Genomic DNA, 72089 nt, shown 5'->3' on the forward strand with positions numbered 1-72089 from the left:
ATTCCAAAAACAGGGAGAGAAATGTTTGGCCTTTAAATATACTCAGCACACAATGACAGAACATTGTGTTTGCCCTTTTTATATTGATATTTTTCAGGCAGAGCAGTCAACACCCCTCTAGTACACTCTGTAGTATACATGTATGTAAGCCTTATGCAATACCCTTGGATGTTTACCAGACCAGTAGTAAGGGTGTGAAGATGACAATGAGTCTCTTCTTTTCTACAACAGAACAGACAAGGAAATACTGCCCTGTGTGATGATAAAACACCACTCAGTATACCTGTCAGAGGCATTCTGGGGAGATGAAGCAGGCAGCAATTACATTTGGATTAAGCAGATTAATGTGCATCGAGGCCCTCCGGGACACACATCAATTTGCCAAAGCAGGAGAAGGCTTTACAGCGTAAGCAGAAGGGATTGCACTGATTTTAGCATGTCTAACCACCTGGAATTGGAGGAGGGATTACATGAATATCAATTACAGATGGGATCAAATGTTCCTGCTGTATGAAGACTCTCTCACCAGACAAGCTGCTGCTGCTGGTGAGACAATCAGACTTTGCTGACAGAACACTGACACATTATTTGGAGATGTATATGTGTGCCGTTATTAAAATGGCCTGGCTAATTTGTCTTGTATAAAGGCAGTGGGGTTAGTTTCATATAAGCTCTTTACCAGGCAGTGAGTTGTTTACTGTAGAGGCACCTGTTTGTTGTTCAGAATATTTTTTCTTCCTATATGGTTGTAAATGTAATTATTCTCTGTGTTCTGCAGACATTGGCTTCCACAAACACTATTTTCCCCCGGTTGTGTATATTAGCACCAGGAGCTTAGCTTAGCCTTGACTTTCGCCCTGTGGAATATTAATACGACAGGGGCTTGTTTACACATCACTGGGCTCCATTTCACAGAGAGCAACACCGAGACTGTGTTTCTATGTAACACTTAGAACCGAGGGGTGAACGGCATCATTTCCAGATCTCACAATAGCTGTCAGACCTTTGAGACCGCTTGTTCGCAAAACAACGGCAGTCACGTTCCTGTTTGCAAGGTGCAGTCATCCTTATATAACACAAGATATAGGATGACATAAATAATATGGGGGTGTTGGGGTGTAGGATGCCTCAGGCACAGGTTGGTGAAGGCACAAAGAGGTGGCTCTATTGTCTGTGGCCTTCTCCCTTCTTCACATGTCATTGCAGGTCTGCTTGCTTTGGATGGTGTGAATTCTGAGGAATGTCAGAGTGGTGGTGAGACGTGACTACTTCAAATCAAATCAAATTGTATTTGTCACATATACGTGCTTAGCAGATGTTATTGCGGGTGTAGTGAAATGCTTGTGTTTCTAGCTCTAACAGTGCAGTATTATCTAACAGTAATATCTAACAATTTCTCAACAATACACACACATCTAAAGTAAAGGAATGGAATTGAGAATATACAGTATATATATTTGGGCGAGCAATGTCAGAGTGGCATAGACTAAGATACAGTAGAATTGGATAGAATACAGTATATACATATGAGATGAGTAACGCAAAATATGTAAACATTATTAAAGTGACTAGTGTTCCATTATTAAAGTGGCCAGTGATTCCAAGTGAATGTATATAGGTCAGCAGCCTCTAATGTGTTAGTGATGGCTATTTAACAGTATTTAACAGACTGATAGCCATGAGATAGAAGCTTTTTTCAGTCTCTCGGTCCCAGCTTTTATGCACCTGTACTGACCTCGCCTTCTGGATGATAGCGGGATGAACAGGCAGTGGCTCGAGTGGTTGTTGTCCTTGATGATCTTTTTGGCCTTCCTGTGACATCGGGTGCTGTAGGTGTCCTGGAGGGCAGGTAGTTTGCCCCCGATGATGCTTTGGGCAAACCACACCACCCTCTGGGGAGCCCTCTGGTTGCGGGCGGCGCGGTTGCCGTACCAGGCGGTGATACAGCCCGACAGGATGCTCTCAATTGTGCATCTGTAAAAGTTTGTGAGGGTTGTAGGTGCCAATACATTTTTTTTCATCCTCCTGAGGTTGAGGAGGCACTGTTGGGGCCTTCTTCACCACACTGTCTGTGTGGGTGGACCATTTCAGTTTGTCAGTGATGTGTACGCCGAGGAACTTGAAGCTTATTATAATCATAAGGCTGAAATGCATTTTATCACCAAATGCCATGTGGATTGAATTCATTTATAACACACAGAGCAAATTCCATGAATGCAAAGCTAAGTGGCCCAGATTTGAATTAGGCAAAGTTATGATTTGATTTAGTTTGATTGTGCATCTGTATCATCATATATTACAACTGCAGAAACTCGGGTCTTGACCACCCCAAAGAGCCAGCTATTTGAATAGGTAGATGAGACTTGACTGAAAATGTGAAATCCAAGTTGCTGTTGATCTATGAACATAATGATCCAGAAGCAAGCATTTCCCTATCTTCCTCCCCATTTGTCTTCTATCTGCATCACCAGCAGAGAAGAAACCTGAGGATGTAATTGTTCATCAGGACGTCCCGGATGGCGCAGTGGTCTAGGGCACTGCATTGCAATGCTTGCTGTGCCACCAGAGACTCTGGGTTCAAGCCTCTGTTGCAGCCGGCCACGACCGTGAGGTCCATAGGCCGATGCACAATTCATCTAGCGTCGTCTGGTTTAGGGAGGGTTTGGCTTGCAGGGATATCCTTGTCTCATCGCGCCCTAGTGACCCTATATGATTTCAGTGGTTGTACCTGGGGTATTTACGCTGTCTAACATTCAGATAAATTGCAAAGGGATGGTGTTCTCTGACAAGGTCAGCATATTGCATCACCATATGTAATACTCTACTGTATGTGTAAAACACACTACTGTAGCAATGGAAGAGATTAGTCATAAGTCTTCATATCATTATATAGTAGAGTATTATATATGGTGATGCAGTACCTTGTCACCATCCCCCTGCAATTTATCTGAATGTCCTTGTCTCATTGCGCCCTAGCGACCCTATATGATTTAGTTTGATTGTGCATCTGTATCATCATATATTACAACTGCAGAAACTCAGGTCTTGACCACCCCAAAGAGCCAGCTAGGTCAGTCAACACATATAGACAATGCACCTTGACAAAGATAATGTACTGTGAGAAAGGTGATGGTTTTCGTTCTCTTTCTGTTGTCTGGTGATCAAAGCAAGACTAAAAACTCGGGACAACGCTGCAACATTTTTAACAGATTTTGGAAAACGTAGTCACATAAAAAAACGGAGGGAGATTTTACAAAAACTCTGTTACCAAACTTTGCATCTGCACAGTTCTTTCAGTAAATGTGTTTTGGTAAAAATGTTAGTGTCAATTGTTAAAGGAAGTCCTTGTGGACAGAGTTGGTTTGTTAAACTTTGAAATCAATGGGTTTTGTTTGGCATACATTTTAAGTGAAAAATGTGAGTCTCAGGGCAAATCTATTACAGTGGAATTGAGCTCTTCCTTCTTATCTTCCATTGGAGACAGAAATTGGTTCTTACCGGTCACTTCATGAATGATTCTGGATCTTGAGCTACTGTAGGTTTTGTTCATAACATTATAAGAGTCATTTAGCAGATGCTTTATCCAAAGTAACTTACAGTCATACATTTTATGTATGGGTGGTCCCAGGAATCAAACCCACTACCATGGCATTGCAAATGCCATGCTCTACAAACTGAGCTCCAGAGGACCACAATGAGGGGGATCAATCCAGGCATCTGCACAAGGAATTTTCAGCGTATTTAAAAAGTATAATTGCTCATAGATGACTAATAAGGTGCTGGAAGTATTGCATAATAAAAGTCTGTGACTTGACTACTAGTTATCAGTCATTTTGCTGAATGTTTTGTGTCTATGAGTCTCCCTGCATGGATGTCTGATGCTAAAGCCAAACTGGTGAAAAGAGCAGATGTGACCATCTTTGACTCTCTGTCATTGGCAGATGGCAAGCTTTCTCCTGTTTGGACATGGGCCCATCAGTGTCTTCCACCCATATTGGAAGTCCCACAATGTCAAACACGAATGTGTTCTTTCCTGCCTGATGTTTGCACAGAAGTAATTCATGACTGTACACAAAATGTCTGCTTTGGTGAGCTATGCGCTGCTGATGAGCTTAGAAATTATTAATTCATGTTCCTATTGACTTTTTCATCCCCAGATAAGAAGCTTTGGGTTTCTGCTCCTGAACACTGTCTTAATAATATTAGAATGTGGTGCTGGAGGGTCCATCATATGGCTCTTGCTCAAGTTTACTGTACAGAAAATTGCCTGTCCTTAGAGACCTTTGCTGCAGCTGCTCACAGCTCTTTCTAACAGTAGCAAGATGGTACTACAATCTTAGAAAAAAAGTGAAATCTAGAATCTAAAATCCTTGTTGCTTCCAGGTAGAACCCTTTTTAGTTCCTCGTCGAACCGTTTTTGGGTTCCATGTTAAACCCTTTCCACAAAGGGTTCTACATGGAACCCAACATGGTTATACCTGGAACAACAAAAAGACTTATCCAATGGGGACAGCCAAAGAAAGCTTCCAGAAGCCTTTTTCCCTAAGAGCGTAGGATGATTTGTGGTTCTAAATAAAATGTTGTTTTTGGAACCTTCTCTTACAGTACATGCCTGTGCCTATTTCCTGATAGTATTGCTGAAGCTGCACCCCAATGCATCTTGGGGAAATGCAAAGTGTTTTTGGAGATGTCTTCAAATAGACCAGGGAAGCTTTCTGAAAGTAGAATGAATAACACTACAAACAGTGTGTCATAGGCACTTCAGAAAGTCTGAATCACAAAGCCCTTTCTGTTTCACCCGCTCCCCTAACGGTTGAAACACCCACAGTAGTTTGCATTGCTCAATCACAGGCTCCATATATAATTGGGAGTGAGTGGGAGACGGGTCGAGTTCTGGAGATGCTGTGGATAGATCGTACATAAAGAAAACTTGTTTTTGTGACGCAGAGAATACTCAGCTAGACATACAAGCTGAGTCAAAAATCCATGAAGTCTGCATGCCTGAGGGCAAAACTTGTAACAATTATATTACCTTCCTTGTGTCAATGTGTAATTTCATGCAGTTTGCTGACAAATACGACTTTTCTGAGACAAACACGGTAAACAGAGCTTTTCTACTACAAACCAACCAATTTAGAAAAATATAGAACTGTCTGTGCCTCCAAGCTCACAGTAAGCCTAATATCAAAGGACAGTGCATAGAACATTGATATAAGATACAGTAAGTGTGGAATATATTTTTTTAGCATGTTTCTGAACATAGCAATATCAACAGCATAAATTTATGCATTTTAAAAGAGGTGTGAATAAAGTGTTTTTGTCTTTTGATAAATACCTGCAGCCAGACATGATTCTTTATTATATGTCTGTAAGTAAATAAGTGCATGTTACAATAGCTGACAATCATATATCAGAAAGGCTGGCTTCGTTGTGACAATACCATAAGCAGATGAAGGAAAATACCTCATTTATGACCGCATCATTAATTCCTGCCTCAGAAAAATTGACCTGGCAAAAGCTGTTCACTAATGCACAACACAAGTGTGGAACATGTGTCACAGGGATGGGACAAATACAGTACAGACAAAAACTAATAATAAACAAATAATAAGCTAATAATTACTTCATATAAACTTATGTTTGCAAGAGGCAGCAGAGCATGTTACATTCATTGTGCTTGCTGTCTAGTTGCAGTGTGAATGAATGCTTTACAGCCTAGTTATAGCTGTACTGTATGGCAAGAGAGTCAATTTGATACACTGATTACTCCAGTTAAAATGTATTGGTTCTGATATGCAGATTGTCAACCTTGAACTGACCTACTGTGAGGGAAAGAGAGAGGTCCTTCATATGACCATGTAGAGTTACTTCCACATTATATTGAGATGCTTGGTGTCTGCCAGATGTGCTTAAGTACTGTACACACATTGTTAGGGTAGGCAGGTTTAGACATGCATTTTACAGAAGTCACCACATTTACATACTAACACCCCCCACCATCTTGCAGCTTGCAGACAGCAGGAAGTGTTAGACAATCCAATTAAATGATCAAATGTGAGTATGAGTAAAAAGAGCTTAACATAAAGCTATTTGACATTGTCCTGATTCCAAGATGTTAATGAGGTTTGGCTTTCTCGCTGAAAGACAATGCAGTCGGGTGCAGCATATTGTCAGCTTGGAGAGGCAAATTAGCCACATCTCATAAGAAGGGGCGAGAGGTCCCAGCCAATATGGAATAAAGAATGTCTGTGTCATGTGAATAGATGCCAAACGTGACATAGAGACTGATAGCCTAGTGGTTAGAGCGTTAGGCCAGTAACTGAACGTTTGCTAGATCAAATCCCCCAGCTGACAAAGTGAAAATCTGTCTCTCTGCCACTGAACAAAGCAGTTAACCAACTGTTACCAGGCCGTCATTGTCAACAAGTATGTGTTCTTTACTGACTTGCCTGGTTAAATAATTACAAATAATACATGCAGAGATTTTCACAAATTACTCATCCTAACAGATTTCTGCTCTTGTTTTCTTTGGGCTGTACGTTGTCTAGGGCCATCACTGAAACATTCTACTATAACATCAGCACTGTCTTTCTGGAATACATACATTTGATTAATTAAGTGTAGATATAAAATACAAAGGGGTTGTGCCTCTCCTTTCATATTTTGTTTACTCCCCTGTATATGTTCTCTACGAAACAAAATCGTTTTCAATCTAGCAGACAATGTGTTAATTTGTATTGCATGAGTTAGGCCTGCTATTATTCGCACACAATGGTCATTAAACACATGGAGCCAAAACAACCATCGATCATGGAAACATGACCAGTAATTACAACTGACAGTCATCTGAACTCCAGGCTACTACAGCCTATCCGACTCAAGTTTACCCGTCTGAGGAAAGAGTGCGGTGGCTACGTGCGCTGTCCATGGTGCTGATTCGCATAAACAAGAGCCTAGGTGGAAAAGCTCAAAAATCAATCTCTGTTGAAGTTTGTCACCGACATTCAGAGAAAAGTATATGTTCGTCGTCTCTGTGGCAAACATTGCATGAAGCAGCGACATTGGTTTCTATTTTCTTTTTACAGCAATTTGCTGTTCGGAATTTAATATAGTCTTATAAAATCGGGGAGGTGTTCACACACTACCGCTGGGAGGCGTCTCTATCTTAATTTAGAATAGTCTGACAGGGAGATCTCAACCACGAACCACCTATTACGAATATCATATAAGACGTTAGTTTTCTATGTCATTTTCTTTGTTATGTTAAAATGACATGGGTCGATATAAATCAAGAGCACACTACCAACGCCTATCACTAAATAATCAGAAACAATATGTTCTGCTGTTCATCACATAACGTGCCCGAACTGCGCATTATCGTTTGTTGGGATCATCCGTTCTATGTGGTTGTTGTCCCATGATATGGGTTCTGACCAAAGAGTGCAGAGAAGTTCAGGAGCACTATGACCTCAGTTACCTTCTCACGTTCACTAAGAACACGACCGCGCGCGCATGCAGCTCCCTCTCCCCTGTCTTGTTCTATGCTGATAGAGAGGCGCATATCTTTGGATCCCCACCCTCACAAGCCAACCGGCAGTGCACTCATGTAGGATAACTCTACGTTGGAAACCAAACGAAGGACGGTTGGATATATGCCTTTTCCTAACCGTGGATTGCGTTGTGACTGCTGATGGTTTTAATTTTGTAGCCTATTGCCGTTTGGATTTCTGCCACCCGTGCGTTTATGTGGTCCATTTGGAGACTTTCTTTTGGGTTGCCTGTATTCGAATGTAAAAAAAAAAAGGTTTTGTTTCCCGCGCATCTCTCAAATGACTGAACGCGGCGTGAAGAGGAGACCGCGTTCTCCACCTCCGTTCTATGTTAAAACCTTGGGCTAAAGTTTTCATGGACGGTGCCCTGGATTTTCCACTGCCATCTCTCTGACCGGGGTCTTTGTTTTTCCAAGCAGAGAACGAGTATTTTACCACGCACACAAGGGGTGCCTTTTGGATTCTATTTCCAAAATGAAGTCCGTTTTTATCCGAGGTATGTATGTATGGGCTACGTTTACATCAGATCCAAATGTGTTGTTTGTGTGTTTGCTTGCTTGTTTGTCTTTTACATAATGATTTTACATAATGTGATCCATTTGCACAGTATTTTATGGTTATTTGGAGAAAACAATTTTAGACCTGTCAGTGTTTACTACTGTAATAATATCATATGTACCATTTAGCAGACGCTTAAATCCAACGCATTTTAAGGTTATGCATGCATACATTTTATGTATGGGTGGCCCTGGGAATCGAACCCACGACCCTGGCGGTGCCATCCTCTACCAACTGAGCCAATTTACTGACGTATATACATCTACTTGATTTACAGTTTTCTTGTTCAATGTGTTTTCAATTAGGTGCCATACTTTAACATGCCAATGTATTATTATTTTTACATTGATCTTTTAAATAGGCTTATATTATCTTGTAATGTTACATAATAGTTACTTGGAACACATAAAACATGCAAGGTTAACATGTCATGTTGTTTTATAGGTAAAGCCTGAGTTATTCCAGTTTACTCATGTGACATTCCAAGGGTTCAATTTCTAAGATTTCTCAAAAAAGGGGTTCTGCCCAACGTTTGTTTTCCCTCTCTTTGCCAGAAACTTTAAGAATATTGTCCACCATGAGCAATCACCCTTGTCATGCTAAGTGGTTTTGATGGAGACCACCAGAGCTCATGAAATGTATTTATCCACTGCACTGTTCACTGCTCATGTTGTAAGACAAATTGCATCTAGTCACGCAATGGGGAGTTGGGGATTGGGTAGGGCATGTGTATTACCTGATAGCACAACCTGGTCTCAGAGCATTTTGTATTATTATGTATGTTAATCCAAGACACTCCATTTAGTATGATATGTTATGTTTCATATGGTATTTTATGTATTAATTTGTAGATGTCCATCACCCATTTCGTATGATATGCTACAAATTACAATTCTTATTATATTTTAAGAATTTGCAAAACTTTCAATATGTTATGAATTTGCAAAACGTACAATGTTACGAATTTGAGAAATGTTCAATATGTTACGATTTTGCTAAACGTATGATATGTTACAAATTCTAGCTTGGTGCTGAGGTGGCTAACGTTAGCTAGGCTAGGGTTAAGGTTAGAGTTAAGTTTAGGAGTTAGGTTAAAGAATTAAGGTTAGGGTAGGAGAAGGTTTAGCTAAAAAGGTTAGGGGGAGGGTTAGCTAAAAGGGTTAGGGTTAGGGGAAGGGGTAGCTAAATGGGTTAAGATTAGGGGAAGGGTTAGCTAAATGGGTTAAGATTAGGGGAAGGGTTAGCTAAAAGGATTAAGGTTAGGGGAAGGGTTAGCTAAAAGGGTTAGGGTTAGAGGAAGGGTTAGCTAAAAGGGTTAGGGTTAGGGGAAAGGTTAGCTAAAAGGGTTAGGGTAGGAGGAGGTTTAGCTAAAAAGGTTAGGGGAAGGGTTAGCTAAAAGGGTTAGGGTTAGGGGAAGGGTTAGCTAAAAGGGTTAGGGTTAGGGGAAGGGTTAGCTAAAAGGGTTAGGGTTTGGGCAAGGGTTAACTAAAAGGTTTAGGGTAGGAGAAGGTTTAGCTAAAAAGGTTAGGGGAAGGGTTAGCTAGAAGGGTTAGGGTTAAGGGAAGGGTTAGCTAAAAGGGTTAGGGTTAGGGGAAGGGTTAGCTAAAAGGCTTAAGGCTAGGTGAAGGGTTAGCTAAAAGGGTTAATGTTAAGGGAAGGGTTAGCTAAAAGGGTTAAGGTGAGGGTTAGGTGAAGGATTAGCTAAAAGGGTTAAGGTGAGGGTTAGGTGAAGGGTTAGCTAAAAGGGTTAAGGTGAGGGTTAGGTGAAGGTTTAGCTAAAATGATTAAGATGAGGTTTAGGTGAAGGGTTAACTAACATTTTAAGTAGTTGCAATGGAGCTAAAAAGTTGTCAAGTTGCTAATTAGCTAAAGTTGTCAATGGTAAGATTCAAACTCACAACCTTTGGGTATGGGAAGGGTTAGCTAACATGCTAAGTAGTTGCAAAGTAGCTATAATGCTAAAGTTGTCTGTGATGAGATTTGAACTCTCAACCTTTGGGTTGCCAGACATTTGTTTTATATGTCTACCCATCCACCCCAACCAATCACCCTACTTTCATTTTTGCCTTAATTAAATTAACCATCTGTTTTATGTAACCATGCCAAATGAATCATAAACTAATGTGAGTGTCTTGGATTTATGTTTACTATGTTACATTTACTTTATGAGACCAGGTTGTGTTGCTTGTTTTGTATGAGTGATTACATGCCTACTTTTACCTTGTCTGTGCATCTGTGATGCCACTGTACGCCTCCAAAATATTAATTTAATATACATGAAGTATGATTATACATAAAGTATGATTCACCACCATGCCCAGGGAGTGAGGCTGGACCCCTGTCTATCACACCAGGTAGAAGAGGAGAGAAGAACAGCCCTGAATAATTAATAATAATCCTAACCAAATGCCCAGTGTGCTGAAAATACATCAAACGATCCATAGCTCAAAGGAAGCAGAGAGAGAGGGAGAGCAGAGAGAGAGGGAGAGCAGAGAGAGAGGGAGAGCAGAGAGAGAGGGAGAGCAGAGAGAGAGAGAGAGAGAGAGAGAGAGAGAGAGAGAGAGAGAGAGAGAGAGAGAGAGAGAGAGAGAGAGAGAGGACAGCAGAGAGAGAGAGAGAGGGAGAGCAGAGAGAGAGGGAGAGCAGAGAGAGAGGGAGAGCAGAGAGAGAGGGAGAGCAGAGAGAGAGGGAGCAGAGAGAAAGGGAGAGCAGAGAGAGAGGGAGTGCAGAGAGAGAGAGAGAGAGAGAGAGAGAGAGAGAGAGAGAGGACAGCAGAGAGAGTGGGAGAGCAGAGGTTGGAAGTATCTAAGTGTGTGCTAGAAATCTAGGCAGCGAGAAACCAGGGTGCAAAGTGTGCGTGAGTGTGAGAGAGAGACATTTAAAGTTTATTCGCCACATGCACAGAATAAAACATCTATATAATAATACAGAAAATAGCATAGAATTATAAAAAATGCACAAGAAGTACACTATAATAAGTTGAAGAAACAACAAATGCTAGTAAATACAGGTCAGTACCAGTACCTTATTCAATATGCAGGGGTACTAGAGTGGTTGAGGTAGGTTTATACATACAAAGTGACTGGTAGTAGAATACATTATATATGTAAACAGGGCTGAAAAGTGACGGGTAGCAGGAATATATCAATATTTATGGTAATATACTTTTGTTTTCATTGAACCTTTATTTAACTAGGCAAGTCAGTTAAGAACAAATTCTTATTTACTATGATGGCCTACCAAAATGCAAAAGGCCTCCTGCGGTGACGGGGGATTAAAGATATATAAATAAATACAATATAGGACAAAACACACATCACAACAAGAGAGACACCCCAACACTACATAAAGTGAGACATAAGACAACCACATAGCATGGCAACAACCACATAGCATGGTAATGGCATACTAATGGTAATATATACATGTCATATATTTTAGCTAACCCTTCCCATGACCCAAATACAGTAGATACTCATGGTAATTGCAATCAACAATCAATGAACAGCAGCGTAGGTTTGACGAGCTGTGTGCGTGTGGGTTTAAGTGTGTGGCTTCAGTAATGAGTGTGTGAGTGAGGGTGTGTGGGAGTGTGTGTATGTGAGTATGTGTGTGTGCGTATGAGTAAGAGTGACAGTGAAGGTGTGTGTGTCTGAGTTGGTAGAGTCCTGTGGATTGGCATAGAGTTAGCGTGGATAGTCTATGGGAGAGGGAGAATAGTCATTTTTAACAGTGACATGGCCAGGGAGTTTGAGCCTTGATGAAACGGTACCACATGTCGGACAGGAGCATGGAGAACTGTCCATGTCTCGGGTGGCTGGAGTCTTGGCAATTTTTCAAGGCTTTCTCGGACACTGCCTGGCATGTACATCCTGGATGGCTGGGAGCTTGCCCCCAGTAATGGGTTGGGCTGTTTGCACCACCCATTGTAGGGCTTTCCTGTCGAGGACGTTGCAGTTACCATACCAGACGGTGATACAACCAGTCAGGATGTGTTCGATGGTGCAGCTGTAAATGTTCCTGAGGATCTGAGGGACCATAACAAATAATTTCAGCCTCCTGATGGAGAAGAGGTGCTGTCATGCCTTCTTTATGACTGTTCTGGTGTGAAAGGACCATGTTAAGACCTCAATAATGTGGTCACTGAGGAACTTGAAGCCCCCACCCCTGTTTCCTGTAGTCCACGATCAGCTCCTTGGTCTTGCTAACGTTGAGGGAGAGGTTGTTTTCCTGGCATTGTCCTGACATTGCCATGTCTCTGACCTCCTCCCTTTAGGATGTCTCATCGCCTTTGGTGGTCAGTCCTAGCACCGTCGTGTCGTCAGCAAACCTTAAGATGGAGTTGAAGTTGTGCATGGCCACACAGTCATGGGTAAACATGGAGTACAGGAGGGGGCTAAGCACTCACCCCTGGGGGGTCCTGTGTTGAGGGTCAACATGGCAAAGGTATTGTTGCCTACTCTCACCACCTGGGGTCGGCCTGTCAGGAAGTCAGGATCCAGTTGCAGAGGGAGGTGTTCTGTCCCAGGGTCCCCAGTTTGGTGACAAGCTTGGAGGGCACTATGGTGCAGCATTCTCACATAGGTATTCCTCTTGACCAGATTTAAAGCCTTACTCACATCCACCTCAGAGAGCGAGATCACTCAGTCCTCTGGGACGGTGGAGGCCCTCTTGTATGGCTCGGTGTTGTTTTTGCTGAAGTGTGCATGAAATGCATTGAGTTTGTCTGGTAGAGAAGCATTCATCATTGGGCAGATCACGGCTAAGTCTTCCTTTGTAATCCGTAATGGACTGGAGCCCCTGCCACATGTGTTGAGCGTCAGAGCTTGTGTAATAGGATTCCACCTTGTTCCTATATTGTCATTTTGCCTGTTTGATAGCTCTGCAGAGGTCGTAGCGGGACTTCTTGCACGCGTTCGTTTCCTCAGTTGTAACATTGTGGTTGACTGTGATGTGTGCGGTAGCTCTGTCCTTTAGCTTAGCGTGTACCGCTTTGCTGCAAGGTCCACTTACTTGTCTAACAACAATGACTGCCACAGTAAGAACTCCCGGACTCTCTTCTCCACTGTCAGCAAACTACTTCAGCCCCATGATGACACCTTCTCTACTCCCTCCACTGAGCTGTGCAACTAATTTATTCAGTTTTCCAAGGACATGCTCACCAAAATAAACTCATTACTGACTGATCAATCTCCCTCAGCTGCCCCTCCCCCTGTCAACCTCCAAACCGTCACACCTGAAACCCGGCTTTCCGAATTTGTCTCCATTGACTCTCCCTACAGTATATCTCAAAACTCATCATGTTATCCAAGACTACAACTTGCTCCCTGGGTCCTTTCCCCAGTCTTCTCATCAAAGCCTGCCCGCCTGCCTTCCTGCCTGCTCTCTGTCCATCACAAACATTGTCAACCTCTCCCTCGACCACGGAACTGTCCCCTCCAACTACAAAACAGCTGCAGTCACCCCCATCATAAGAAAACTGGACACCACCATCCTCAATAACTTCTGCCCCATTTCCAACCTCCCCTTCCTTGCCAAGACTCTGGAACATACTGTTGCCTCCCAATTACAAACCCACCTGCTAATCAACAACCTGCCCGAACCCCTCCAGTTTGTCCCTTACTCTTCATTATCTACATCCTCCCTCTTGGTCAGATCCTCCATCACTTTATCCTTGACTTCCACTGCTATGCCGATGACACCCAGATCTACCTCAGCACCAATTCCCTCCTCAACCCGCCTATGACCCACATTGAATCCTGCCTCTCTGCAATAATAACATGGATGCAACAAAACTTTCTTAAGCTCAACAGTGATACAACGGAACTCTTCCCAAATCCACCCTCACCAAAGCTGGCAACCTCACCCTCCCTTTGACGACACCACTGTTTCTCCCTCCCTTCATGCATGCAATCTTGCCATCATCTTGGACAAATCATAATTTTTCCACCACCGCAACATTGCCAAAGTCAGGTCCTCCCTCTCCCGTCCTGCCGCTGAAATCCTCATACATGCATTCATCTCCTCCCGTCTTGACTACTGCAACTCACTACTCTCCAGCATTAACTCAAGCTCCCTCCATAAGCGCCAGATGGTTCAAAACTCTGCAGCCCGACTCCTCACCCACACTTGGTCCTGACAGTGAACTGCACTGGCTCACTGTCTCCCAATGACTACAAGATCCTCTTTCTGACCTACAAAGCCCTTCACCATCTTGCCCCGATGTACCTCTCAGACCTTTTTTACCCCCACCCACACACATGCACACTCCGATCCACCACAGCAGGTCATACCCAGGTTGAAGCTCCATAGTTTCGGGAACATGGTCTTTTCCAGACTACCTCCTAGGCTCTGGAACTCCTTCCCTCCAGCCAGGCGTTACTCTGACTCCATCACTATCTTTTCGTGCCTCCTAAAGCCCCACCTCTTTGACAAGGCCTGCCCTTAAGCTCCCCCTCCCTAAAGACACTCCTCTCTTCACCATAGAGAACTGCACCTAAATCAAACCCTTATCCTACCATTACCCTGAACCAGGTTCGTTTTCCTAACCCCAATCATGCCCCTTACCCTGAACCTGGTTTGTATCCAAATCCCAATCCCAGCCCTTACCCTAAACCGTGTTCGTATCCAGATCCCAACCCTTCCCTCCCCATACACTGATACATCATACTCTTTCCCTTCTTTGAGACTACCTCTCTTTTTTGTTTATGTTTTGTTTAGTCTGATGTTTTGTTTTGACTACTGTTTTGCTGTTTTTCTTTTTAATTTCTACAATTGTAAAGCGACTTAGGGCCCTTGAAAAGCGCTGTATATTCGGAAAGTATCCAGACCCCTTCCCCTTTTCCACATTTTGTTAGGTTACAGCCTTAATCTAAAATGGATTTTTTTTTTAATCCTCACCAAGCTATACACAATACCCCATAATGACAAAGCCAAAAAAGGTTATTAGAAAAATAAAAACAGAAATACCTTATTTACATAAATATTCAGACCCTTTGCTATGAGACTCTAAATTGAGCTCAGGTGCATCATGTTTCCATTGATCATCCGGAGCTGTTTCTGATTGGGGTCCACCTGTGGTAAATTCTATTGATTGGACATGATTTGGAAAGGCACACACCTGTCTGAATAAAGTACCAACAGTTGACAGTGCATTTCAAAGCAAAAACGTAGAGGCAGGAATGTGCCGAGGCAGAGATCTGAGGAAGGGTACCAAAAAATGTATGCAGCACTGAAGGTTCCCAAGAACACAATGGCCTCCATCACTCTTAAATGGAAGAAGCTTGGAACCACCAAGAATCTTCCTAGAGCTGGATGCCCTTCCAAACTGAGCAATCGAGGGAGAAGAGCCTTGATCAGGGAGGTGACCAAGAACCCAATGGTCACTCTGACAGAGCTCCAGAGTTCCTCTGTGGAGATGGGATAACCTTCCAGAAGGACAACCATCTCTGCAGCACTCCACCATTCAGGCTTTCATGGTAGAGTGGCCAGCTACTCTTCAGTAAAAGGCACATGATAATCCCGCTTGGAGTTTGCCAAAAGACACCTAAAGACTCTCAGACCATAAGAAACAAGATTCTCTGGTTTGATGAAACCAAGATTGAACTATTTTGCCTAGAATGCCAAGTGTCACATCTGGAGGAAACCTGACACCATCCCTACGGTGAAGTATGGTGGTGGCAGCATCATGCTGTAGGGATGTTTTTCAGTGGCAGGGACTGGGGAGACTAGGATCGAGGGAAAGATGAACGGAGCAAAGTACAGAAAGATCCTTGATGAAAATCTACTCCAGAGCACTCAGGACTTCAGACTGGGGCGAAGGTTCACCTTCCAACAGGACAACGCTCCTAAGCACACAGCCAAGACAATACAGGAGTTGCTTGGGGACAAGTCTCAATGTCCTTGAGTGGCCCAGCCAGGTCCCGGACTTAAACATCTCTGGAGCGACCTAAAAATAGCTGTGCAGCAACCCTCCCCATTCAACCTGACAGAGCTTGAGATGATCTGCAGAGAAGAATGGGAAAAACTATCCAAAGACAGGTGTGTCAAGCTTTTAGCATCATACCCAAGAATAGTCGAGGCTGTAATCACTGCCAAAGGTGCTTCAACAAAGTACTGAGTAAAGGATCTGAATACTTATGTAAATATGATATTTCCACCTTTTTTTGTTGGTACATTTGCAAAAAAATCTAGAAGTAGATGAATGAGATGAATGTAGATGAATGAGGAATAAAAACAATTTAATCCATTTTAGAATAAGGCTGTAAAGTATCAAAATGTGGAAAAAGTCAAGGGGTATGAATACTGCACTCTCAGTCCCATGTACACTATATACAAAAGTATGTGGACAGCCCTTCAAATTAGTGGACTCTGCTATTTTAGCCACACCTGTTGCTGACAGGTGTATAAAATCAAGTACACACTGGCCTATACATGGCTCAATGGAAGTGAGTCCCTGAAGCAATGTTCCAACATCTAGTGGAACGCCTTCCCAGAAGAGTGGAGACTGTTATGACAGCGAAGGGGGGACCAACTCCATATTACGGCCCTGATTTTGGAATGAGATGTTCGACAAGCAGTTGTCCACATACTTTTGGTAATGTAGTGTGTTATTATTATTATAATAATTATTGTATGCTTGCTTGTGGGTTGAGTAACAGGGGTCTAGGACTCTTTCACCCCTAGTGGCAAAGGAGACGTGTTGATAGAAGTTGGACATTAAGTGTCTTACATGCTGACCACACCACCTGTGTCTCGTGAAGAGACATCCCCATTCCTCACTGGATTTCTCTGAATCCAATGTCTTGTCCGTTCGGTAAATGGAGAATCTTTCCAGCCATGGGGGTTATCTTGTACGAAAGCCATCCTTCAGAAAAACAGAGAATATTGTAGTTATGAGTCTCGTTGGTAGCAAATCCACGATTGGAGGTCATCCATCTTTTTATCAAGTGACTGGCCAATACAATAGAATAGAGAGAAGTGGTAGCCGGTTATACCTTAACCGTGTTCTCATCAGGATGCCCACTCTTCTGCCTCTGCATTTCCTATTGGTTAGTCCAAAGATTGGGTCGAAGGTACACATAGAGCCCAGGGCAGATGAGTCGAAGTTGAAGCCGGAATTGAGGTTATTGTTGATCATAAAAAATGATAGCGGACACATTTTGTGCAAAAACAGTAAAGATAAACACCAAAAGGATGACAAAATATTTAAATTGGGTCAGAGCTTGCAAGAGGGCAACCATACAGTACGTCGCCATCTTCATAGAGAGAGAGAGGGAGAGAGAGAGAATGTAAGAGAGAGAGAGAGAGAATGTGAGAGAGAATGTGTGAGAGAGAGAGAGAATGTGAGAGAGAATGTGAGAGATTGCTTACAGGGTGTTGGGATTAGAGGCATGTAGAATACTTGAGAGCAGATATTGAAAACCATGTTATGAAGTAAGAGCAAAGATGAGACAAGAGACAAGGGGATTGAGGAAGAATGGATATCTGGAGTTATCTAGAGTTTGTTGTTTATAAAAAGTGTCTGAGGCATTTTGCAATATGACAAGCATGACAGGTATAGCTAGTCTTAGTTCCCTATAGTGTGCACAGTTACACTTTGGTCTGTAGGAAGAGAGAGAGTAATTATCTGGTCTCCACTGACAATTGTTATAAATCGTATAAGTAGTCTTGTTCATTCTTATCTATTGGAGTGAAGACCTTGAGAACAGTCTGCACTGTAAATATAGCATTTTTTGCTAGTGAGAACAAAGCATGAATCCTTTCCTATCCAAGGAAATAATCAGAATTCCTTTGTTACGGCTCTGCTGTGTTTGTTCAGCTTTAAAGATCAGTCAGATGCTCTTACGATTTGTTATGTTGAGTGGAAACATCAGTGTTTTAACACCAGGAATGTAGCCAGCAGCTTAAAGCTAAATCCTTCCCTAAACCTATCACCTCTAAAAGGTTGAGCCGGTGGTCATAACACTCTGCAGAGCATGATATTCCTATAGGAGAAACACCTACGGACACGTTCACAGATCCTCCTGCTATAGTGCTCCTGTACGTCAACCACTCTCCCTCAGCACACATAAATCAGCATCCAAATTGTCTGGGGCAGCCAGCCTCATTTATTGAAATCCATTAGCTACGCCTTTGGCCTTAGCTAAGACGTAATTGAAGAAGGGTTAGATCCATTCCTGTGTGTGAGCATGGTGTGGGTGGGCCCCTTTCATTAGCTCGCTGGAGACTTTATGGTTCAATTAGTTGTGGACATGGAGGGGGCGGGATCTACCATTAAAGGGGGTGGGGAGGTGGATGGTTAGGTGGTGGTTTATTGGTGGAAGGCATGTGCTGCTTATTATTCTGCGTGTTGTAGAGGATGGGAACAATGGCTTGGTTGATTGATAATTGAGCCAGATGGAGGCAGCCATTTTAGAGAGGAAAAGTGTGTGGCATATGTGCATCTTCAACTAGATCACACAGACCTGCATGGGTAAACCTGCATTTTCCTTTGCTAGGATATTGTAGTGTAAAGCCACAGATCATTGTCTGTGCTGTAAATGGTTTCCTCATATACTGAACAGTGTGGATCAATGGATATTGAATGACACCGATGGGATTTACTGTGGTTAGAACTAATTTTGGTTCATGGTACTGTTAATACAGGCAGAGCTCTGTGATGCAATGAGGCGTTTTGGGAGAGTAAACTGGTTTATGAGAGTGTTATGATGATTATGACGTGATGATGATGATGATGATGATGATGATGATGATGATGATGATGATGATGATGAAGACATAGACGCATGTGCCAGTAAGCCAATAATCAGTGTTTCAATAAATAAGTAATGCAGCATTGAGACTTGCTTTCAAACTTGTAAGTGCTATCTATCTACAGTGGCTTGCGAAAATATTCACCCCCTTGGCATTTTTCCTATTTTGTTGCCTTACAACCTGGAATTAAAATCGATTTTTGAGGGTTTGTATAGTTTGATTTACATAACATGCCTACCACTTTGGAGATGCAAAATATTTTTTCTTGTGAAACAAACAAGAAATAAGACAAACAAACAGAAAACTTGAGCTTGCATAACTATTCACCCCCCCAAAGTCAATACTTTGTAGAGCCACCCTTTGCAGCAATTACAGCTGCAAGTCTCATGGGGTATGTCTCTATAAGCTTGGCACATCTAGCCACTGGGATTTTTGCCCATTCTTCAACATTTAAATGTTTCCCTTTAAACCACTCAAGTGTTGTTTTAGCAGTATGCTTAGGGTCATTGTCCTGCTGGAAGTTGAACCTCTGTCCCAGTCTCAAATCTCTTGAAGACAAACAGATTTCCCTCAAGAATTTCCCTGTATTTAGCACCATCCATCATTCCTTCAATTCTGACCAGTTCCTCAGTCCCTGCCGATGAAAAACATACCCCCAGAATGATGCTGCCACCACCATGCTTCACTGTGGGGATGGTGACTCGGGGTGATGAGAGGTGTTGGGTTTGCGCCAGACATAGCATTTTCCTTGATGGCCAAAAAACTCAATTTTAGTCTCATCTAACCAGAGTACCTTCTTCCATATGTTTGGGGAGTCTCTCACATGCCTTTTGACGAATACCAAATGTGTTTCCTTATTTTTTTCTTTAAGCAATGGCTTTTTTTCTGGCCATTCTTCCGTAAAGCCCAGCTTTGTGGAGTGTACGGCTTAAAGTGGTCCTATGGACAGGTACTCCATTCTCAGCTGTGGAGCTTTGTAGCTCCCTCAGTGTTATCTTTGGTCTCTTTGTTGCCTCTCTGATTACTGCCCTCCTTGCCTGGTGTGTGAGTTTTGGTGGGCGGCCTTCTTTTGGCAGGTTTGTTGTGGTGCCATATTTTACATTTTTTAATAATGGTGCCCAACCCAACTTCTCCACGACTTTGTCCCTGACCTGTTTGGAGAACTCCTTGGTCTTCATGGTGCCGCTTGCTTAGTGGTGTTACAGTCTCTGGGGCCTTTCAGAACAGTTGTATATATACTGAGATCATGTGAAAGATCATGTGACACTTAGATTGCACACAGGTGGAATTTATTAAACTAATTATGTGACTTCTGAAGGTAATTGGTTGCACCAGATCTTATTTAGGGGCTTCATAGCAAAGGGGGTGAATATATACAGTATCCACGCACCACTTTTATGTAAATTATTATTATTATTTTTTCATTTCACTTCACCAATTTGGGCTATTTTGTTTATGTCCATTACATGAAATCCAAATAAAAAAATCAATTTAAATTACATACAGGTTGTAATGCAACAAAATAGGAAAAACGCCAAAGGGGATGACTACTTTTGCAAGGCACTGTATCCTTACTGATAGCAGAATAAAATAATGCAATACTTTCCCACGTAAGATACGTTGTAATGTCAGCTGAGAATATTTTATTTTCTGAGGAAAGGCACAGACTCCCAGGTTGCAACATTACTATCTACATTGTTTTTCTGACAGTGATGGGATTTTGAGAACAGCTTGAAGGTGATGGTTCATACCTCTCCTTGGGCATCATAAATGCATCGCCTCAAACATCCCACTGCAGAGTACTATATGTATCATACATGCCATGTGTTCTTACTCATGCCAGTAAGAACACTCGGTTGCATCAACCAGCATCCATCCATACATTACATTCTCCCCCCAAAAATATCTCCCACATATTTCCAATGTATTTAACATGAATGACAACTACTCTCAGAATTTTCGCTTAACAATTAACATTACAATGATGGTGTGATTGATGCAAACAAAGTGCAATTCTGGTTCAATAATTGCAAGCAGTACTGTAGACTACAAGCACTAAGAAAATGAGGATCCTGTCGGCGTGATTGTAGACATTCCATAGAATTGATCGATATAGAGACAATGCAGAGATTCAGCAATATTTCAGTGTTTTTTTCCCTCACTCTAGTTCATAACACCCTCAGCAAGTCAAACCTGTAGTTAAAGGGGAAATCTGTGATTGATACATCATTTTTTAAAACTTTTAAATAAATTGTATATAGCCATTAATTATTGAATAATGTAACTTATAAATGCTGCAAGAGCTTAGTTCAGCTGTCAGAATCCAAAATATAGGCTTGTTTTACTCCAATGTTGGTAAACAATGTAAATGTGAACAGACAGTGTATAGCCTCAAAACATGGTTAAAACTAGAATGTTGGTGGTCAGTACTTGAATCCATGGCTCCATCTATGAAATTGGTTACATTTCTCCGGCCCCACCCCTCGGCTTTTAACCAAAACAGTGGCGGGGTGTTATTGATTGAACTGCAGATTGCCACTTTAAAGCAATCATGAGCATTTTTAAATAGAGCCAATAACTATTGACTAGGTGTGAAAAAAAAGATACAATAGAAAAGATATTATAAAAACAATAAGGAACTGGAGCTTGTACGTTATCGTGATTATTGTCCTGGCTGTGCATGTTGACGGTATTCAGGGATTGGAGCACAACCGACAATCATCATAATCAAAACACACTCCCCCTCGAGTGCCTTATTGCTGTATTAACAGATTGCACTAATCCATCACACATTATGGGCGCATTGGCATAGTTTGCCTCCTACTTCCATATGAACAGATGGCGCCCATGCTGTTGGTGGACAATGTGAGTACAAGCAAGGAGACTGGAGCCAGAGCTCTTGTGTGGAGATATAATGTCCAAAGAAAGTGCTCCTAAATCTTTCAAAGGTAAACATTTTTTAAAAATGATGACCATCCCACTGGTCTCATCATTATATGCTGCAGTCCTTTACAACATATGGAGAGAAGGGAGAAGGGAGTGAGAAGCAGATGAGTTAACGAACAGAGCTAAGAACATTTAACCGTTTTACTGACATGGATCCAGTGCACCAAGCATTGCATACCCACTTACTATGGTAGAAAAGTATCCTTGATTTGATTAACTTAAAAAGAGAATAAAAACAAAGGTTTATAGTGATCAGCTTCACAACATTAAACTTGCACTTTTAAACAAGTGCAATAAAGTGTTGAGTTTCTTTGAATAATAACAAGTGAATACATTAATTCAGCGAGAGAAGTGAGTCTGTGAAAAGCCTGCACACGGACCGTCAGGTTGTGAGATTGTGCTGTATTGAGGCATGAAAAAAGATGGCGTAGCCTTTACTGACTTAGCCTTTCCTGAACAGCCGCATAGGCACGGGTAGGGCCACCTACCCACCCACCCACTGGGGAGCCAGGCCCACCCAAGCAAAACAAAGTACCCTCTCTACTTGTCAGTGTTCCAAACGGGACATTATTTGTATTTTTACCTAAACATGCAAACACCATCAGATAGAATTCATAGCAAGCAGTGCACTGGAATGACATTCACTCTCATGGGATGGGTGGCCAAAAATAACTAATTGTAAGCCCCACCCCCAATAAACCATAAATATGACTAATTGAGGCATATTGTGCTTCTTTGGCTATATGCACCATGCCACTGCCTACTTAATATGTTTATTTAGCAAACAAGACAGCTCATAATCCATTGCCTTTATCACAGTTAACACACCTACAGTATATTTTAGCTTTAATTAGCTTTAAAAATGCAACATGTTCTCTCAGCCTCATGGCAAAATGTGTAGAATAGCATGATGTTAGCTATAAAACGGCACATTTTCCTCTCTGCCCCATGGCAAAATGTGTGTTTGTTTTTATTTTTTTGGCCTACCCAAATTTCTGCTGGCCCACAAGCCAATGAATCTCTGGCTACGCTACTGCTGGCTATGCTACTGCTCCTGATAATACATTGGTGGCCTAACTGGCTAAACACAATAGAGCAGTAAGGCCACAAATATGGTTCATTCCTACGCCGTGATGATTCGTTAGCACACCAATAATTTACCCAGGATTTTCATGCAGAGTACTCTATGTTAATGCTAGTATGAAGAACTACAGAATGCCTAGTGGGAAAAGAAAAGGTTCGTAATCTTTTGCTTTTATCTCCATAATGTAAAAACTTCTACTGGACTTCTCCCCTGGAACTGAATTGGGGCTCCCTTTTCCAACCCTATTCATTTCCCAACCCTATGCAGAAGGAGCCCTACCAGAGAGTTCTGACGGTGCATGTTATAAATAATGCCAGAGCTTTTGTTTTTGAATTTAAAATTAATTTCCCCTTAAAGATACTGCACAAACGCACATCGAATGAGAGAGTGGTGGGACATCTCAGGCCTCTCGGGAAGACAGGGAAATTTGGACGACTAGAGAACAGAGGTTTCTCAAAAGCGCTCTCTCAAAGGGAAATTCTGAAGAAGAAGAAAGGTAATAGAATATTGATGCCCCTCTCTTCATGCAGCCCACACTTTTAGCCTGGCCTTAACAAAAGCTGCAACTTACCATGACGGTTTAGAGGACAGAATGGAAACATCTTGAGATTTCAGCTTGCCTTTATAATAGCATAGTTTCAGTGATATCTTTCCCTTAAATGCTGGCCGCTATACAGGCCAGGGTTGTGTCCCTGTCTATCATAGCTGTCTAGGTTAGGCTCAGCAGGCCTAGCAGGGACGACAGCGTATTAGGTCTTTGTGATGTCCTCTCTGTGGTCTGATTGAGGGTTTGAATCAAATCAAATTGTATTTGTCACATGCTTCGTAAACAACAGGTGTGGACTAATAGTGAAATGCTTACTTAAGGGCCCTTCCCAACCATGCAGAGAGAAAAATGTAGAAAAATAACACAAGGAATAAATACACAATGATCAACAATGACTTGGCTATATGCAGGTACCAGTACCGAGTCGATGTGCAGGGGTACGAGGTAATTGAGGTAGATACTGTATGTACATATATCTAGGAATAAAGTGACTGGCCAACAGGATAGATCATAAACAGTAACAGCAGCGTACAGTGGCAAGAAAAAGTATGTGAACCCATTGGAATTACCTGGATTTCTGCATAAATTGGTCATAAAATTTGATCGGATCTTCATCTAAGTCCAACCAGAAATCCAGGTAATTCCAAAGGGTTCACATACTTTTCCTTGCCACTGTACATCATTTTTCCACTGAGCATGAAAGGCCTGGATGCTCAAGAGTCCTGCTAAAGTGTATACATGTGTAAACCAACCAGCATTGGATTTTCTAACCTTCGTCTTCCTCAGTAAAACATTTTCCATAGATGAAATACAGCAAGCTGCAGTGAATCACTGTTACTGGCCTCTCCGATATCACTCTGCTCTGTAAGATAATTTTTGTGGAATTGTGATTCGGTCAGACATTATGAGATTTCCTACAAAGCACTCTATTGTATGTTAGCAGGCCCTATGGTAAACGTGATATCATGATAGTGATATCGCTGCTCACTTCTCAGTCAGGAACACTGAGATTGGATGGGGAAGAATTTGAGTTTCCAATGGAGTTCCAATAACTTTTAAAGTTCATTAATTACCTGGTAATCCAATAGACTGTGTTGATTGGGAGGAGCCCAGTATGGAGCACATGGATGTGGTCAAGATATATCTGACTGGCAACAAGATCAATTTCACTTGTACAGTGGAACTGCGGTCTGTCTGGCAGCATTCTGCTCCTCTATTTATCCATACTGCCTATAGGACTCAAACCCCATCTTCAGCAAATCCTTTCTCATGGAAGGACAAGTCACCCAAACACAACCAATCTGCTTTGCATGTGGATTAATGCCACACAAAGGAATACATTCCTAAAGAATTTCAAGTCATTGTTCGTTTACTCCTTCCTCCTTTTGGGTTCAGTTTAAAAATAGGCATTCATCTCCTAAATTCTTATTTTTTTGCAGTTGCCCTTCAGTGTCTTTTAGAAAGGTGCAAAAGCTACAAAGGGTTGAAAAGAGTTTGGACAGGCATTATCACCTGTAAATGTCAGATGATAGTTTGTAGGATTCATCTGTGTCGTGCGGATTTATTTTTCTGGCTTTCCTTTTCGATAGTTATGGACTTTTTGTGTTTTGCTGACTGAGAATTATTTTTGCTGACTAACTGATCTTAATCTGACATCAGCTGTCAATAATGACTGTTTATGTCATGGTTATAACTGTGTTATGTAGGCCATCCTTTGTTGGACAATTCTGTCATCAGTACTCTGCTAGCTTTTTAAGCCTGGTAGTTTCAAGTGGCTTTTTTTACTACGAACTCTGTATCTCTTCACAAACACTCTTATTTCTCTCTCCATTTTAGTGGGATGACCCATTTGCTCTGCCGAGTGGAGCACAATGCCATTACTAAGTGAGTTTGAACCGCCAGGCAGGTCTGCCAGTGTTGTTTCAGGTCCCGCTCACAAATCACTTGAGGAACAAAGACACCAGGTCACCCACAAATGAACAGAATCAAACATTATGATAGTGTAGCTTATTAAAGCAGATAGTGTTATTAATCCAATTTGCCCTTATCCACAGTCAGAAGCTTCTCTGGGGATTTTATTTTCCAAAAGGATTACCTGCTCACTTTGATGGTTTCCCATACTATGGTTTAGAACTTCAGCCTCTGTATTTCAGTCTTTGCGAGAGACAGATCAACTGTATTTGAAGAGTTTCATTCCCAAAAAATCGATGCTAGGTCAATGTGGGTGGGAATGAGAGAGTGAGCGTGAGAGATGCAAGGTAGAGACGACTTACAGAGGTAAGAAACAGAGGGTGTGAAAGACAAAGAGGGATGGAGAGAAGCAGGGAGAAATGGAGAGTGTGATGCTTATTAAGTTGATTCATTGATACCATTTAAATTCAAGCTGCCAAAGTACATAAAGGATTGTGTACAGACAGACAGCTTATTCATATCTGAAAATAATGCTGTTTGATCAGTATAACTGTACGATCTAACACCGGCATTCATATTTGTGTGTGCATATGTGACAAAACACACAAGATATTTGAGATATTCAAATAGGCTAAGCCATATAATGCACTGTATGGAAGATCTATGGCAGATATGCAGGGTTTTTTACGAGGGTCATTAGGATGCAACATCACACAGCCCTTTTCTTTTCCCTGGCTGTCTTTGGCATGTGCTCTCTCCATGGTCTGCTTGCTGTGGCACTTAAATACGTCAGGTTGGATATCCGCTGTCATTTGACAGCCTGGTCACTGTGCTAGCCAGTCACACCAGCAGGGAGGCTTGTACTAACACTAGAGGGCATGCTAATGCTTTTCGCATCATTCGCTCACTCAAGGACCACCACACAGTCATGAACCAAAGCAGTAGCGACACAAAATGTGACTCCCATACAAATCTAACTCTATTAGTAATGACAACATGTTGCTGAAGGCCCAGCGCAGTCCAAAATATGATTCCCTACGTATACCTAAAATTCAGAACACCTTCCTAATATTGAGTTGACTGCACTGTGCAAGGAAGGCACTTTTGTCTTGCCCATCCACCCTCCGAATGGCACACATACACAATCCATGTGTCAATTGTCTCAAGGCTTAAAAATCCTTCTTTAACCTGTCTTCTCACCTTCATCTACCCCGATTGAAGTGGATTTAACAAGTGACATCAATAAGGGATCATAACTTTCACCTGGATTCACCTGGTCAGTCTATGTCATGGAAATGTTTCCCATACTCTGGGTCCTGTGTGGCTTAGTTGGTAGAGCACGTGGCTTGCAATGCCATGGTTGTGGGTTTGAATCCCATGGGGGACCAGTATGAAGGAAATGTATGAATTCACTACTGTAAGTTGCTCTGGATAAGAGTGTCTGCTAATTAGCTAAAATGTATTTCCACACTATGAGGTTGGAATAATACTATGAAATTATGGTAATGCCCTTTTACTTTAAGAGCTGTTTGTTTGCCTGAAATTTCATCCTGTTGTAGTGGGATGGAGTTTTGGCCTGCCTGGTGACATCAATGACCAATAAGAAAGAGAGTTCCGAACCTCTCTGGCAATAACTGCTAGTTTTCAGTTTTCCCCTTCCCAGTCAGACCACTCTCAGACAGTCCTAGCTAAATTCTTGCATGAGAAATTGCTCTTTGCTAAGAAGCTATTTTTGTTTCTTTTTGAACAATTTAATTCAAAACAATCACAGAAAGGTTTTGTTACCCAGAAATGATTTGATATTGAGATAAAAAAAAAACTGCTGCATTGGAACTTTAAAGCACTTTGATAGAAAGCTGATGTAACAGGGATTTTTTTCCTCCCATTTATGATTATAGGTATATGGGAAGGAGCTGTTGCTGTCACCGTTTGCAGTTTCTACTTCAATTGGCATAATTTGCCATGTTGGCCTGTTTCTGTGAAATTACTCAGTTTTGGCAGGGCTTTCATCCTTTGTTACTTCTGAGATGTTCTCTTTTATTGGTAAAGATTACAGAGCAGGAACCTGCCTTTCACTGTGGATGGATTGGAAAGGCAAGCTCCACTTTTCTTGTGAAACATTGCTGCATAATAGATGCAATGTGAGACTATTTGCAGTACAGGTGAAGAAGACTGGTGCTGTATAACTCAACCTTTCAGCCTCCATGAAAGAAATATACATGTTGCACTTTGTTCTATTATCAATGGGAGGATGGTGAGGTGAGAACTGGTTTGGCTTTCAAGCAGACTGACATGGGACCCAATCCAATCAAACTCGTTTTGAAGTCTTCATGATATTCATGCTGGAGAGTGTACCCATTGAAAACGTCCAAAATAGGATGAATTCAAGGTGGCTCCTCCTTTTAACAAACACAATTCCAGGTTGAGCTTACATAATCATAGGCTTAATTCCAAACGTATGAGTATTGGCACAGGAGTCACACATAGAGCCTTCCATATTTCAGAAGAAAACAAGTGTGTGCACTGGCACTATTGTAAAAAAGAAAGCTGCTACATAAATATTGTTATGGCAAGTTTTAGGCAGCTGATTAATACTGTAGGCACAGTATTAAACTCCCGGAAATGGCCAAAAAGAGTAGAACCAGCTCACCTGTTTTTACACTATAATTTGACTATTAGATGTTCAATGTTGATTTTGGAAGAAACATTTTAAAAGGAATAAAGCAAGAGTTCAATTCCAGTAACAGGGTTCACCTTAAAATTAGGGACAGACGTACATGAATCACAAGAAATAAACAATCATCTCCAGAAAGAACTTTCTCAAAGTCACCTAAATAACTAGGGCTTTACAGTGATGGTGGAAACGGAGTATTTTGGAGGTTTAATGGGTTAATATCTTCTTAGAAGGGGCATGGACGGACATGTCAAAATGCTACATTTTTGCACTTTACCATGTCGGTATTCCTATTGAAAATCTGATTTATTGATTTCTCCAAATCAAATCACATTTTATTTGTCACATGCGCATACGGGTTTACTGTGAAATACTTGCTTACGAGCCCTTCCCATTGATGCAGATTCTTTTTAAATACAATAAATAAAAGTAACTCTATAAGTGGAATAAAATGCACAAGAACGAAGCTATATACAGGGAGTACCAGTAAAAGATCAGTGTGCAGGGGTACGAGGTATTTGAGGTAGATATGTACATAGAGGCAGGGTAAAGTGACTAGGCATCAGAATAAATAATAATAAGAGTAAGAATAAAAAACAGAGTAGCAGCTGCATATGTTGAGTGTGAAAGTATATGTGTGTGTACAGAGTCTTCAGGAAGTATTCATACCCTTTAACTTATTTTGTTGTTACAGACGGAATGAAAAATGTATTAAATAGATTTTCTTTCCAACTACACACTATACCCCATAATGACAAAGTGAAAACATGTTTTTAGAAATTTTAGCAAATGTATAATAAATGAAATCCCACTTGCTGGCCAAGAGATTTGTTCGTGGAGTTTTCATTCATTTCATTTCAGTACACTTATCTTAAGTCCTCCCTTTAAATAACCTTTTAGTTAGAATGTTGTATATCGATGTTGTATAAATGAGGTATAAATATATGCATATTCGTCTCCATTTCAGCACCAATTGGTAGATTGTCGATTATTTCGGTTTAGGAAAGTATTTATGAACCATAAAAAAACAGGTTTGGAGAGCCTTTGTGAACAAATGGAGGAAAACGATGGTTTGATTCATTCTGAAAGTTGCCACATTTAGTTCTTCAACCCATGGTAATGTTGGAAGACTAGTGTCCATACTGTACAGTGCCTTCAGGAAGTATTCATACCCTTTAACTTATTCCACATATTGTTGTGTTACAGACTGAATACAATTTTTATTAAATGCATGTTTTTCTCTCATCCATCTACACATAATAACCCATAATGACAAAGTGAAAACATGTTTTTAGAAATGTTTGCAAATGTATTGAAAATGAAATAAATATATATATAATTTACATAAGTATTCACACACCTGAGTCAATACATGTTAGAATCCTCTTTGCCTGCGGTGACAGCTGTGAGTCTTTCGAGTTAAGTCTCTAAGAGCTTTGCATACCTGGATTGTACAATATTTGCACTAATTCTTTAAGCTCCATCAAGTTGGTTGTTGATCATCTCCCAGTGTCTGTTGGAAAGCAGACTGAAGCAAGTTTTCCTCTAGGATTTTGCCTGTGCTTAGCTCTATTCCATTTCTTTCTATCCTAAAAAAAAACACTGTAGTCCTTCCCGATGACAAGTATACCCATAACTTCATGCAGCCACCACCATGCTTGAAAATATGAAGAGTGATACTCAGTGATGTGTTGTGTTGGATTTACCCCAAACATAATGCTTTGTATTCAGGACATAAACATAATATCTTAGCCAAATTGTTTACAGTTTTACTCTAATGTCTTATTGCAAACAGGATGCATGTTTGCAATAAGACACTAGAGTAAAACTGTAAACAATTTGGCTAAGATATTATGTTTATGTCCTGAATACAAAGCATTATGTTTGCAATATGTTGCAATATGTTTGCAATATTTTTTTATTCTGTACAGGATTCCTTATTTTCATTCTGTAATGTAGGTTAGTATTGTGGAGTATTGTTGATCCATCCTCAGTTTTCACAAAAATCACAGCCATTAAACTATGTAACTGTTTTAATGTCACCGTTGGCCTCATGGGGACATCCCTGAACGGTAATCCCTGAACAGTATTATGTGTGAGGTACAGAGAGGAGGTACAGTAGTCATTCAAAAATCATGTTAAACACTATTATTGCACATAGAGTGAGTCTATTTAACTTATTACATTTTTAATCATGAACTTATTTAGGCTTGCCATAACAAAGTGGTTGAATAGTTATTAACTCAATATATTTAAACTTTTCATTCGTAATTCATTTGTAAAGATTTCTCTAAATATAATTACACTTTGACATTATGGTATTGTGTGTAGGCCAGTGACACAAAATCTCAATTTAACAAAATGTGGAAAAAGTCAAGGGGTATGAATACTTTCTGAAGGCACCGTATGCATGTGTGTGTTATGTGTGTAGTGTTCGTATGTAGTGTATGTGAATTTGTGTGGGTTTTGTGTGAGAGTGTCAGTGGAGTGTGTGAGTGAGTGTATATATATAGTCTTGTGAGTCAGTGCAAGAGGGTCAATGCAGATAATTCAATGGTTACATGGACTATTTACTAGTCTTACACTGTGAAAAAAAAGACCCATAAATTTAGTTAATAACTAACTTATTAAAAACTGGTTCCGCAGCCATTTTTTTTGTTTGCTAAACTTTTCATTCCAAGTGTTATCTTTACTACTATAGCCTATATAAATGCACTGACTAACACATTCATAAATGGCCAAAAAAAAGACAGTAAAATAAAACAAAGAATAAGGTTTTAAAGTGTCTGTCCTATATCTTGGAGACAAGAAAATTCAGGAAATATATATATATATATATATATATATATTTTGGACACATATTCAACCCCTTATTTTTGTTGCCACAAAACTACCGTGATACTTCCATTTGTTTGTATGGGTTACCTTCAGATGAGTCCCATCACATTCGTGAGAGCAAAATGGAGAACACACTCATGTTCGTTAGTCTCCCCTTTTACGTAGAGTGACAATGCTTTCATCAAGTCAATGCTCTCATCAAGTCAATGCTCTCATCAAGTCAATGCTCTCATCAAGTTTGTTTGTTTATTTGTCATATGCACATGAAAGTTATGGAGTCACTACATGACCCTTAATGTACAGTATCATGTTCTTTTAACAAAATATATTGTAGCGGTGGCAGCCAATTAGAAGACTTGGAGGAGAGGTTCAATCTTAACGATTTTTTGGCCACTCCATCCAGTTAACGTGTTCTGTAGTTTAAGGTTAAGCTTGTACACTGCCAGTTCTGTGGTCCTAATGGTACCAAATAACCTCCTAAAGGTTAATTGTTAAGACAATATGATTTGGCAAATGTATTATATTTTCTATACACTTTTATAAAAAATAAAAAATAATATAAATTTATAAAAAATAATAATAATTATGGCCTCCTGAGTGGCACAGTGCTTGAGTTACAGACCCGGGTTCAATCCTGGACTGTATCACAAACGGCCATTACTGGGAGTCCCTTAGGGTGGTGCACAGTTGGGTTTAGGGGAGGTGTGCGCTCTAGCAACTCCTTGTGGCGGCCCGGGTGCAGTTAACCAGTGTTTCCTCTGACACATTGGTTAAGCGGACGGGTGTTAACCTCTATTGGATCGGTATCCCCCCCACGGCACTGTTGAGCTAATGTGAAAAATAAGCCATATCTCAGACTGGCAAATAAAAAATAAAATATTTAGAACACAGACATTGGACAGAGATATGGCTTTTCCTTTGCAACTCTGCCTAGAAGGCCAGCATCCCGGAGTTGCCTCTTCACTGTTGACGTTGAGGCTGGGGTTTTGCGGGTACTATTTAATAAAGCTGACAGTTGAGGAATTGTGAGGCGTCTGTTTCTCAAACTAGACACTCTAATGTACTTGTCCTCTTGCTTAGTTGTGCACCGGGGCCTCCCACTCCTCCCACTCCCCTTTCTATTCTGGCTAGAGCCAGTTTGCTCTGTTCTGTGTAGGGAGTAGTACACAACGTTGTACGAGATCTTCAGTTTCTTGGCAATTCCACGCATGGAATAGCCTTCATTTCTAAGAACAAGAATAGACTGACAAGTTTCAGAAGAAAGTTATTTGTTTCTGGCCATTTTGAGCCTGTAATTGGACCCACAAATGCTGATGCTACAGATACTCAACTAGTCAAAAGATGTCCAGTTTTATAGCTTCTTTAATCCTTAACAACAGTTTTCAGCTGTGCTAACATAATTTCGACATGGTTTTCAAATGATCAATTAGCCTTTTAAAATGATAAACTTGGATTAGCTAACACAAGGTGCCATTGGAACACAGGAGTGATGGTTGCTGATAATGGGCCTCTGTACGCCTATGGAGATATTTCATTAAAAATCTGCCGTTTCCAGCTACGATAGTCATTTACATCATGAACAATGTCTACACTGTATTTCTGATCAATTTGATGTTATTTTAATGGACAAAAAAGTATACTTTTTTTTTTTTAAAGAACAGTGATCCAAACTTTTGAACAGTAGTGAATATTTATAATTATTACAAATACATTTAAATGGGTGTTGCATTTGGAAATGTTTTACAAAACATTTCCAAATACATTTTTTCAAATATATTTATCAAATATTGATAAATATGTGAAACCATATTCTAAAATACATTATTTCATGTTATACAGTACATTTGAAATACATTTTGTAATATATGTTGGAATGTATTTCAAATGTATTAGATATTTTCCATATACAGTATATACATTATTTGGCCAATTGTAAATATTTCAAATGTATCCTACATTTTCTTATTAAAAAACTATATTTTATATGTTACATATATGAGTACAGCAGTACCAAGGCAGCTCAGACTCTGTCAGTGACAGGCAAAAGGACGGTGGGCTCAGTCTCTCCTTCTCTTCTACTCTGTGACAGCATTAACAGTGGAGGCAGCAGATAGGGGTCCTTACAGCTGTGCGATCCTCCACCATCACAGTTGCCCCCTGTCAAACACAGCCTCTTATCAGAACGCTGTCTTCAGCTTGCACAACACCTCCTACCCCTATATTCAGGGCCAAGTCGAGTGAGGTACACAAACTAATTTCACGTCAGCTTACATTTTGGTTGTTGTTCAGCAAAAGCGAGATAAGAGGATGAGAAAATAAAGGGAACAAGACCAACAGGGATGCCTGGCTAGGCTGGCCAGCAGGGGTGCTGTGCTGTGGAGGGTAGGGAACGGCAGGGCTTAGACTGGACAGCTCACTAAATGAAAAGGTGATGGATCAATAAAGGGCTGTGGCTGAGAATCTCTTATCAGCTGTGCAATGAGAAACTCCAGTGCCTGGCCATGCGATGATCTAGAGGCACTGGGGTTCAGTGGCCTTGTGCCTTATCGCTCCTCGTTACTGCAGAAACCATTTTCCACCACGAGGGCTTAGTGTACCCAGGCACCCCCGAACAGGAGCAGCTAGTCAATAATGCAGGACCTTTTCCTCCTCCATAGGATATTCAGCACAACACATGCCTGGATGAAGAAAACCTTTTAGAACACCGTCAAACTTTAGTTGAGTTTTTTTTGTGATGGGTTGAGGCACCCCATCTCTCTTGCCTCTTGGTGCAAAAAAAAAAAATATATGTCTTTGCTTTTTTCTGATGACGTGCACGTCACAGTCAGAGAAACACTTGTCAAACTGTTTCATGACACATTAAAGAGGTTTTTAAAAAGCACCAGTCTGTCATGAATGTAGATGATGCACAAGGATACACCTATTGCTATGCACATATGCACACCGGTGCACTTAATACCTTTTCATTCATTGGGAATAATCTTGCGGTATATTTTTTGCAAAGTCTGTGACTGATGTGATGCTCTGTCTGTGTCTGCTAGTTGGTTTAACCAGGGATATATTGATTTTGCAATATGCTGCCAGATCTGCAATTACAGTATTAGTTTATATCTGGAATTCATTCATACTGGAATTCATTCTAACTGATTCATTTGATTTAAAAAATCTGATTCAAATCTGAAACAAATGATTTTGCTCAAATACAGATGTAGGATCGTAATTTGATCACTCTATTGTTGCTGAGAATTTTCCTTAACAGAACAAAATGCACATTTATGGTGTATTTTAGGTTTATAATGGTTTCTAAAGCTTTCAGAAAAATATCCATTAATTACATATAATCCACATAAATGTTTACATTTCCTGTTGCTAGAGGATTATCTTCCTGCTGTAGCAAATTGGCTCAAATTAAGATCCTTCATCTTTACTGATACAGTTTGCTGGGTTGTGTGGTTTTAACCTGTCGAGTTGACTTCATGGATATTTACTGCAAACACTTCTTCCCGAGCTGACCTCAACGCTCTGAAGTTTTAATAGCTTGTTGTGACTGTCTGTACTGTGGCATCCTGTCTAGCAAGCATCAGCTTTTTCTTCTCGCATTGCTTGGTGCTGAAAGCTATGCTTTTTTCTCCCTCTGAAAAGTACCACTGGGATGGCTGCCACATATAATAGCCATAGACTTCCAAGCAGTGCAAAGATTGGTTTTATATGAAAAAGTATGTCATTGTCCGCTGTCTCTTGAGAATTGTGCTGGGAGGAGGCAATCTAATAGAGATCTAGGATCTTAATTTGAGCCAGTTTGCTACAGCAGGAAAATAATATTGAAGCAAAAAGGAAATGTTAATTATTATGTGGATTATAATTAATAGACATGTTTGCACCTGCAACCTGGGTGATCAAATTAAAATCCTACATCTGTAGCTGTATTTTTATAGGTCCTTTCTCAATGGTGCAAAGTGATTGCAAGATATCTGTACAATGGCTAAGGTTGGATTCCATTGGCTTTCAAATAATGGGGGTCCTGTAAATCTTTACAACCTGTTAAGACATTTGATGACACGTTGCTGTGAATTTACTGTAAACACATTATGAGTTGTTCCACCTCAAAAAGCACAAGAAAGAGGATTTCAACACCCACCATCTTAGATTGTTCTGAAATTGGTTATGTAGTTAGTAACCGATACAATAAGCATTCCTGCAACTTAATTTTTTTTTCTAATTGATTGCACCCAAATTGGCCATTTTAATTTATCAAACTTTTATTGGCCATTTTAATTTATAGGAATTTATAGGATAATATTCAATCAATATAGTACCCAACATCTGATTTGGACCGAACTTCTTCCTACTAATGAGTAAAAAATAAATAAAATAAAATCTATGGACCCCCTCACCCCACGCCAATCCCACCCCAACAACCAGTATACGTTTCAAGTCCCTATGTTTGACAAGTAGTATGAAGCTGTGGTTTGGAATATTGATTTTCCATACTATGTCATGTATTCTCTGTGAATCTGGTGATGTTCCCCCCGTTCAGAGAAATGAGTAATTGAAGTTGCTTCCATCATTTACCATGAAGTAGTGTTTTGACCATTAGATGCTGCTGTTCCTGCTATATCGCCTCACTATTTCATCCACTTCTCTGGTCTCTTGTGTTTACATATATTAAACAGATCACAACATTTTTCTTTGCAACTTTGGGAAGAAAACCAATCGATTTGGCTCATGAAGAAAATACATTGTGTGGTCAGCCTCACAATTCAAGTCCTCCGTGAAAGCAATTCAGGTCTTCTCTTACGCTTCATCTGTGTCCAAGAAACGGCCCCTTTGTGTATGGTTTATTCCCTTCACAAAAGCTCTAGATTAGTTACTGTTAGACCATTCCAGTTGAACAAGCAAATGATTAGGCTACAGCAGTTCTAATAGATTCACTCTTATGGTCTTCAATGGTAAAAGTCCCAAACACACACTGTGAAGTGTTTGGTAATGGTATTAGGTTGGGTTGGTTGGTCAATGTCACTAATCACAATACATATAGAGATGTTTCCTGAGATTTTTGTTGTGGTTGACAAAGTTGCAACGGGAATGTTGTGATCTATTTAATTTTTAATTTTTTAAAATTTTTTAATTTCACCTTTATTTAACCAGGTAGGCTAGTTGAGAACAGGTTCTCATTTGCAACTGCGACCTGGCCAAGATAAAGCATAGCAGTGTGAACAGACAACACAGAGTTATACATGGAGTAAACAATTAACAAGTCAATAACACAGAGAAAAAAGGGGAGTCTATATACAATGTGTGCAAAAGGCATGAGGAGGTAGGCGAATAATTACAATATTGCAGATTAACACTGGAGTGATAAATGATCAGATGATCATGTACAGGTAGAGATATTGGTGTGCAAAAGAGCAGAAAAGTAAATAAATAAAAACTGTGGGGATGAGGTAGGTGAAAATGGGTGTGCTATTTACCAATAGATTATGTACAGCTGCAGCGATCGGTTAGCTGCTCAGCTAGCTGATGTTTGAAGTTGGTGAGGGAGATAAAAGTCTCCAACTTCAGCGATTTTTGCAATTCGTTCCAGTCACAGGCAGCAGAGTACTGGAACGAAAGGCGGCCGAATGAGGTGTTGGCTTTAGGGATGATCAATGAGATACACCTGCTGGAGCGCGTGCTACGGATGGGTGTTGCCATCGTGACCAGTGAGCTGAGATAAGGTGGAGCTTTGCCTAGCATGGCCTTGTAGATGACCTGGAGCCAGTGGGTCTGGCGACGAATATGTAGCGAGGGCCAGCCGACTAGAGCATACAAGTCGCAGTGGTGGGTAGTATAAGGTGCTTTAGTGACAAAACGGATGGCACTGTGATAAACTGCATCCAGTTTGCTGAGAAGAGTGTTGGAAGCAATTTTGTAGATGACATCGCCGAAGTCGAGGATCGGTAGGATAGTCAGTTTTACTAGGGTAAGCTTGGCAGCGTGAGTGAAGGAGGCTTTGTTGCGGAATAGAAAGCCGATTCTTGATTTGATTTTCGATTGGAGATGTTTGATATGGGTCTGGAAGGAGAGTTTGCAGTCTAGCCAGACACCTAGGTACTTATAGGTGTCCACATATTCAAGGTCGGAACCATCCAGTGTGGTGATGCTAGTCGGGCATGCGGGTGCAGGCAGCGATCGGTTGAAAAGCATGCATTTGGTTTTAGTAGCGTTTAAGAGCAGTTGGAGGCCACGGAAGGAGTGTTGTATGGCATTGAAGCTCGATTGGAGGTTAGATAGCACAGTGTCCAATGACGGGCCGAAAGTGTATACAATGGTGTCGTCTGCGTAGAGGTGGATCAGGGCCCGCAGCAAGAGCAACATCATTGATATACACAGAGAAAAGAGTCGGCCCGAGAATTGAACCCTGTGGCACCCCCATAGAGACTGCCAGAGGACCGGACAACATGCCCTCCGATTTGACACACTGAACTCTGTCTGCAAAGTAATTGGTGAACCAGGCAAGGCAGTCATCCGAAAAACCGAGGCTACTGAGTCTGCCGATAAGAATATGGTGATTGACAGAGTCGAAAGCCTTGGCAAGGTCGATGAAGACGGCTGCACAGTACTGTCTTTTATCGATGGCGGTTATGATGTCGTTTAGTACCTTGAGTGTGGCTGAGGTGCACCCGTGACCGGCTCGGAAACCAGATTGCATAGCGGAGAAGGTACGGTGGGTTTCGAGATGGTCAGTGACCTGTTTGTTGACTTGGCTTTCGAAGACCTTAGATAGGCAGGGCAGGATGGATATAGGTCTGTAACAGTTTGGGTCCAGGGTGTCTCCCCCTTTGAAGAGGGGATGACTGCAGCAGCTTTCAATCCTTGGGGATCTCAGACGATATGAAAGAGAGGTTGAACAGGCTGGTAATAGGGGTTGCGACAATGGCGGCGGATAGTTTCAGAAATAGAGGGTCCAGATTGTCAAGCCCAGCTGATTTATACGGGTCCAGGTTTTGCAGCTCTTTCAGAACATCTGCCATCTGGATTTGGGTAAAGGAGAACCTGGAGAGGCTTGGGCGAGGAGCTGCGGGGGGGCCGGAGCTGTTGGCCGAGGTAGGAGTAGCCAGGCGGAAGGCATGGCCAGCCGTTGAGAAATGCTTGTTGAAGTTTTCGATAATCATGGATTTGTCGGTGGTGACCGTGTTCCCTAGCCTCAGTGCAGTGGGCAGCTGGGAGGAGGTGCTCTTGTTCTCCATGGACTTCACAGTGTCCCAGAACTTTTTGGAGTTGGAGCTACAGGATGCAAACTTCTGCCTGAAGAAGCTGGCCTTAGCTTTCCTGACTGACTGCGTGTATTGGTTCCTGACTTCCCTGAACTGTTGCATATCGCGGGGACTGTTCGATGCTATTGCAGTCCGCCACAGGATGTTTTTGTGCTGGTCAAGGGCAGTCAGGTCTGGAGTGAACCAAGGGCTGTATCTGTTCTTAGTTCTGCATTTTTTGAACGGAGCATGCTTATCTAAAATGGTGAGGAAGTTACTCTTAAAGAATGACCAGGCATCCTCAACTGACGGGATGAGGTCAATGTCCTTCCAGGATACCCGGGCCAGGTCGATTAGAAAGGCCTGCTCACAGAAGTGTTTTAGGGAGCGTTTGACAGTGATGAGGGATGGTAATAAACACAAGAGACGAGCAAAATGGAGACTTCAATTACTAATTTCTCTGAGCAGTGGTGGGAAAAAACATCACCAGATCCACAGGAAATGCATTACAAAGCTATGCAATATATTGCATTATATATTTGTATTAGTGTTGTCACAACATTTTAGTCCCCTATCCCATTTCTCCATCAACGTTAATGGGCTTGTAGGAAAATTCTTCATATTATAATTGCACCATAGGGATAGCCTTTCAGAGAGCTGTCTTTTGTGGACTATTTAAGGATTGTTGGGTGGAAGCATTATGTTTCTCAGAGAAAGACAAACTGAATTGCTTTCACAGAGGACTGGCTTGAACTATGAGGATGACCACACTATTGTATCTTTATTTAACTAGGCAAGTCAGTTAAGAATAATTTCTTATTTTCAATGACAGCCTAGGAACAGTGAGTTAACTGCCTTGTTCAGGGGTAGAACAACAGATTTTTACATTGACAACTCAGGGATTCGATCTTGCAACCTTTTGGTTATTAGTCCAAAGCTTTAACCACTAGGCGACCTGCCGCCCTCATGTTTTCATCATGAGCACAATCTATTGGTTTTCTTCCCAAAGTTGCAAAGGAAATGTTGTGATCTATTCAATAAACCCAAGAGACGAGCAAAGAGAAAATAGTGAGGCGGTATAGCAGGAACAGGAGCAACTAATGCTCCAAATATGGTACTTCCACACTACCTGATGGTAATCAATGCAAGCGACTTCAATTACTACTTTATCTGAACAGTGGTGGAAAAGAACATCACCAGATTCACAGGGAAACTGCTTATACTACATAAACATAAGGAATTTATACAGTATTCTGGTTGTTGGGATGTGATTGTTGTGTGGAGTGGGGGATCTGTGGGTGGCTTTAAACCTTTTTATTCCTAATGTCTTACTCATTGGTAGGAACATGTTTTGTCCAGATCGAATTTTGGGTACTACAGAATATTTATTGAATATTGTCTAAATCCTGTAAATTACATTTAAAATCGGCAATTTGGGTGCAATCAATATATTAATTTCTCAAAAATCAGGAATGCCAATCTTACCTGTTTCTAACTACAGAAACGATTTCAGAACAATCGGAGATGGTGGTTGTCATGGCTTGCTGAAATGACACGAAATGATTCTTACGTCAATACTTACCTACATCTTTGAGTGCATTGTACAGTTTTAGCTTTCAATTTATGGTCAGAAAATGCACACATTCTGTTTAGTTCTTACAGTCGCCAAATACAGTATTCATTTGGGAACCACCGCTTAGTGCCTGAAATTATGATGGCTTAATTTACATAATAATTAGCCGTGGGGACTTTTACGATAGAGAAAATAATGCTGGAGCTGTGAGCATTTCTTCGGAGATGTCTAATAGTAGCAATAAACTAGCATCTGCGCCAGGGGATTTTTTAATTTAGGTGACTAAGGCCTGCTTCTGAGTCCGGTGGGCAATGCCCACATCCCAGAACATATCGGGCAATGCTAATAATATGACTGTCTAGTTGGAATTGCTCTGATGAAATGACTAGAATACAAATAGATTATATTGTGTGAATTAGCGTTATCTATTGTTTTGTTCACAAGCATCATTCTCTCGCTCTCTCTCTATTCATCTATGTGTCATTCAGTTGTTGGTTCTTTGGAGTCATAATTAGTCTGTTATTTAAAAGCCATCTGGTTTGAAGATGCTTTGTCTTCAAATGATCACTCCTGCTGTTTAAAAAAAAACGGTGCCCTATTAGACTCCAGTCTCACTGTTGCCGGTCTGACAGCCTTCACAAGCCTCACAAATTCTAATGCTCATAGCCATTATTACAACCATATTATATTCCTCTTGTTTCCATGAATTAACTGCACATATCAACAGGCAAATACCTGTAGTCCATAAAATGTGTTGGTGAAGCACGTAGCAATGCAATGTAAAACCTTTGAGGATAATGGCACGTTTTAAAGGCAATGAAAGCAAATACGTTGGTTCTATCAAATTGAGGTTTCCTTTTACGATAAGAGAGACTTACAGTGTAGTAACCGTAGGAGGAAAGCACATCCTGCACTGGAGACGAGTTCTGTCTGATCTCATCTGCAGTAGGCATTCCACAAGGTTACATGTGATGTCAGCACTGGTATGAGAGACCTGTGTCAATTGCCCTTTCAAGCATGCAAATCCACTCTGAGATCTCTAGCACAGGCCGAGTGGCAATTCCCAGGTGTCCTCATATGTGATTAGTTCCATTTGTTCTGTTAGTGTTGAGGATTTTTTGCTCAACCCACCAATGTTTTATTAATTTGTGAAATAGTCCAACCCCCACCCCCACTCTCTCGTTTCCTCCCTCTCTCCCTCCATCGTTTTCCTTTCTCTTCTTCTCTCTGGTCTGTGCTTCCAGAAGAGGATTGAAATTGAACTGGTAAAAAGCTACCCAATTTGAGATAAATCTCCAGCTGGTGTGTAATCCAGCTGCTCTCCACTTTTAGATTAGCAAAATGTGCTTTACTCATAGAGGGAAATGCAGAGTTTTTGATGTAAATTGACTGAGTGTCATAAGTGCATTATATCCATTTCACTTAATAAATATTGGTTTCTGTGGGGCTGTATAATCCCTTTGGCGTTTGCCCTGATGTCTTTGAATTCCGTTTTTCATTCAAATACATGAAGAAAAGAGAATGTCAACGTTCTTATGCAGTTAGATGTCTGAACAGAGATGAATTGTTATGGCACAGCCAGCGAAAACGAAACCAGGATCTTCTACACTGTTAAGACTTGCAAAACTGATTTATTTTAAGGTTTGCAAATATGGCCACGGCCATTTTATAGAAGGTAGTGTGTTGCTGCCTCATTCCATAAAATCATAAAATCTAAAGAGCACTACATTACAATATGTACAATCAAAATATTCTCGCATTAAAATGAATTCCACAATTCTACTTGTATTATTTTATTTTCCATTATTTTTAGGTTCTAGCTTTTATAGCAACTGTGAGTAATTTTAAGGGACTGTTTAAATGTGCTACAGTATGCTAAACGATAGCACCTTATTTATTTTGGATGATTTACAGCAGATAGTTTTTTTCTTCTGTGAACCCCAACAAACTCTCATTACCCACTCGTGTCTTTCTCATTTGCAGTTGGCGAACTCTACATTCTGATCCTCTGGCTTCAATTAGTGCCTCCGATAGAGGGTCGAGTGGAGGGCTGCCCAGCGCCATGCATATGCCACAGCGAGCCACGGCCCACCCTGGCCTGCCAGCAGCAGGGCCTCTACTCCATCCCCACAGAGATCCCTGTCCACAGCCAACGGATTTTCCTCCAGAACAACAAGCTAACTGTGGTGCGCTCCACCAGCTTCAGCCCCTGCAGGAACCTTACTGTCCTCTGGCTCTACTCCAACAACATCAGCCACATTGAGGCCGGGGCCTTTTACGGCCTGGAGAGGCTGGAGGAGCTGGACATAGGGGACAATGATTTAAGGATCATCAGCCCCACAGCTTTCAGAGGCCTCTCCAGACTGCACACCCTGCATCTGCACAGGTGTGGCTTGTCTGAGCTGCCTGTGGGTGTGTTTAGGGGACTCTTTTCCCTGCAGCACCTCTATCTCCAGGACAACAGTTTACTAACTCTGCATGACGATACGTTTCTGGACCTAGCTAACCTGACCTACCTGTTCCTCCACAACAACAAGATAAAGACTGTGACGGATCACATGCTGCGCGGCTTGGTAAGCCTGGATCGCTTGCTTCTCCATCAGAATCTAGTGACCTTTGTCCAGCGCAAGGCATTTCATGACCTGCGCAAGCTGACCACTTTGTTTCTGTTCTTCAATAATTTAACAGTGTTGACAGGGGAGACCATGGACCCATTGGTGTCCCTCCAGTACCTGCGTCTGAATGGGAACCAGTGGATCTGTGACTGCCGGGCCAGGACCCTGTGGGATTGGTTCAAGGGCTTCAAAGGGTCTAGCTCAGAGCTTGAGTGCCATGTTCCAGCTAGACTGGCTGGGAAAGACCTGAAACGGTTAAAGAGCCCTGACCTGGAGGGTTGTTATGAGAGCTCTCAACATACTTGGGTTAGTGTGTTCAGTTCTAAGGTTCGCTCTGGAAAACTCACCACGGAGAGTCCACTTAGGGCTGGTATTCCTAGGTGCTGCCTCTCAGACAACGACAAGTCCTCCATCATCTCCAGTAAGGGTCTTCCAGATCAGTCCTCCTACAACAGCAGACAAATCACCAACAATCCTCTGAAGGAGAAGGAAAACATCTCAAAAACTAAGCTTATGGAAGCTGACCCCAACGAACCCCAGAACAAAGAGAGCCTGAACGATGGGCCAGGAGGAACATTATCTAACAATCTGGACCATTCATCAGAAGATCTAGATCCCTCCAATGACACTGAAAAAAAGAAAATGTGTACAAAGGAGAACATGTCAGACTCTCTCTGTCTCAAGTCCCACGGATCTACAATCGGAGCATGGAGGCTTATCATTCTTCTTTTGTTTTGGCTATCCTTAGACTTCAGTTAGGATTTACAATCACAGAGGGCCAGTGTAAGGCCAGTACAGGAGGCCCTGCTAAGTACCAGGGGTGGGAAGGGGGAAATATTTCATAGATCTAAAGATATGAATCTGAAAAGAGAAATGGAAGCGCTAAAAAAACACACATCAACAAATGGATGCCTTTCTACAGTATGTCAATTTCAAATGTATATATTTCATGGATTTGTGCCCAGTTTTGCTCAGCTATGAAAATGACTTCTTCTGGGAGGTCCTATCGTCTCTAAGCTTACTCTGCCAATGGTGGTGACTGGTTATTACAAAGACAATGAAACAGTGCTACTGTTTAAAATCCAAAACCTTTCGAGGTTTCCTTCATAACAACCCCAAAGATGTGACAGATCTTACTCCATGTATTTTTGTTAATGATGATTTTTATGTTCATAAGTGTAAACGTACAAATGCTTTGGTCTCGATTCAATCCGTTTCGCCGAAGTTCAGCCTTAGCCAGATTGAGCCGACATATGCAGCGTTTACCGTGAATGCAGTCTCCTCGAACGTAGGAACATTGCCTTTACGTTTCAAACAGGTTGTCATGCTGACATTCAGCACTACAGATTGAACCGAGACCTTGATATTTCTGCGTTTTGTTTTCTTGTCACGCTGTGGTTACAGTTAGCATTCTCAAAAGAGTGCTGTCTATTCATTCACTCTTCATTCATATGCATTTTATTTTACTTGTGTAAAAGTATAAATATATTACAAATAAAGTATTCTCTTTCTTACATTTGTTATGTTATCTATTCAAGCAAATGAATAATGTATAGTTAATCACCAGCTTGCTTTGTATGAGTAGGAAAAATAGCCTCTGTTCCTGGTTATCAACTCCACAGAAGGGAAAGCATTGTCAATAGTGATTGTCTTGTCTCTGGCAGCTTAGTAACGTAATGACATTTTCTATTTGGATAAATACAATGTTTAACCTCCTGAGAAACCACTATTTTTTTCATGAAGATGTAATTATTGCGAAACCCAAGAGTGGAGACCTGCTGAAAACAACATTGAAACAGACATAAATCAATGTGGGGTTGCCGATGCACCTCCACGCTGTGAATTCAAGGCCAATCTCAGGGATATTGGAAATATATTAAGTTTAATCATGCTTTCCTGCCACTGAATATCTAATAGGTCATAGAAGGGTGTGGCTGACTCCTTTCATTTAAATGAAAAGACTTTCAAATTCATATTGTTCGTCCAATTGTTGCGGGATTTCAAACGAATTGAATTGAATCCCACCACTCCCAGTAGTACTAGCCAATATACAGTGCATTCGGAAAGTATTCAGACCCTTTTTACGTTACAGCCTTATTCTAAATGTAACGATGTTCGTCTGAAGAAGGTGTGGACCAAAGGGCAGCGTGGTAAGTGTTCATGTTATTTTTATTTCAACTGAACACAAAACAAAATAACAAGGAGAATGAACGAAAACGAAACAGTCCTGTCAGGTGCAGAAACACAAAAAAAGAAAACAACTACCCACAAATCATAGTGGGAAAACAGGCTGCCTAAGTATGGTTCCCAATCAGAGACAACGATAAACAACTGCCTCTGATTGGGAACCATACCAGGCCAAACACAGAAATACAAAAACATAGAACAACACATAGAATGCCCACCCCAACGCCCTGACCAAATTAAAATAGGGACATAAAAACGAACTAAGGTCAGGACGTGACAGTAAAATAGTTTTTTTTTACACACAATACACCATAATGACACACCGAAAACAGGTTTTTCAACATTTTTTGCTAATTTATAAAAATTTAAAACAGAAATACCTTATTTACATAAGTATGACACTCAGAATTTGAGCTCAGGTAAATCCAAGCCATGAGGTAGAAGGAATTGTCCAGAGAGCTCTGAGACAGGATTGTGTCAAGGCACAGATCTGGGGAAGGGTACCAACACATTTCTGCAGCATTGAAGGTCCCCAAGTACACCGTGGCCTCCATCATTCTTAAATGGAAGAAGTTTGGAACCGCCAAGACTCTTCCTAGAGCTGGAAGCCAGGCAAAACTGAGCAATCGGAGGGAGAAGGGCCTTGGTCAGGGAGGTGACTAAGAAGCCCCAGAGTTCCTCTGCGGAGATGGGAGAACCTTCCAGAAGGACAACCATATCTGCAGTACTCCACCAATCAGGCCTATATGGTAGAGTGGCCAGACAGAAGCCACTCCTCAGAAAAGGGCACATGAAAGCCAGCTTGGAGTTTGCCGAAAATACATCTAAAAGAATCTCAGAGCATGAGAAACAAGATTGCCAAGCGTCACGTCTGGAGGGAACCTGACACCATCTCTACAGTTAAGTATGGTGGTGGAAGCATCATGCTGTGGGGAAGTTTTTCAGTGGCAGGGACTGGGAGACTAGTCAGGATTGAGAGAAAGATGAACAGAGCAAAGTACAGAGATCCTTGATGAAACCTGCTCCAGAATGCTCAGGACTTCAGAATGGAGTGAAGGTTCACCTTCTAACAGGACAATGCAGGATGGGCTTCAAGGTCTCTGAATGTCCTTGAGTGGCCCAGCCCAAGCCCGGACTTGAACCCAATCGAACATCTCTGGAGAGACCTGAAAATAGCTGTGAAGCGATGCTCCACATCCAACCTGACAGAGCCTGAGATGAGAGAATGGGAGAAACTCTCCAAATACAGGTGTGCCAAGCTTTTAGCGACATACCCAAAGGTGCTTCAACAAAGTACTGAGTAAAGGATCTGAATACTTACAGTACCAGTCAAGAGTTTGGACACACCTACTCATTCAAGGGTTTTTCTTTATTTTTTACGATTTTCTATGTTATAGAATAACACTGAAGACATACAAAATTTGAAATAACACATATGGAATCATGCAGTAACCAAAAAAAGTGTTTAACAAATCAAAATATATTTGAAATTTGACATTTTTCAAAGTAGCCACCCTTTGCCTTAATGGCAGCTTTGCACACTCTTGGCATTCTCTCAACCAGCTTCATGAGTTAGGCCAAATAAATTCTTCACGGATTTCAAGTAACAGACACATCTCAACATCAACTGTTCAGCGGAGACTGTGTGAATTATTCCTTCATTGTTGAATTGCTGCAAAGAAACCACTACTAAAGAACACGAATAAGAAGAAGAGACTTTCTTGGGCCAAGGAACACGAGACCAGTGGAAATCTGTCCTTTGGTCTGATGACTTGAAATTTGTGAGATGCAGAGTAGGTGAACGGGTGATCTGTGCATTTGTGGTTCCCACCATAAAGCATGGAGGAGGAGGTGTGACGGTGTGGGGGTTCTTTGCTGGTGAAACTGTCTGTGATTAATTTAGAATTCAAGGCACACTTAACCAGCATGGCTACCACAGCATCCTGCAGCGATATGCCATCCCATCTGATTGTCTATTTTGAAGAATCTCAAATATAAAATGTGTTTTGATTTGTTTAACACTTTTTTGGTAATGATTCCATGTGTTATTTCATAGTTTTGACGTCTTCACTATTATTCTACAATATAGAAAATGGTGTCAAAACTTTGGACTGGTACTGTATGTAAATTAAATATTTCCTCATTTTAATTATTTTGTTTTAGCAAAAAAATCTAAAAACCTGTTTTTGCTTCGTCGTTGTCGGGTATTTTGTGAAGATTGTTGAGGGGGAAAAACGATTAAATAAATTTTAGAATAAGGCTGAAACGTAACAAAATATGGAAAAAGTCAAGGGGTCTGAATACTTTGCAAATTTACTGTAAAAGCAATAACACAATACTTTGTAAAGAAAATATGAATGATATAATAGCAATAGATGTGTATAACAGAATCACTTCAATAGTGAAAATTCTCATTTACATTCTGCTGTTTTACTGAAGGAATTTGTTGCAGTCCTCTTTTGACAGTTTCTAGGCAGCATTGCACCTATGGGACTTTGCATTATATGCTTAAGGCATCTGTCAGCCCATTTCAACAAAAGGCAGTAATGTAATGGGAAATGTTCCTCCTGCACAGAGTTCCTTTCCAAATAGTATCATCCAAACTATCATTGACTTTCAGGGGAATATGGTCTTTTAGATTCCTCCACACATGTATTAGCATAATGTACAGTATGTAAAAGAGTTCAATAGGTGCAAATCATTGTTTTGGAGAAATATATATAATTTTAAAGACAATAGTTTTTCCAGTCAATCATACAGTCATTCAAGGTTAACTTTCTCATAGGAATATTTAATCAATTCAATATTTAACCAGAAACAATATTTCCACTGGACCTCATGGACGAAACTTTTTGAGTGAAAGGGTTGTTAATACTTGTATAACGAGCACTAGTACTTGTATCTCAGCATTTAAACATAGATCCCATTTCTATTCCATAGGCAATTTCCATAACACATGAATCATTCAGGAACACAAACATGCTCAGGATCGATACTGTAAGGGCCCAAGGCAACATCACAGGACCCCATCATAGGCGCTTGGGTTTTATTGGAATTACTCAAAAGAGACCTGCTCGAAAGGTTGCGGATGCCAACTCCTGATAAATTACAGCACTTTTCTGTTCCACTTGGACTTTTTGTTTCGATAAATACCTTTGATTGTGCTTGAGTCACTGACAGTAGCTAGATATGAATGGTGGCAAATAGGAACGATTGATTACTGCAGCTCATCTATCTTGGTCAAGTAAAATGAGTGTTTCACACACAGAGATGTGAAACGTAGTCCATCATTTTCAATTGGCCCCTAAGACCCTCACAAACTTCTACAGATGCACAATTGAGAGCATCCTGTTGGAAATGCAATTAGCATAACAAAAACAATCTCCATAAAAATCAGTCAGTTTAAGCGAGATATACAGTGCCTTGCGAAAGTATTCGGCCCCCTTGAACTTTGCGACCTTTTGCCACATTTCAGGCTTCAAACATAAAGATATAAAACTTATTTTTTTTGTGGAGAATCAACAACAAGTGGGACACAATCATGAAGTGGAATGACATTTATTGGATATTTAAAACTTTTTTAATAAATCAAAAACTGAAAAATTGGGCGTGCAAAATTATTCAGCCCCTTTACTTTCAGTGCAGCAAACTCTCTCCAGAAGTTCAGTGAGGATCTCTGAATGATCCAATGTTGACCTAAATGACTAATTATGATAAATACAATCCACCTGTGTGTAATCAAGTCTCCGTATAAATGCACCTGCACTGTGATAGTCTCAGAGGTCCGTTAAAAGCGCAGAGAGCATCATGAAGAACAAGGAACACACCAGGCAGGTCCGAGATACTGTTGTGAAGAAGTTTAAAGCCGGATTTGGATACAAAAAGATTTCCCAAGCTTTAAACATCCCAAGGAGCACTGTGCAAGCGATATTATTGAAATGGAAGGAGAATCAGACCACTGCAAATCTACCAAGACCTGGCCGTCCCTCTAAACTTTCAGCTCATACAAGGAGAAGACTGATCAGAGATGCAGCCAAGAGGCCCATGATCACTCTGGATGAACTGCAGAGATCTACAGCTGAGGTGGGAGACTCTGTCCATAGGACAACAATCAGTCGTATATTGCACAAATCTGGCCTTTATGGAAGAGTGGCAAGAAGAAAGCCATTTCTTAAAGATATCCATAAAAAGTGTTGTTTAAAGTTAGCCACAAGCCACCTGGGAGACACAACAAACATGTGGAAGAAGGTGCTCTGGTCAGATGAAACCAAAATTGAACTTTTTAGCAACAATGCAAAATGTTATGTTTGGCGTAAAAGCAACACAGCTCATCACCCTGAACACACCATCCCCACTGTCAAACATGGTGGTGGCAGCATCATGGTTTGGGCCTGCTTTTCTTCAGCAGGGACAGGGAAGATGGTTCAAATTGATGGGAAGATGGATGGAGCCAAATACAGGACCATTCTGGAAGAAAACCTGATGGAGTCTGCAAAAGACCTGAGACTGGGACGGAGATTTGTCTTCCAACAAGACAATGATCCAAAACATAAAGTAAAATCTACAATGGAATGGTTCAAAAATAAACATATCCAGGTGTTAGAATGGCCAAGTCAAAGTCCAGACCTGAATCCAATCGAGAATCTGTGGAAAGAACTGAAAACTGCTGTTCACAAATGCTCTCCATCCAACCTCACTGAGCTTGAGCTGTTTTGCAAGGAGGAATGGGAAAAAAATTCAGTCTCTCGATGTGCAAAACTGATAGAGACATACCCCAAGCGACTTACAGCTGTAATCGCAGCAAAAGGTGGCGCTACAAAGTATTGACTTAAGGGGGCTGAATAATTTTCCACGCCCAATTTTTCAGTTTTTGATTTGTTAAAAAAGTTTGAAATATCCAATAAATGTCGTTCCACTTCATGATTGTGTCCCACTTGTTGTTGATTCTTACCAAAAAAAATACAGTTTATATCTTTATGTTTGAAGCCTGAAATGTGGCAAAAGGTCGCAAAGTTCAAGGGGGCCGAATACTTTCGCAAGGCATTGTATCTGTTCTTTGCATTGATTGCGTGTCCATCCACTGCATCTGCGTCTGCAGTGAACGGTGATAGAGCTAGAGCTAGAGTTTGTCAGATCATGAGACATCTCAAAAATCGGTCTACAGACAAAATTGTCTGTAGCGTCCGAACGGTTTGGCCTACATTATGACCCCTCTATCGTAAGGTGACACTAACGAACACATACATACCAGTTGTTTTGCTCTCGTCTGAAGGTCCCCCGGTTCCAGTTGAAAAAAATGTATGGATGTAAGTATGGAGACTGTTTAGTGCCAATATAAAGGGTTAAATAGGTGTAAAAACGATTAATGAAAATGTTTCCAGATCTTTCTTATATCTCTCAAATATAGGACACACACTTCAGAACAAACTTCCCTTTTATTTTATTTTTGGGACTTATGTTCCATGTTGTGAATCCGTTATTCAATGCGTATGTATAGGCTAATAGCAGTAAGGCCAAATAAAACATTTCAACATAATAATTTTCGTATATATTTTTTGATACTTCAAGGAGTCTTAAAATTAAATATCAAATAGCTAAATGATATGACCTTCTTAAAACAAATCCATATAGCATAGTATTAATGATTTTTTAGCCGAACTGAAGCATGCTGACGCTTTTAGACTGTACAGGCCCTCATTTGCTCCAGGGGCGCCATACTACTCTGGCTGACCCTGTAAAATAACACATTTCACTGCACCTATCTGGTGTATGTGACAATAAAACACATTATTTTATTCTTATCCTTATTATTACTACTGTCAATGATGGGATTAAATTAAATGTGTTTGAAATCTAGCAACAATTGGACTAACAATACGAATTTGAAAGTCTTTCAGGCTTCTAATTACTCATTCGTTCCCTCATTCATTCAACAAGACAAACTTCAAAACTGCTTATCAGTTCAAAGCAAAAAGCAAAAACAATCATATATAATATATGAATAAATAATATACTCATATAGGGCCAGATTCAGACTTCGCACATTTACGCCTTTCTTATGCACGCCTTACTTGCTCGCGCTTAATAAATGTAATTCAACCACTGAAAACCCTCCCACTTGCTGGCCAACAGATTTCTCATGGAATTTCCATTCAATAGGGTTTTCCGAACATTTATCTAATGCCTTCCCTTTAATTGTGTGTACCTTTAATTAGACTTTTCTCGAGAGAAACTAGAATATATGGAGAGAACAGTTAGGGGTCAAGGAAAGAAAGCCATGTAGACCTAAGTACACACATATTCGTCGACTTTCAGCAACAATTGGTTGATTTAAAAATACTCTGATCTTTTATATTATGTAGGGTCATTCATGAATAATACAAAACAAATATTTTGGAGAGCCTTCACGCTCAAAACATATTGGTGAATTAAAACAATACAGTGGTTTCATCCTGAAAGATGCCATATTCAATTGTACAAACCATGAAATATTGGAAGGTGGGAAAAGTGTACAGTAGGTGTTCAACAGTAGTCCTATAAATCTACCCAAATAATCCTCACTAATCATGGAACTGTGATGACAACGGTCCAGTCGTCATGAACCATGCGTCAGGCTCTAGGTTTACACTGATACCTATGGTCTACGTTCCATAATGATTCAAATAGGCTACATGTCCCAAATGATTACACAACTTATAATAATATACTCATGATCCACTAGCAATCCTCAGGAACAACCACGCAAACATGACAGAGGAAAGAAAGGTGAACTAACTATGTTAATGGAATGATGCAAAATGTAAGAACACTAATGTGACCGTGATAAATGTATGTGGGTACAATTGACGGTGGCTACTGATAGTGGCTAATATTTAACATGATACAAATTGTAAAAAAGTACAGCAAAAGTCAGAGCACAATTTTTGGATTGATATTATTAGGATCCCCATTAGCCAAAGCCAACGTCTAGAGCTTAGACTTTACAATTTACATACATTTAAAAAACTTAACATAGACATGACATGATAAAAAAATAAAAAAACTACAACTAAAGATACACAAATGTACACAAATTTAATATAAGAAACAGCACAACCAAAGAACAATAATACGTGGGTATGTAGAGTGTGTATTAGAGATTGTGCAGGAGAGGCGATGTGCCATGAGGTGTTGCTTTATTCGTTTTTTGAAACCACGTTTGCTGTTCCAATTTGTTCCAGACCTGGGTACTATGCAAAGACCCTTGGCGTCATGTCTGTGGGGTAAGTGTGTGTGTCAGTGATGTGAGTAAGTTGACTATGCAAACAATTTGAAATGAATGTTTCTTATAAAAACAAGAAGTGATGCGGTCAGTCTCTCATAAACTGTTAGAAAAGAAAGTCTGGCATGCATAGTATTGATATTAGCCCTCAGACTACAGAGAAGAGCAAAATGTGCTGCTCTGTTCTGGGCCATCTGTAGCCTTTCTAGGTCATAATATTCAGCGCCTGACCATATGACTGGACAATAATCAAGATAAGTTAAATCTAGAGCCTGCAGTGGAGTGCAGTATCAAAAAAGCAGAGCATAATTAGAACATTCTAGAAATCACAAGTCAACTCGGTAGGTTTGGTGCTGTACTGTCATTTGCCCATGGCTACAGAAGTCTATAGCTTGGGTCTCCAAGTTTCCTTATTGCAAGTTATACGGCCAGCGTTTCATACATTTGGAAAAGGGGATATGTTGATATGCTTCAGTTTGCTGCATATGACTGGTTTCACATTTGTCTCCAGAGATCACAAGGTAAAATATATCTAAAACAATTCATTTATTTAAACAAATCTATATTTAGAATCACCTTATGGAAACACCTTACTCATTTACTTAGCTCTTATCAATAGTTCAAATCAATGTGTAAATTACAGTGCATGGAGAATGGTGTTATTTCTATCTGAAAAAAGAACGTTGTTTATGTTCCATTTACTCTGTTTTTTCACACTCAACAGTTTCCTGTGTGCATCAAGAAATGTCCACCACCCAAAGAACGTCCAGCCGACTTGACTCAAACGTGGGAAGCATTGGAGTCAACATGGGCCAGTTTCCCTGTGGAATGCTTTCGACACCTTCTCGAGTTCATGCTCTGTTCTAAGGGCAAAAGTGGGGGTACAAGTTGAGATACTTGTTGTTGAGATACAACAAAGATGTGTACCTTCCGGAAGGTTAAGGACACCAGGGATGAATAGTACACCCCCCAAGTATAAATAAGACAAGCACATTCTTATGGGAATAGCATAGTGTACAAGTGAATCCCAAGTGAGTTTTAGATGGGTTACTCCTCACCATCGCTTCAGCTATCCCAACTGTATTGCAATGGCTCAAAGAATCATTAAACCCCCATGAGGTACACTGTAAATCATCTGAACACTTACAATCAATCATCTACTGTTATTGCTGTCAGTGCATTTTCAATGTTATCAAGGTGTGAAATGACATTTAAAAAGACTATGACTATGACCAGACGTCTGACCCCTTCATTGATAAGGTCCTCACTGTAGAGCATTGATGATCTAGCTGGATGATCTAGCCTCCCAATCACTGCCATTAGTCAAACATGAACATTAGATAATACTCATTTTCATGGGTATAATCATTCCCTTCCTGTTTGGGGACGGGAATATGCTGGGAACCGAATGTTAGGTCCCAGTGTTCTTGAAACAAAGAGGCCTAAGCACTGCAGTAATAGTGTTATACATTTCAATTAACAGTAGCTGAATATGTATCACCAAGGGCAACACATTCTTCATCCATATCAATTCATTCACTGTTAGGTCACTTGGCCTGAAATGATGATAGGCCACACAAACTAGTGATCATATTGTCCATTGGGGTTGTTAAAAACGCATTAGTGTACCGCAAATAATTATTCCAATAATGAGTTAGAGGCTATCATTTGTCAATCCGTGAAAATAAAGCATTTTTCTCCTCTGGAGTCTAATTTACGTCGCCGAAAGAAACTGCAGTGAGTATGTAGAGGATAAGAACCTTTGCAAAAACTTCACCTTTATTTAACCAGGTAGGCTAGTTGAGAACAAGTTCTCATTTACAACTGCGACCTGGCCAAGATAAAGCAAAGCAGTGCGACACAAACATCAACACAGAGTTACACATGGAATAAACAAAAGTACAGTCAATAACACGATAGAAAAAGTCTATATACAGTATGTGCAAATGGCGTGAGGAGGTAAGGCAATACATAGGCCATGGTAGCGAAGTAATTACAATTGAACAAATTAACACTGGAGTGATAGATGTGTAGATGATGATGTGCAAGTAGAAATACTGGTGGGCAAATGAGCAAAAAAGTAAATAAAGACAATATCGGGATGAGGTAGGTAGACTGAATGGGCTATTTACAGATGGGCTGTGTACAGCTGCAGCGATCTGTAAGCTGCTCAGATAGCTGATGCTTAAAGTTAGTGTGAGAGTTATAAGTCTCCAACTTCAGCGATTTTTGCAATTCGTTCCAGTCATTGGCAGCAGAGAATTGGAAGGAAAGGAGGCCAAAGGAGGTGTTGGCTTTGGGACGACCAGTGAGATATACCTGATGGAGCGCGTGCTACAGGTGGGTGTTGTTATGGTGACCAGTGAGCTGAGATAAGGCAGAGCTTTACCTAGCAGACGTATTGATGACCTGGAGCCAGTGGGTCTGGCGACAAATATGTAGCGATGGCCAGCTGACGAGAGCATACAGGTCGCAGTGGTGGGTGTTATATGGGGCTTTGGTGACAAAATGGATGCCACTGTGATAGACTGCATCCAGTTAGCTGAGTAGAATGTTGGAGGCTATTTTTGAATGACATCGCCGAAGTCGAGGATTGGTAGGATAGTCAGTTTTACAAGGGTATGTTTGGCAGCATGAGTGAAGGAGGCTTTGTTGCGAAATAGGAAGCCAATTCTAGATTTAATTTTGGATTGGAGATGTGTAATGTGAGTCTGGAAGGAGAGTTGACAGTCTAGCCAGACACCTAGGTATGTATAGATATCCACATATTCTAAGTCAGAACCGTCCAGAGTAGTGATGCTAGACGGGTGGGCAGGTGCGGGCAGCGATCGGTTGAAGAGCATGCAATTAGATTTACGTTGTGGTCCTTCTGTAGCACAGTTGGTAGAGCATGGCGCTTGTAACGCCAGGGTAGTGGGTTCGATTCCCGGGACCACCCATACGTAGAATGTATGCACACATGACTGTAAGTCGCTTTGGATAAAAGCGTCTGCTAAATGGCATATATTATTATTATTATTATATTACTAGCGTTTAAGAGCAGTTGGAGGCCACAGAAGAAGTGTTGTATGGCACTGAAGCTCGTTTGGAGGTTTGTTAACACAGTGTCCAAAGAAGGACCAGATGTATACAGAATGGTGCCGTCTGCGTAGAGGTGGATCAGGGAATCACCAGCAGCAAGAGTAACATTGTTGATATATACAGAGAAAAGAGTCAGCCCGAGAATTGCACCCAGTTGTACCCCCATAGAGACTGCCAGAGGTCCGGACAACAGGCCCTCCGATTTGACACACTGAACTCTATCTGAGAAGTAGTTGGTGAACCAGGCGAGGCAGTCATTTGAGAGACCAAGTCTGTTAAGTCTGCCAATAAGAATACTGTGATTGACAGAATCGAAAGCCTTGGCCAGGTGGATAATTTTAGAAAGAGAGGGTCCAGATTGTCTAGCCCAGCTGATTTGTACAGGTCTAGCCTTTTCAGCTTTTTCAGAACATCTGCTATTTGGAATTTGGTGAAGGAGAAGCGGGGGAGGCTTGGGCAAGTAGCTGCGGGGGGTGCGGAGCTGTTGGCCAGGGTTGGGGTAGCCAGGAAGAAAGCATGGCCAGCCGTAGAGAAATGCTTTTTGAAATTCTTGCTTATCGTGGATTTATCGGTGGTGACAGTGTTTCCTAGCCTCAGTGCAGTGGGCAGCTGGGAGGAGGTGCTCTTATTCTCCATGGACTTTACAGTGTCCCCAATTTGGGTGGGAGTTAGCCTTTGCTTTCCTAACTGACTGCGTGTATTGGTTCCTGACTTTCCTGAAACGTTCCATATCACGGGGACTATTCGATGCTAATGCAGTCCGCCACAGGATATTTTTGTTCTGGTCGAGGGCAGTCAGGTCTGGAGTGAACCAAGGGCTACATCTGTTAGTTAGTTCTACATTTTTTTGAAAGGGGCATGCTTATTTAATATGGTGAGGAAATTACTTTTAAAGAACAACCAGGCATCCTCTACTAACGGGATGAGGTCAATATCCTTCCAGGATACCCGGGCAAGGTCGGTTGGAAAGGCCTGCTCTCTGAAGTGTTTTAGAATGCGTTTGACAGGGATGAGGGGTAGTCATTTGACCGCGGACCCATAGTGGATTTGGGCAATGAGGCAGTGATCACTGAGATCCTGATTGAAAACAGCAGAGGTATATTTGGAGGGCAAGTTGGTCAGGATAATATCTATGAGGGTGCCCATGTTTATGAATTTAGGGTTGTACCTGGTGGGTTCCTTGATAATTTGTGTGAGATTGAGGGTATCTAGGTTAGATTGTAGGATTGCTGGGGTGTTAAGCACATCCCAGTTTAGTTCACCTAACAGAACGAACTCTGTTCGGGAGCTGAGGGGGGTCTTTAACAGGCGGCAACAGTAAGAGACTTATTTCTGGAGAGATTAATTTTTTCAATTAGAAGATCAAACTGTTTGTGCATAGATCTGGAAAGTATGACAGAACTATGCAAGCTATCTCTGCAGTAGATTGCAACTCTGCCTTTGGCAGCTCTATCTTGATGGAAAATGTTGTAGTTGGGGATAAAAATCTCATAATTTTTGGTGGCCTTCCTAAACCAGGATTCAGACACGGCTAGGACATCAGGATTAGCGGAGTGTGCTAAAGCAGTGAAAAAAACAAACTTAGGGAGGAGGCTTCTGATGTTAACATGCATGAAACCAAAGCTTTTACAGTTACAGAAGTCAACAAATGAGAGCGCCTGGGGACAAGCAGGGCCTGGGTTAACCTCCACATCACCCGAGGAACAGAGGAGGAGTAGGATGAGGGTATGGCTAAAGGCTAGCAAAACTGGTCGTCTAGTGTGTTGGGGACAGAGAATAAAAGGAGCAGATTTCTGGGTGTGGTAGGATAGATTCAGGGCATAATGTACAGACAGAGGTATGGTAGGGTGCGGGGTACAGTGGAGGTAAACCTAGGCATTGAGTGACGATAAGAAAGGATGCATCGCTGGACCCATCCGCCATGTAGAGGATAAGAACAGGGTAAAAACCGTTATAAAACCACAGTGAGTACGTACAGGATAAGAATCTTTGTTAGGGCCTGATGGCCTTGTCTTCAGGTGGTCTGTTCACACAGGAACTTTTCCACAACCATGCATTGCTTATATCATAATGTGTTTTTCCCCCTCTAATTACCTGCTGCGAGACTTCTTTGAATAATGCATCTGACTCGTTTTTGTTGACATAATGCGTACAGATTTTTAACATGACCGGCTTGCCACAATCTCTCACCCATTCAATATTCAGAACAACATGAAACCTTGCAGAAGTGATCTCGTCTCACTAAGACGACTGCTTTGTGCATAGCCTGTCGTGTATTGATACTAACATGCCAACTTTTCAAGCTGAGGGACTTTTCTCCCCTTTGTTTTTCTGACTTTCTGACTTTTAATGGAATAAAGTAACGCGGTTAGTCTTGCTCCGTAGAGGATCTATTTTGAAACCTGACTTCTGCCCCAGTCCATTAATCTCAGCATAACTTTTCAACTCAAGTACTCTCTCTTTGTTATGCTCTATATGCTCTCGGATAAAAGGTTATTGCAGTGAAATCGTAATATTAAAGTAGAAAACCTGGGAATAATTTGTTGTGAAGTTCACACTTAGCTTTGACAAGACTTTTACCATAGTTGTGTTACTGGCACTACAGATGTTGCTTAAACGTGTCTCATATATGCTTCATATCATACTTTATAATTATAAACACTAACATTAGACAACAGAGACATATTTGGAAGACTTTGAAACTTTACTGTATTAGATGCAAAGTTTCCTTGTGAAATTACTCTTAACTTCATTGCTTCCCAAACATGGTCTGAAGATAACAAATAATGGTTCAAGTTAATGTTCAATATGAGAATGAAACTGAGGGACACAGATGACACATTCCTCACTTAAGAAGTGAAGCCTTTGATTAGGAAATTCACTTTTAATCAGAGAGTTCAAACAGCGCTCAGAACCATTCTGCTGGGGAGAGACAGAGAGCAGCTTCAATTATGTAACAGCGGTAATTGCATTCAGAAGCCTACTACAGTAGTTTCCAGTGGAACTTCACAGCAAAATCCAGGTGCGAGAGGAACCATGTCAGATGGTCCAACATACTATAGTATGAAAACCAACAAACCAATTGTTACAGAATGAGAATACATGTACACGTTTTATACAACTTCCTCCTCACAGAATCTTCAAGTCTTGGTAAGCATTCTTGTTACCAAGTCATTTTTCAGACCATTATCAAATGTAAGCTATTACAGCAACATTTGTTAGAGGACGAACACCGTTTATTTAAACCTAACAAAAAATATACCCTGAAGTTTTACCGCTCAGAATGGAAAGGGCTGTTAATTCTATATTTATGGTCATTTAATTGCAGCATCCTCAATCATCATTGACTTCTCCAACCCTCTCAGTACCAGAGCCACTGTGACTCATCTCAAGGGCAGGAGTAGGAGCAGGAGAGGAAGAGCCTCACTGGATTCCACTCATGGGGCTTCCAGCAGCCGTCTCTTCAAGAAATAAAAACATTCAAAATGTCATGCTGTGGCATTTTTCACGCTAGGAGCGCCGTTATAGGCTTCCAGACCACAAGCGTTGAAGCAATTCCTTTTTAATGTATCCTCGCTGAAGGGGACAGGGTGACCAACCTCTATCTGGTGCCCAAACTCAAAGGTAAGGAATTACTTATGGCATTTTATCTTGCTGCACTTGCCAGGGCTCGAGGCGAGTTTTGTCTGAAACACTATCTGCGAGGTTCGAGGAAAATACAATACTTGTGAAATCCTTTTTGGAATCTTGCAATGCGAATAGGATCTATTTCAGGTCAAAGCTTAGTGCAGGGGTAAGGCAGTCCTGCCTTGGGTGGGCTTTATGCTATGTGTCATAGTTGGGGGGGAAGGGGTCTATCTGCCAAAATTGCTCCACTACTTTTGCAAAGTTGAAAAGAGGAAATATCATGCAAACTGCCTATGGGCCTCCACACCTTTTAAATAAATCACACGTGTTTTCCTATGCAACCCTGTAATGTTTTACTAATGTTACATAACACATACAGTTGAAATCGGAAGTTTACATACACCTTAGCCAAATACATCTAAACAGTTTTTTTTTTTGTGCAAATTCCTGACATTTAATCAGAGTAAAAATTCCCTGTCTTAGGGCCAGTTAGGATCACCACTTTATTTTAAGTATGTGAAATGTCAGAATAATAGCAGAGAGAATGATTTATTTCAGCTTTTATTTCTTTCATCACATTCCCAGTAGGTCAGAAGTTTACATACACTCAATTAGTATTTGGTAGTATTGCCTTTACATTGTTTAACTCGGGTCAAACGTTTTGGGTAGCCTTCCACAAGCTTCCCACAATAAGTTGGGTGAATTTTGGCAGATTCCTCCTAACAGAGCTGGTGTAACTGAGTCAGGTTTGTAGGTCCCCTTGCTCGCACACGCTTTTTCAGTTCTGCCCACAAATTTTCTATAGGATTGAGGTCAAGGCTTTGTGATGGCCATTCCAATACCTTGACTTTGTCCTTAAGCCATTTTGCCACAACTTTGGAAGTATGCTTGGGGTCATTGTCCATTTGGAAGACCCATTTGCGACCAAGCTTTAACTTCCTGACTGATGTCTTGAGATGTTGCTTCAATATATCAACATAATTTTCCATCCTCATGACGCCATCTACTTTGTGAAGTGCACCAGTCCCTCCTGCAGAAAAGCACCCCCACAACATGATGCTGCCACCCCTGTGATTCATGATTGGGATGGTGTTCTTCGGCTTGCAAGCCTTATACTTTTTCCTCCAAAAATAACAATGGTCAATATGGCCAAACAGTTCCATTTTCTGTTTCATCAGACCGGAGGACATTTGCATAAAAAGTATGATCTTTGTCCCCATGTGCATTGGCAAACCGTAGTCTGACTTTTTTATGAGGTTTTGGAGAAGTGGCTTCTTCCTTGCTGAACGGCCTTTCAGGTTATGTCGATATAGGACTCGTTTACTGTCGATATAGATACTTTTGTACCTGTTTCCTCCAGCATCTTCACAAGGTCCTTTGCTGTTGTTCTGGGATTGATTTGCACTTTTCCCACCAAAGTACGTTCATCTCTAGGAGACAGAACGCGTCTCCTTCCTGAGCGGTATGACGGCTGAGTGGTCCCATGGGGTTTATACTTGCATACTATTGTTTGTACAGATGAATGCGGTACCATCAGGTGTTTGAAAATTGCTCTCAAGGATGAGCCAGACTTGTGGAGGTCTACAATTTTGGCTGATTTCTTTTGATTTTCCCATGATGTCAAGCAGAGAGGCACTGGGTTTGAAGGTAGGCCTTGAAATACATCCACAGGTACACCTTCAATTGACTCAAATGATGTCAATTAGCCTTTCAGAAGCTTCTAAAGCCATGGCATCATTTTCTGGAATTTTCCAAGCTATTTAAAGGCACAGTCAACTTAGTGCATGTAAACTTCTGACCCACTGGAACTGTGATACAGTGAATTATAAGTGAAATATTCTCTCTGTAAACAGTTGTTGGAAAAATGACTTGTGTCATGGACAAAGTAGATGTCTTAAACTACTTGCCAAAACTAAAGTTTGTTGACAAGAAATTTGTGGAGTGGTTGAAAACAAGTTTAATGACTTCAATGTAACTGTATGTAAACTTCTGACTTCAACTGTACGTCTTTCATAGAATAAGTGTCATTTTATTTCCCGTGAAGGCTGGCTGTGTCTTTGTGTTCAGATCTTCAATGCTTCCATCCTTGTAGTTGTTTTCATGGCCAGGTTCATGTGGAGGAGGACTGTGTGATACTGCTCTCTCTAGCTCTCTTCGTTTGAGCAGTGTGAGATTCAGCTAGCACAGCTGGAAAATAGAAGGTCCCCAGGTGGGACTGAATAAGAAACACCTTGTCCTTCTTAACAAGGCCACAAGAGAGAGAGAGAAAGAAACATGTGGGTAATTAGCATCAGCCCCTTAGTCTTAAGACTAACTGGTCTTCTGTGGTATGCTCTATCTGATATTTCACAGATCCTTGTTTAATCGATTGACATGACTCTTTCAATATTTACTTGATTTGTACAGTATATCTTTGTGCCAGGAGCATAGTCTTGATTGAGACAAATGATCTATTTTCACAAAAACTGTGAATTGTCCTCCTCAGGCTTCCCTAAGCTGAGAACATTGTGTAGAGGTCGTTTTGAAGTCTGTGGGAGCTGGTAATGTACTGTATATCTACAGCTTAGTCCGAGTGCTTTAGATAGAAGAAAATGTCTGTTTTTAACCCTAGAAGCACCGACATATTTTGACATTAGAAATCATGTCAAAAATACACTTTCTGTATAATGCAATGCATTACATTTTCGGTAATGTGTTACATTATGTTGCCCTTATTACTATGTAACTCCACAGTAGTAATTGTAGCGGCAGGTACGGTAGGTAGCCTGGCGGGTAGGAGCGAATCCCTGAGCTGACAAGGTAAAAATCAATTGTCCTGCCCCTGAGCAAGGCAGTTAAACTACTGTTCCCCTGGCGCCTATGGCGTGGACGTCGTTTAAGGCAGCCCCCCCACCTCTCTGATGCACAGGGGTTGGGTTGAATGCGGAAGACACATTTCAGTTGAATGCATTCAGATGTACAACTGACTAGGTATCCCCCTTTTCCTTTCCTTTAGTAGTTACATAGATGTTACTATGTAATTACATGATAATAAGGGTCTAGTGCTATCAGTTATTGGAACAAGGAATACGTAATTGCACATCCACATTAAGTTGCCCATACTACTATGTAACTAAATTAGCATAATACAAAAATACCCATTAAAAAACGTCAGTTTAAGTTAGAGATATCTGTTTTGCATCGGATGCCTCTCAATCGACTGCATCCACCAGTGTCCCACTCCCACATTTGTGGTGAAAGGTGACAGAGCTAGAGCTGTGTTTGTCAGACCATGAGACGTCTCCAAAATCGGTCTTCTCACAAAATCATCTGTAGCGTCCAAGCTATTATGACCCCTCTATGGAAAGATGAGACTCTCAGTGTGTTCACCTGATACTTCCTATATCTCTCAGACATAGGACAGACACTTCAAAACACATTACCTTTGGATTGTTTTGTGGTACCATCTGTTGTTTCTTAATGCTAATAGCATTAAGGCCAAATAAAACATCTCATCAAATAATTGTTTTAAATATATTTTTGATACTTCAAGGAGTCTTAACATGTTTAATCAAATAGCAAAATGATCCTTGGTATTATTTCTTAAAACAATTCCATATAGCTTAGTAAATTTGCGCACACATTTTTCAACATCCCTGTTAGTGAGCATTTCTCCTTTGCCAAGATAATTCATCCACCTGACAGGTGTGGCATATCAAGAAGCTGATTAAACAGCATGATCATTAAACAGCTGCACCTTGTGCTGGGGTCAATAAAGGGACACTCTAAAATGTGCAGTTTTGTCACACAACACGATCCCACAGATGTCTCAAGTTTTGAGGGAGCGTGCAATTGGTGCAGAAATGCCCACCAGAGCTGTTGCCAGAGAATTTAACGTTCATTTCCTTACCATAAGCTGACTCCAACATCGTTTTAGACAATTTGGCAGTACGTCCAACTGGCTTCACAACCGCAGACCACATGTGGGAGAGCGGTTAGCTGATGTTAACGTTGTGAAAAGAGCATCCCATGGTGGTGGTGGGGTTATGGTATGGGCAGGCATAAGCTACAGACAACGAGCACAATTACATTTTATCAATGGCAATATGAATGCACAGAGATGGCGAGATCCTGAGGCGCCATTGTCGTGCCATTCATCTGCCGCCATCACCTCATGTTTCAGCATGACAATGCAGGCCCAATGTCACAAGGGTCTGTACACAATTCCTGGAAGCTGAAAATGTCCCGGTTCTTCGATGGCCTGCACACTAACCATATATGTTACCCATTGACCATGTTTGGGATGCTCTGGATCGACGTTTACGACAGCGTGTTCCAGTTCCCGCCAATATCCAGGAACTTCGCACAGCCATTGAAGAGGAGTGGGACAACATTACACAAGGCCACAATCAACAGCCTGATCAACTCTATGCGAAGAAGATTAGTCAAGGCAGCATGAGATAAAAGGTGGTCACACCAGATACTGACTGGTTTAATGATCCATGTCCCTATTTTGTGAAATCCATAGATTAGGGCACAATTAATCTATATCAATTGACTGATTTCCTTATATGAACTGTAACTCACTCAAATCTTTGAAATTGTGGCATGTTGTGTTTGTATCTTTGTTCAGTATATTTATTCTGAGTGGTACATGCATTCACACAGTCTTGATTTATGGGATCCTTCCCACTGTATGATTGGTGTGTCAAGTGATAAAGTTTATGGGAAAAAATGCACTTGTCCTCATGTTAAAATGACGGTTTATTAAATATTCTACATCTGTAATGGCATCAATCAAATCAAACTTGATTGATAATGCACATTTCTCACAACAAGTGCATTTCAAGGTGTTCAAACTCATGTATTGAAAGACATGGCATTTAGGCATCCTTCCTCTTGGCAGGTCTCTACCACATGCAGAAGACCCCGTGCAGCTCATAAGTGTAGCTATGCAGCTGTTTTTGTGATTTACGATATTGGCTGTACAGATGTGTAATGCGAGTGGAGGAAGCCAGCTGTGCCCGACCAGGTGCAGTCAGTGGAGGACCTGTACCCGGTCGAAGACTACAACCCTTTGACCCGAGAGCCCACAGAAGAGGATCTTCAGTGGCTAAGGAACCGTCTCCGGGGAGGTTCAGTGGAATGACATGGCTCCTTGAACCTGAGCCAGAACAACTGCTATCCTCTCTGTCATCCCCATGCAGGCATTCTGGCTGGCATGGCGCTGTCGGTGGAGCAGCAGGAGGCTATACGACAGTCAACAGTTGGATAGCGCACCACCCCCAACTGCCACACCATGAGGAGCGAGAGATTGACGGCCAGGTTAAGGCCAAGCACATTACTCCATCGCTGCTAAAAAGGGTCCTCAGATCACAGTCATTGGATGGGATGCTGTCTGTAAAGTGGGACACAGATATATATATATATTTTTTCATCTTTATTTAACTAGGTAGGCTAGTTGAGAGCAAATTCTCATTTACAACTGCGACTTGGCCAAGATAAAGCAAAGCAGTGCGACACAAACAACAACACAGAGTTACACATGAAATAAACAAGCATACAGTCAATAACACAATAGAAAAAAATAAAGTCTATATACAGTGTGTGCAAATGGCATGAGGAGGTAAGGCAATACATAGGCCATAGTAGCGAAGTAATTACAATCTAGCAAATTAACACTGGAGTGATAGATGTGCAGATGATGATGTGCAAGTAGAAATACAGGTGTGCAAAAGAGCAGAAAGGTAAATAAAAACAATATGGGGATGAGGTAGGTAGATTGAATGGGCTATTTACAGATGGGCTGTGTACAGCTGCAGCGATCGGTTAGCTCCTCAGATAGCTGATGTTTAAAGTTAGTGAGGGAAATGTAAGTCTCCAGCTTTAACGATTTTTGCAATTCGTTCCAGTCATTGGCAGCAGAGAACTGGAAGGAAAGGAGGCCAAAGGGGGTGTTGGCTTTGGGGATGACCAGTGAGATATACCTGCTGGAGCGAGTGCTACGGGTGGGTGTTGTTATGGTGACCAGTGAGCTGAGATAAGGCGGAGCTTTACCTAGCAGACTTATAGATGACCTGGAGCCAGTGGGTCTGGTGACGAATATGTAGCGATGGCCAGCCAATAAGAGCATACAGGTCGCAGTGGTGGGTGGTGTATGGGGCTTTGGTGACAAAACGGATGGCACTGTGATAGACTGCATCCAGTTTGCAGAGTACAGTGTTGGAGGCTATTTTGTAGATGACATTGCCAAAGTCAAGGATCAGTAGGATAGTCAGTTTTACGAGGGTATGTTTGGCAGCATGAGTGAAGGAGGCTTTGTTGCGATTTAGGAAGCCGATTCAATATTTAATTTTGGATTGGAGATGTGTAATATGAGTCTGGAAGGAGAGTTTACAATCTAGCCAGACACCTAGGTATTTCTAGTTCTCCACATATTCTAAGTCGGAACCGTCCAGAGTGGTGATGCTAGTTGGGTTTAGTTTTAGTTTTACTAGCGTTTAAGAGCAGTTGGAGGCCACGGAAGGAGTGTTGTATGGCACTGAAGCTTGTTTGGAGGTTTGTTAACACAGTGTCCAAAGAAGGGCCAGATGTATACAGAATGGTATCGTCTGTGTAGAGGTTGATCAGGGAATCACCCGCAGCAAGAGCGACATCGTTGATATATACAGAGAAAAGGGTCGGCTACAGGGATTGATGTGCAGCAGTCAGGGCTTTCGGTCACGGGGTCTGGGATCCTGGCTGCCCCATCGGATAGTCTAGTGGGCCTCACAGCAGTGTTGGAGGTCAAGTGTCCCTATGGTGCAAGGGACCTTACCATTGAAGAGGCAGTGAAATTGAAGGATTTCTATATCCAGGAAGAGACAGGGTCTTACCGCCTCCGTGAAGACCATCCCCACTGGCACCAGGTCCAAGGGCAGCTCCACATCACTGGAAGGGAGACTTGCTTCTTCGTTGTGTGGACTACCAAAGTCTCCATCACCAGTGTGACGACATCTGGCAGACTCCTATTGCTGGACTAGAGGGGTTTTTCAAGCACCACATGCTCCCAAAATGGCACACAAATTATTTTTTGTTCCTACCTTGAGGTTATATATCCAATTAGTGTTATTTTTATGGGGGGGGGCAAGGGGGGCACTGGATGAGCGTTCTCGTTGCGTCTCCTGTCCACATAGTTCATACACACACACTAGGCTCTCAGAATAGGTTTTATTGCATACAAGTTTTGCTCAAATCAGCCAACTAAAGTAGTGTAGTTAACGGAAGTTCAATCACAAAGGCCGGTCTGAGTGCATCTCCTCACAGTTTCATTCAGTAGCCCGACACAATTCAAATTGTATTTTATCATGGGCACAGCGGGAATGTATATCTGTGATGTTTAAATCATTTATTTCCCCATTCATTGTGTGGAGCTTCTTTTTCTGGTAAATGCAGTGCCATTTTTCTTTCCCAATGGAAAATAGCAGCAGTATTTAAAATAATGCAACGATTAATGTAGTTTCAGTTAAGCTCATTTTGCTGTTATATCAGGTAATTTACAAATGTAACAGCACAGCATTGTGTCACTCCTCAAACTATCAATTAGCCAGGTCAATTTGTAGATATATCTGCACAGCATGTTCGTTTGTCAGCTAACTAGCCAGACAGTTTAAGTTGAATGATTAACTGACAACATTTCAAATTAACTGCCAACATCAAAGCAAGCAACATCAAAGCAAAGGGCTATGTGCTATCCCTGCATTTGGCATTTTACCTACTGGCATCCCAGCATCTTACCTACTACAGCCCTCATCCTACTCATACAATACCCGTTCTGCCAGTCACATTCTGTTAAAGGTCCCCAAAGCACACATCCCTGAGTCGCTCCTCTTTTCAGTTCGCTTCAGCAAACACTCAAACTGGACAGTTTTATCTCCATCTCTTCATTCAAAGAGTCCAACATGGACACTCTTACTGACAGCTGTGGCTGCTTCACGTGATGTATTGTTGGTCTCTACCTTCTTGCTGTTGTCTGTGCCCAGTAATGTTTGTACCATGTTTTGTGCTGCTACCATGTTGTCCTGCTGCCAAGTTGTGTTGCTACCATGTTGTTGTCATGTTGTGTTGCTACCATGCTGTGTTGTCATGTGTTGCTGCCATGCTATGTTGTTGTCTTAGGTCTCTCTTTATGTAGTGTTGTCTCTCTTGTCGTGATATGTTTGGTGCTATATTTTTATTTAATTTTAATTTAAATTTAATTTTATTTAATTTAATTTTATATTTAATCCCAGCCCCCGCCCCCCGCCTTTTGGTAGGCCGTCATTGTGAATAAGAATTTGTTCTTACCTGACTTGCCAAGTTAAAGAAAAATAAGGAGGAAGTGGAGTTGGATTGGACACACCCTACAAAAATCATCTGGACTGCTTAATGAGAGAGAGAGAGAGAGAGAGAGAGAGAGAGAGAGAGAGAGAGAGAGAGAGAGAGAGAGAGAGAGAGAGAGAGAGAGAGAGAGAGAGAGAGAGAGAGAGAGAGAGAGAGAGGGAGCGAGAGAGAGAGAGAGAGAGAGAGCAAGCATCTAAGGATGGGAGAGAAATCACTTTCAGCATATTTCCTTGCTGAGGGTGGTGTTGATCATGCACTGCTTATCGTGGGGTGAGCCTGATGTTCCGAATGTCACGCCTCATCTAAAACATGGGGGAAAGGGTTCATAAAGTAAACATGGTGATGCATCTACAAATTCATTGTTTTTCACAATATTGTATCATATTTGATGAGTTACTGACCTGTCCGTCCACAGGCTCGATGTGCTGTTGTCTCCACAACTGGAGACCCAACTGTAGTCTCCACACTGGCACAGGATGTCCATTCACCGGATGGTCTGAGGGATGCACTCCTGTTGGACTGGAAAACAAAGAGAAATTTGGTCAGTGGTAGATCTTCTTCAATGCTGTATCACCGTCTTTATCTGGACAGAAAACACATTGTTTATCGTAACATAAACACACCTTGGACAATGTGACAAGTGGTCCCTCAACACCCAATCGACATGCCTTATTGTCTGGCCTTGTTTCCCAATCAACAGCTACTTCTCTGATGAATGAGTCTTGGATGTTTACAAGTGCACAGCAAGTCTCCTCCAGCACATTACTATAACAACGCAGATGAGGTGGGGTGAATCTCAGGATTTTGAAATCTTTTGGTTGAGTATTTACCCTTTCAACATGGATTCTGTTTCTCGCTGTCTTTTGTGAGATGTATCTCACTGTCTGTGGTTGTCAATGAACATCAATGACCATCCTGCAGTTTCTGCTGGACCCCTGAAAGACGCAGGCATGCAAGTTTGTTTCTTCTCCCGACTTGGAACAATCTTCATGATGCTAATGATAAAAAGCTTGTGGATCACGTGAATGAAAGTGATGGCAACATTGCCAGGTGCATGTCGGTTTAGCTGTGATGCAACTTCATAAGAGCAATAGACAATTGGTCCTCAAATTACAGCATCTCGACCCTCCACTTGGAAAATTAGACAACGCATTCCTTGTAATATTCCAAGTAATCAACAACAATGTTGAACATGTCGTTGTCTGGAAGTCCTGTTTCCATCCTAACTACTTTATGAGACAGCTGTGATGCTGAATAACTGTTACGGGTATACAGCTTATTCTCCAGTAGAACATTGAGCTGCGCTGTTTCCCCAAATTGCACCTCAGTGAGAACATTCTGCGACTATGCAGAGAGCAACCTCCTACATTCTTCAGTGGCAGAGGAGCCTGGAACTTTATTGTCTGCCATGGTGGATGTGTCTGGATCTCCCTCTTCTGCCATGGTGGATGTGTCTGGATCTTCCTCTTCTCCCATGGTGGATATGTCTGGATCTCCCTCTTCTGCCATGGTGGATGTGTCTGGATCTTCATCTTCTGCCATGGTGGATGTGTCTGGATCTTCCTCTTCTGCCATGGTGGATGTGTCTGGATCTTCCTCTTCTGCCATGGTGGATGTGTCTGGATCTTCATCTTCTGCCATGGTGGATGTGTCTGAATCTTCCTCTTCTCCCATGGTGGATGTGTCTGGATCCTCCTCTTCTGCCATGGTGGATGTGTCTGGATCTTCCTCTTCTGCCATGGTGGATGTGTCTGGATCTTTCTCTTCTGCCATGGTGGATGTGTCTGGATCCTCCTCTTCTGCCATGGTGGATGTGTCTGGATCTTCCTCTTCTGCCATGGTGGATGTGTCTGGATCCTCCTCTTCTGCCATGGTGGATGTGTCTGGATCTTCCTCTTCTGCCATGGTGGATGTGTCTGGATCTTCCTCTTCTCCCATGGTGGATGTGTCTGGATCTTCCTCTTCTGCCATGGTGGATGTGTCTGGATCCTCCTCTCCTGCCATGGTGGATGTGTCTGGATCTTCCTCTTCTGCCATGGTGGATGTGTCTGGATCTTCCTCTTCTGCCATGGTGGATGTGTCTGGATCCTCCTCTCCTGCCATGGTGGCTGTGTCTGGATCCTCCTCTCCTGCCATGGTGGCTGTGTCTGGATCTTCCTCTTCTGCCATGGTGGATGTGCTACCTTTTCTGGTAAATACAGGACCATTTCTCTTTCCCACAGGAAAATGGCAGCTGCAGACCTGAATGTTGTCACTGGGTTTCCGGTCCACCCTTTCTGAAAGACCAACAAAAAAGTTAATTTTACTAGCTAGCTATGTTGATTACTAAAATGGTTATGTCTATATTCAAATACTATAACCAACAGACCTGACTGTAGTAACAGTAAAATCCTACTATGCAGATAGGACATTTCTGCTGGAATGGAGGAATTATCTGGAACGCTCAACCAGAAGATCAGGACAGTCTAGGCTACTATATACTCGAAGAGGTGAAGTATTGCGATGAGCTATACGGCTGTACTTATGATTCTAGTTCTCAAAAGGAGAATTAAAACCCTCAGCCGTGAGGTCACTGAAGAGGACCAACATTGGTAGGGGGAATCGTCTGGAAGGGATGGACATATGGATGGAACATAACAATGTTGTGCAATGAGCGATTGCGTCAAAGCTTGCAACAGGATGTGTAGTTCTGCATGGTAGCCACATTAGCTGTTAATTTGCATTTCATATATATTGATAAATGTTACTTTGCCCGAAGATATTTGTGTGGTTACAAAAACATCATGCCAGGGTAAGCCTATATTAAATACAGATCTTATATGAAGTAGATGTAAAATCCCCTATGGAAAAATGAATGATGGAAAAACGATTGGAACCATTTCTGGGTTCTACAGCTAGGTTTTAGGGTTATTATGACTCATACTGTGGTACTCAATTTAGGCTACCTCTAACTTCCATCATGTGCACATTCAGATAGGGGTTGGCAGGTAGCTTAGTGGTTTGAGCGTTTGGGCTAGTAACCGAAAGGTTGGCAGATTTATTCCCCGAGCTGACAAGGTAAAACTCTATTTTCTATTTAACTCTCTAGTTAAATAAAAAATAGCCTTGTCCTAATAGGCCTGCTATCCCCTCGTATATCTTAGCTGGCAGCATTGATATTGTGGTAGATTGTAACCAATGCCAGCAATAATTAACCATATAGGCTAATTTACAGCTCCAATTTTCCCCCATTATAACTGTGTTTGAGGGTAAAATAACAGTGGATACCTTGAAAAGGGGAGAATTTGAGCTTTATAAAAACGCTAGAAGAATTACTGTACTCCTAATATTCAACAAATAGCATTTGTTTTACCCAACTTGCATTTGCAGACCGCGGCGCAAGAACTGCAACACAAATGAATGAATAACAGTGCACATGGGGAAATAGTGATTCTGATGTGATCAACGCAAAAATAGCCTACATGAAAGTAAGAGATAGACTAAACGTTGTTTCTAGTTATGGCTAGTTACAAGTGGCTTCGCATCAGTTCAAAAGTAACTGCCTGGGAGCTGTTTATTTATTTGTTCATTTGGATCCTCATTAGCTTCAGCAAAAGCAGCAGCTACTCTTCCTGGGGTCCACAAAAGAATACAAAGCATGACAAGTAACAAAACACAGATAGACTGATAGACAAGGACAGTCACACAAATGTAAAATACAATGACATGCAAACAACACAACAACAAAAGATAATACAAACAATACCATAAAACAATGGTGATTTTTAATGTGTCTGTGTGTGCGTGTGTTTGTGTGTGTGTGTCCTCATTGTCCCAGCTGTTACATGAGGTGTTGTTCAATCTGTTTTTTTAAAGATAATTCTGTTGTTTGCTATAGTAATTAGAGGTGGAAGGGAGTTCCATGTGATCATGGCTCTGTATAATAATGTGCGTTGCTGTGAATTTGTTTTGGACTTGGGGACTGTGAAGAGACCCCCTGGTGGCTTGTCTTGTGGGGTACGTATGGGTGACTGAGCTGAATGTTATTTCTTGTGGGGTACGTATGGGTGACTGAGCTGAATGTTATTTCTTGTGGGGTATGTATGGGTGACTGAGCTAAATGTTATTTCTTGTGGGGTACGTATGGGTGACTGAGCTGAATGTTATTTCTTGTGGGGTATGTATGGGTGACTGAGCTGAATGTTATTTCTTGTGGGGTATGTATGGGTGACTGAGCTGAATGTTATTTCTTGTGGGGTATGTATGGGTGACTGAGCTGAATGTTATTTATTGTGGGGTATGTATGGGTGACTGAGCTGAATGTTATTTATTGTGGGGTATGTATGGGTGACTGAGCTGAATGTTATTTCTTGTGGGGTATGTATGGGTGACTGAGCTGAATGTTATTTATTGTGGGGTATGTATGGGTGACTGAGCTGAATGTTATTTATTGTGGGGTATGTATGGGTGACTGAGCTGAATGTTATTTATTGTGGGGTATGTATGGGTGACTGAGCTGAATGTTATTTATTGTGGGGTATGTATGGGTGACTGAGCTGAATGTTATTTCTTGTGGGGTATGTATGGGTGACTGAGCTGAATGTTATTTATTGTGGGGTATGTATGGATATCTGAGCTGAGTGTTATTTGATTAGGCAGACCATCTGGAATTGTCATAACTCTAATATTTCTCTAATAGAGTATTTTTCGTCATAGTTATTGTTGATGAAATTAACACTGAACACAGGATCAGGTACATGCAATGTCAGGTGACTTCAGAGGTATTCCTCACATGTGTAACCTTTACAATACAAGGTCAATATGATCCTATTCAAAACAGTAGAGGTTGCATGAGATGAAACTCTGCTCCAAAAATGCCAAGGTCAGGGGTTAAGTAATCTCCTGTCATGCTTGAGAACCAAAAGCCATGACATGACAATACATGGTTTTTCAATACGGCCAGAATGAAATAGCCAGAGGTGTACAGATTTGGTGACTCCGGGGGATTTTACGAGATTTATAATTCATGGATAAGCAATACTTCAGTCAAATGTACGATAAGTAGCTATGTCATGGCTTTTTTTAAGGCAGGTCTAATTTCTTCAAAGAGAGCTCACACTTCACGGCTTTACCGTGCCTTTACGAGACAGAAAATCCAAAAGGATACGTATCGTTTAGTAAGCATTACATCAGAGGGACATCATGTTAAACTGCTGCTGCACCTTCTGTGACATCTACAGAACATTCCGGGTGCCTTTTAATTCTCTTACCTCATGCAATTTTCATTTTGAATGTTGCTTTCTCACCTCATTGAGATTGTCAGGTGCA

General features: G+C 41.3%; 2 protein-coding genes across 2 annotated transcripts; one reads left to right on the forward strand and one right to left on the reverse strand.

Annotated features, from left to right (window-relative positions):
* Positions 1-7533: 7533 nt before the first annotated feature.
* Positions 7534-43800, forward strand: LOC118387698 (reticulon-4 receptor-like). The gene is made up of 2 exons (XM_035776318.1): positions 7534-8046; positions 41655-43800. The coding sequence occupies exons 1-2, from the start codon at positions 8025-8027 to the stop codon at positions 43043-43045; spliced, it is 1413 nt and encodes a 470-aa protein (XP_035632211.1). The 5' UTR covers positions 7534-8024; the 3' UTR covers positions 43046-43800.
* A 24326-nt stretch (positions 43801-68126) lies between these two features.
* LOC127931609 (uncharacterized) lies at positions 68127-68951 on the reverse strand. Its single transcript, XM_052524742.1, has one exon. It carries the CDS (start codon positions 68949-68951, stop codon positions 68127-68129), a length of 825 nt encoding a protein of 274 aa, XP_052380702.1.
* Between the last annotated feature and the right edge of the window lie 3138 nt (positions 68952-72089).

The sequence above is a fragment of the Oncorhynchus keta genome, chromosome 9 (genome assembly GCF_023373465.1).
Source record: "Oncorhynchus keta strain PuntledgeMale-10-30-2019 chromosome 9, Oket_V2, whole genome shotgun sequence".
Lineage (NCBI taxonomy): Eukaryota > Metazoa > Chordata > Actinopteri > Salmoniformes > Salmonidae > Oncorhynchus > Oncorhynchus keta.

Coding starts and splice junctions, on each gene's coding strand:
- LOC127931609 (XM_052524742.1), bottom strand. CDS start 68,951: ATGGCAGAAGAGGAAGATCCAGACACAGCCACCATGGCAGGAGAGGAG.
- LOC118387698 (XM_035776318.1), top strand. CDS start 8,025: ATGAAGTCCGTTTTTATCCGAG. Junction 8,047..41,654: donor GAAGTCCGTTTTTATCCGAG/GTATGTATGTAT, acceptor TCTCATTTGCAG/TTGGCGAACTCTACATTCTG.